A 65,000-nucleotide genomic window follows, 5' to 3' on the forward strand; every position below is an offset into this window, starting at 1 on the left:
TGAAACATTTACTCAGCGTCGGAAGAGAAGAAATCCTCCAAACACAACACAGGTTCTACACTTCCTTTCCTCCATAGAAAAAAAAAAACACCACTTTTATCCCTCCCTTTTCTTCTTCCTCACACTCCGCCTTGGCTTCCCCACACACACTATTGTCTTCTCGCAAAAAAGTAAAACAAAAGAGCCAATGAGAAAACCACTTGCCTTGTGATACACCAATCTAGTCTACTTTTGTTGTTTACCATGTTTACCTTAATGTACTCTCCATTTCTTCTCTCTATCTCCCCCTGCACACCTTTAGCACCTCAGGAGTGGATTGCTGGTGGTGAGGTGAGGCGTGGTGAGGTGTAAAGAGACTGAAGAAGAGATAATGGTGAGGATTCGTTGGTTTAATGATCTTGTGCGGGGTGATGGAGATGAGGAACGGTGATGGTGGTGGTGTAGAATGGTGGTGCCTTGTCTCTAGACCACCAATCGACGCAGCCCGCCCACCCCCGCACTCCTTTGTTGTTGTTTAATCCCTGCAAATTAACAGGAACTTATTAAGGTTTATGTCAATGTTGCACTCGAGGGCATCAATTTGGTACCAAGAAACGCTGACCACTTTCTTTCCAAGTATATGTTCAGTTAATCTGTTATTCAGTTTATATATAACTGCCTCACTACTGTTGCTTTTCTCTGTCCATACATCCCTTACTATTGATAAAGATGACATTCTAATTATTTAAGAACTATTATCTTCTGAGGTACACATGACATTCATTCACATAATATATTTATAACATTTATTCATTTTCCCTTTAAAACGCTTAAAAAGATTCGCCAAATGTACTATGAAATATTTTAAAATCGAAGGAATAAAAATCTTATTTTAAAGCAAACTACTTATGACCTTTTACAATGAGCAAGTGAGGAAGACATTCGGAGGAAAAAAAAAAAAAAAAAAATAGGCCTCTGATTTGCTCTTCCATGACCATCACATTACCTGTCCACTCTTCCACCTGCCTCGATCCTTACCTGAATGTAGTAAAAGGTGATTGCGCTGGTTGGTGAGTTTGCTGAAGCCTTTGCCGCATACAGGACAGCGGTGCGGCCATTGCCCTGTGTGGACAAAAGTGTGGCAGCGGAGGTCACCTGGCGTAGGGAAGGAGCGGGAACACACGCCACACTTATGCGGTTTGTCCTGTGGGAAGAGAATATGACAAGAGGTTAAAGGAGATAAAGAAGAAGGGAAAGAGGGAATAAAAGGTGGAAATGAGAGAAGGAATATTAGATGAGGAAAAAAAGCTGGGAAAAGCTGGAGGATAGAGAAAGAATAAAAAAGAAAAATGAATGGTGAGAGATGATTTGAAGTATGCATTACAATGAAATAATGGCTATTTCTCTACATATTCAAAATAAACAATTGACTACAATAAGAAAAAAATAAGATAAAGACCCCATCAAGTTCATGAGTCTACTAAAATCATCGGCGGAAGTGCAATACTCAGGCGTTAAAGTGGAAATTTAACTCTGAGGTCATTAAGCGAAAGCAAAGATGGGAGGGTGGGTGGAGAGGGAGGAGAGGAAGCCGTAACAGCTCTGCCCCTTAACACCTGCTGGACTTGTCACCTTCACGTGGGTCATCTTGTGGTAGTAGAGGTTGGAGGACGCCGTGAACCGCTTCCCACAGGTGGCACACTGGTGGGGCTTCTCGCCGCTGTGGATCCTCCGGTGAGTGTTGAGCGAGGAGCTGGTGGAAAACCCCTTGCCGCACACCTCACACACGTGGGGCTTCTCACCTGCACGGAAACACGGCACACAGCTCCTGAGTCACCGGCACTTAATGGGTGTAGGCTACATATGTATCCTTGTGCGTGTGTGTGTGCGTGTGAGGATGGTTTGGCACTATACCTCCTTGTATTCTAATTAAACTTATTGTTTATAGTGTATTGTGATGTATTGCTTCATAATGAATCATGAATCAGTTTTGGAATTAGATTATATAATACAAGAAAGTTACCAGTGTTTAAGTACTGACCGGTGTGTGTGCGCATGTGCCGCTTGAGGAGGCTAGGGCGGTCGAATATCTTGCCGCACACGTGACAAGGTAAAAGTGAACGCTCGCGAGGCCGACGAGGCAACACTTTGTCGTACGACGCACCGGCCTCCAGTGCCCTTGAAAAGCTGTCGTGCTGGTTAAAGGCCTCCTGCAGTCTGAGGACGGAGAAATGTTACTGTGACAATGTTATAGTGTATAGTTTATTTTTAACTTAATAAAAAAATGTATGTTAAAAGAAATTAAAGGTTATTGTTACATCAGTTTCAATAAAGTCTGGAAAAAAGGAGAATACTGAGATCCCTTCTTAGATATAGGAAATATTTTGTGAACAACTCCAACTGACCTAACAGAGGCCTCACTGTAGAGGCTGTGGGTTGTGTCAGTGACATTGGTGGAAAAAGACGGAGATTCTGAGGACTCTAACATCTGCTCTTCACCTTCCGTGAGGAAGACGGACCTGCTTCCCAGCAATGGCTGAGACAGGTCCAGCGGGGCGTCTGAAGCAGACAAAAAGACATAAAAGGTACAAAAATTCTGTACACAAACTAAAAAGAAATACAATTTTACGATGGATAAAAAGAAAGATGGTACAAGAAGACAGCCTAAGACGAAAAGTTTCTTGTCAGTGGCCTAGATGACGGGAAAAACAATAGACCAAGAATGACGAAAGCAGACCAACGCCATTTGGATAAAAGCAGGAGACAAAAGAGAGCTTCGTAATGTTAAGTAATGAGGCAAGATGAGGAATGGCACTGCTGACCCACTAACTCACCTTGCATGAGGGCCGCCACTGCCCGCCGGTAGAGGGCAGCTGCCATTACCAGGCGAGGGGCGCAGCCCACCTCCTGCTGCAGGCTGGTGCAAGGATTCTCGGACGGTCCTGATGGATGAGTAAAGCCTGAATGAACAACAGAAGAATGAGAGAAAGCCTTGTGCTGCATGCTGTTCTCTTCACTATATAAGACTTCAACACATACATGTTGATTTCATAAGAGAAATTTTACACTACTAAAGCTACTTCAATAGAAAAAAGGAGAAAGAGAAAAAAGTAGACACATATCAGTCTGAGACAAAAAGTATTTCCTTGGGTAATTTCTAACCTTCTGAGGTGACCAGTCGGGTGTCGTCGGGCGTGACTCCCGGCGCCAGGTGGAGGGGAGAGGAGGGCGAGAGGAGCGGGTGGAGGTGGAGCGGACCGAGGGCGGGATGACGAGGAAGGTTGTCGGGGTGAAGGGTGAAAGCAACAACCTCGCAGTTAGGAGGAAGGGACCTGAGAGGAAAGGAAAAGCGGGCCATCAAAGGAGGAATATTAACAAGTTAATAAGATGAAAATACAATAATAACCTGACCATAAACAGAAATGAAGAAATATATATTATATATATATATATAAAAGTAAAATGCAAACAAATAACAAAGCAGTAATTGTCTTATTAAAGAAAATCAACACTACAAAATAAGAATCATAAAATCATTACACTTTTCCTTTACGGACTTATTTAAGAAAACAGGAAAGACGGAATGTTTGCCTGCACCGTCATCCTCCCATCCTCTCTCTCTCTCTCTCTCTCTCTCTCTCTCTCTCTCTCTCTCTCTCTCTCTCTCTCTCTCTCTCTCTCTCTCTCTCTCTCTCTCTCTCTCTCTCTCTCTCTCTCTCTCTCTCTCTCTCTCTCTCTCTCTCTCTCTCTCTCTCTCTCTCTCTCTCTCTCTCTCTCTCTCTCTCTCTCTCTCTCTCTCTCTCTCTCTCTTTCTCTCTGCCACAGGGAACCAGTTGGTAGGAAGAGGTCGGTCACCGTCTTCTTCAGTACAGATCTCAAGACGATAAGGTGGTTAGAATTACTCACACAAGCCCCCACGTGTGTGTGGTGTGTGTGTGTGTGTGTGTGTGTGTGTGTGTGTGTGTGTGTGTGTGTGTGTGTGTGTGTGTGTAATGGAGGCAAGGACGAGAAGATAAGGTGATACGAGAGAGAGAGAGAGAGAGAGAGAGAGAGAGAGAGAGAGAGAGAGAGAGAGAGAGAGAGAGAGAGAGAGAGAGAGAGAGAGAGAGAGAGAGAGAGATCAGACATTATACATAAAAACTTCCATAAAATTGTAACAGAACACCAATAAAAACAATAACCACAGCAACAACCATTCCAGACATCCACACTCCCTCACTCACTTGATGACAGTAAAGACAATGGTGTTATGAGGTGTGAGGGTAGCCACCAGGTTCACTTCAGCGCTGTATTGGGACTCCACCCTCAGGAACCTCACCCAGTTGCACTCCCTCAGCGGTGCCGACCTCTTGATGGCCGCCGGGAGGGAGCTGACATTCTCCCTAAGGGCATCATAAGACCCCCAGGTATTTCTCGTCTGCAGGCAGGTAAAGGTGATGTTACGTGGAAGGTAGGGATGGTAGTGGTGATGGTTGTGGTAATAATAATAGCAGTAGCAATAGCTGGCATTGTTGGCACTACTACAACTACAACAACTACTGCTACTACTACTACTACTACTACTACTACTACTACTACTACTTAATCTTTCGCAGCAGAGAAAAAGCACAGCACTTCAAAAATCATATCCACAAACGTGTCTAAAAATCTTGGAATAGAAAGAAAAGAAACAAATTAAAATCATGTAACTCAAAACGAAGCGGTCGCTACAACCACACCACAAATTACTATTGTCCTCATGAGTGAAAATTCATCAACCAACTGACCACCTTGTGTCTTCCTTTTTCTTTCGTTCTTTTTAAATGAATGAATGGCGATAATACGCATCTGTTTTCATCCCTTGGGGGCGATTTTTTGCAGCAATCCTCGTCCGTATGGCGCCTAACTGAAAGCTTACGAAACCCCCTTTTGTGATGAAACACTAACTGCACTGGAAATGACCACCAAACCTCGAGAAACGCGTAACTCGAGGCGTTTTCTATGGCCTGAAAGTGTCCGGCTACAATTCCTCGAAGTTATTAGCGCTGCTCTCGGCTCTTCCTCACGACTTCTCAACTGCGGTTTACGTTGAGTTGCATCACAGTCGCCCCCTTCCCTCCCCTTCACACTTCACCGACACACCCCTCGTCCCTCTCGCCTTCCTCCTCCATTCTCCTCATCTATCATGTCCCCTGTTCCCTTCCTATCCCTTCCTCCCTTCTGGTCCTCCTCCCACGCCTCCTGTCCCGCCCAAAGCGTGTTAATGGTGAGGAGTGATGGACGGGACAACTTGACCGACACTTCTCTCATATCGAAGAGGCGAGAAGAGAGAGAGAGAGAGAGAGAGAGAGAGAGAGAGAGAGAGAGAGAGAGAGAGAGAGAGAGAGAGAGAGAGAGAGAGAGAGAGAGAGAGAGAGAGAGAGAGAGAGAGAGAGAGTAAAGCGTTGTAAGTATTATAAAGAAAAGAGATGACTTAAATACGCAACAATAATCAAATAAGAAACATTTATTAAGAGAAAACACCCGCAACTTTTTTTTTCGGAAATTAATGAAATACGTGTAACAACTAACACAATTTCATTCTGAATCCTTTACTAAAGAAAGAAAGAAAAAAAAATGTACAAAACATAAAGGTGAGTAAATCTTTGTCACGTGAGGGAAGCAGAGAAATCACACGTGTCATGGTCACCCGAATGTGGGAGGCGGGGAGGGGCGGGGGGAGTGTTACAGGGGAAGGGTATGGGATGGCATAGGTAAGGTGACCCTCGTCCCCCTCAGGTGCATGTGGTCCTACTTAAAGACACACACACACACACACACACACACACACACACACACACACACACGGTATAGAACCTTTACATCCGATGTGACCAAGTGATGTGTATGTGTGTGTGTGTGTGTGTGTGTGTGTGTGTGTGTGTGTGTGTGTGTGTGTGTGTGTGTGTGTGTGTGTGTGTGTGTGTGTGTGTGTGTGTGTGTTTCAGTTACTCTTCTTCTCATTCTCTTTCCTTTATCAGTCAGGTCTCCTTGTATCTCTCTTCATCCCTTCCTTTCCTCCTTGCTCCCTTCTGATTGTTGACATGTCTCCCTCCTTCCTTGTCTTCTCTTCCTTCCTCTCTTCATCTTACTGCCTTGCTCATTTTCCTTGCCTTCCTTCCTACATCGCTCGTTAATCTGACTTCTCCTTTTCCTGTCCTTCCTTTGGCATTCCTTAATTTGTAACCTTTATGGTTATATCGAAATTCATCATCATATCTGCTTTCTTTCAAATCTAGTAATAATATTGAGTTTACCAATGGTCATTGATCAAAGCGACGTCAATTTCACGATTTTTTTTCTCTTTTTACGTTTTTACATTAGGTTTATTGATTTTTCTTTATTTGGATCATATTAATAACAGGATCATCTTACATATAAATATGAAGCGAATCAATATTTTGCTGTCATAATGTATTTCTTGAGTCAAAACTCTATAATTGCCTTTTCTGAACTTTTCTTTGCTGCAACTGTCTTTTCGCTTCATATTTTTTGCTAGTCTTATAACGTATCAATATATCCTGAACACTAACACCAGTCATCGTTTTATAATATCTCCTAATTCCGCTTAGTCACATACTCTTCAGTCGCATCCTTGTGTCCCTTCCCGCACCATAATGTTCTCTGACGAGTGTCTTACCGCCCTGCGCCACCATGTTAACATGATCCATCCCACAACGCTTTTTTCACTCCTTTCCCTAGACCTTCCTCCCCATCTACTGTTTCTCTTCCTCTGCTACATTTTCATTACTCCCCTTCCCTTCCCATCCTCTCCCTTCCCTCCCCATCCTCTCCCTTCCCTCCCACTCGTCTTCAACCTCCCTCCCTCTTCTATCTGTATATCTACGTTTTATCTTTCTTTCTTCTGCCATTTTTCTGCGCACATTAAAGCATTACATTTCATATACATTCCTTTTTATTCTGTAATGAAGAGACATTTTGTTTCTTCATTTATGTTCTGTGATATTCATTCTTTAAACTCATATTTTTCCATTCTTTCGTAATTCTCTTCATTTATAATTGTCTTACAATATTTCTTAACTTTTCTCCTCCTTGTCTTTCAACCCTCCAATAAGGAAGTAAGTTTTATGGATGAAGTGTAGAGTTGCCTGGGGAAGCGAGCCACAAACGTACTCTTTGGCCTCTTACAGCCTTAATTCCACGGCCTCGCAGAGCTTATGGGGAACTGAGACATAATAACATTATCTGCGGCTGCGAAGGGGACGTTTCTGCGTGCGTGTGTGTGTGTGTGTAGTAGTAGTAGTAGTAGTAGTAGTAGTAGTAGTAGTAGTAGTAGTAGTAGTAGTAGTAGTAGTAGTAGTAGTAGTAGTAGTAGTAGTAGTAATAGTAGTAGCAATAGTAGTAGTAGTAGCAGCAGCAGCAGTAGTAGTAGTAGAAATAAGAGTAGAACTATAGAGGCGAGTAATTTCATTTTGATTTTGATTGAGGGACAAATTTAATGTTCACAAAGATAAGACACTTTCAATTTTGCCACCACCACCACCAACACCAATAACACCATAGCCGCATGAAGCATCCCCGTCCCAAACATAACACGACGATATGAAAATTGAGGTACGGACAAAGAAGGCGGATCTGCTTTATTAAAATGTGACCACGAGACACGAGTGTGGAATGTGCCCCGGCAAGAGGATCATTATGTGGTTAACTCGCCTCGTGTTAGATGACCTGTACGAAGGTAATAAAAAAGATGTACGTACCTCCTTCTCCTCATTCAGTTCGCTTTCCTTCACTCCTCCTTTTCTCCTCCTGCTTTTATATTTTCGTTCTCAATATCCTAGTTTCTTCCTCTTCTTGCTTTCTTCAATGCCCTCCATTTCTTCTCCTCCTCCTTTTCCTTCTCCTTGCCCTCTTTACTTTCCTTTTAGTACATTAAATACTTCAGACTGTGAAATATTAATAGAAAAATTAAGATGATAAAATGCAGACGAGGAGAAGGAACACCGTGAATGATGCCATAAACAGTAATAATGATAAGATGAAAAAAAAATTTCTAAAGCTCATTTCATGATTGAGATATGTGTAAATGTTTCCATAATCTAAAAGAAAATCATAAATATATAAGAATCAGGAGCTAGATGAGAAGAAATATAACCATCGTGTAAAAAAATAATAGCTAAAAATTGTTTCCTATTTCTGGAAATACGAGAAACTTATTCGCAAAAGAATTTCCTTGATTAATTTATATATCAGTTAATTTATTTATCAACCTCATCTATCCACCTACCTATCTATCTATCTATTTATCTCTAAGAATTTATTTTTCTTTAGTTCTAGCATTATCTGTTTAAACTTTTTGTATTTATATATGTATGTATCTATTTACCTATCTGCCCACCTATCCATCTACTATTATGTACCTCACTGGCCGTCATGTTACCTACGAATCTCAACCACCGCAACGTCGCCGCCACACCAGACCGACTTGTCGCCTCAGACGGCCGCCGCGTGAATGGTCGAATGGTCGTCGCCTCGTCTCTTGTTAACTGATTCGCACACCTGTCCATATCAACTCCCTCATTCCCGAGCCGCGTTACGGGAGGTTGATCTCTCTTCTAGCAAATTTGTGGCCGACACTTGATCGGATTCGTATACTTCGCTAGCGCCGAACGTCTCTCCGCGAGGCACAAAATATGTACTAATTTTAGGAATCCTATCGAGTTTCCCGCTGACACTTCGTAACAAGGCCTATCCATCACGTTGCTCAGACCACAGGGGCATTCTTCGCTGCCAGGTAAAGTAGAGGAAAGATTTTTAACACCTTTTTCTTTACGAGTTCTTAGAGTTATCTTCATGCGTCTTTTCTTATGAGTTTTCCTTATTGCTCTCTTTTCTTCGTGGGTTTTTTTTTATTGTGCTTCTTTTATAGTTATTTGTTCCTGCTGCTGTTGTTGTTGTTGTTGTTGTTGTTGTTGTTATAGTTTCGCTTTCTCTTTTAGTTATTTGTTATTTGTTGGATTTAAAAAAAAAATTGACTGATACTGTTGTTTTTTCGACTTCAATTATTGTTACATTTTCTTGCCTTAAATTGCTATTACAATGATATTATTTTCTACTAGATATCATCACAGTTATAGTTTTCTTTCCAAAGTTGTTGCTATTATCACAGCTATTCTCTTCTTAAGTTTTTAATATTCCTACTGTATTTTCTTTCAACGAATGAGTATTATAATATATTTTAGTACTTTTTCTATTTCTGTGACACATTTTCTCTTGTCAAGTTTTCATTATTACTATTCTATCTTCTTCTCTATTTTTTTTTTATTCTCTTATGGATGAGAGAGAGACTAGCCAAGGGCAACAAGAAGAAAAGCCAGAGGAGAAAAATCTCTCTTAACTTGTATCTTCCCGAGTATCAAAGAAAAGTACAGAAAAAGCTGCCAATTTAGTTCCACAGGTAACTATTTATAAGTAGGAAAGAAAATAGATATACATGAAAAGTTTGAATTTACCACTAAAAGAATAAGGTGGATAAAATAAAGGTTGACATAAGTGGATCTTGTGGAGCGATTACATTTATATTTTTTTCTGAGTTATCTATTACTATGAAATTTTATTCTCATATACTATGTTTGAAGATAATTTAATTCAATATCTCTATCTTGTCAAGATGATATAAATTAACACATTTCAGCCCCACAGCTACGTGACTATACGGCGACTAGATTAATAAAGTAGATTATATTTCTCACTCTTATGGTCACCCATGATACATCTTCCCTTAATTACTAATCACTCTGAGACATTATATACGAAACTCAGTAACCTCAAAACATCGTGCGGAATAGAAATTGCTAAATCCATTATTGCTAGTCCGTTACTTTCTCTTGTAGACGTTTGTAAAGATATCATGCATTACTTTTAGTGTTGCGAGTTGTTAATGATGCAGTGATTGAACTAGAGATGTAAGAAAGATAACAGAAATGATATGTTGTAACGCTTCCTTTAACTCATTTACTACAGTCCCAATGAAAAATATAATTCATTTTCATTTCCTTTCTTTGTCCGATCTCATTTGCTCATCAGTGTTTTTACGTGTCAAGGAGACTGATTCAGAGAACAGGAACGAGAAAAAAAAAAAAAAACGTTCAATTTACCATTTCTAAAAAATCAAAGAATAAGCAAAAATAATTAGTCAGCTTACTTTCATAGGTATCTTTGGTGTTCCTCTTTATCTTGAATCCATCTACCATTTTCTCATAGTCTGTATCTTCGTTCACTGTCTTGGGATGCTCGTGTCTCTGACCTTTAGTTTGCATCTTTATTGCCCTCATCGTCATCGTAACCTGAATCTTTTACGGTCATTTGCACTACTCAGTCACTCATCTCCACGCCACATTGCCTTTTTCCATTCTCCACACTAGTCTAATTTATAACCTATAATTTACAGTGAATTGTTACACACTTTGTATCATAGCATTTGTGAAGCTAATTAAAACTTTCTTCATTGTGAATCAACACAGTTATTCATTTAATTCTTCACACATCGCGTTTATCATTCTTCATACTATAATTACTTTATCAACTCAGTTATTCATTTAATTCTTCACACATCGCGTTTATCATTCTTCATACTATAATTACTTTATTTTATTATTCTTATTATTTACGCATATTCATCACGTTACATTTAGGCATTGATTGATTTCATTAGGTCATATTTCATTAGTATGCACTATTAATAGTACTTTAGTATTCCATACTAGTAATCTAGCATTCCATGCTACATAGTACATTAGTAATTATTTCATACCAGTATATCTTCCTCACACTGTCAGTACCTTTAATACGTCTCTTCTCGCCTCACCTGCAGGTAAGTAAAGTTTATACACTACTTACTGTCACTCCATTTTTCATTAGGTACTGTCGTATTTGCATCCATCATTAGCTCTCCATATTACATCGTGTTCACAGAGTACGTACTATCAAACGTCTTTCCTCATCACACTAACTCGCAGATGACAAAGGGTACCTGCAATACGTATACCGCCACTTCATTACACCAATCCATCACTACTTTCCACGCCACAGCGTCTCCTTCATGACCAACACCTCCGTCGCTTCCCTGCGTGATGGTAACCAAAGCTTTCTCCATTACGCATTGCAACTCTTTTTTGTGTCCCCGACGCTCAGGTGTGACGCCGCCTGCTCTCCCGCCTCTCACCTGTGCTCGCTCAGCTGAGACAAGTTAAAGGTTTCGACCACCACTTCATTATTCTTGTTCACCGCTATTTTTTACGTACACCAAGAAATTCGCGAAGTGATATTCCTAGATAAAGACTTCTGTGGTCACATTGTCACGACACGAAATCTCTAAAAACGGCAGAACAAAGGTTGTGGTTGCTGTGAAAAAGTACCTGTAGAAACGTAGCATCTCACGGTTACCTCACTTATTTGTATCTTGGAAGTGGCTGGTTTTGATCCACATGTATAAAGATACGTACTTCACCTCAGGATGTGTCCTTGTCCACTATCTCATAACTGGCTCTAGTCTTGAAATAGAACACTACTGAACAGGTTCTCCCATTGCTTCAAGAAAAAAAAAAGATATACCAAAGTGATATAAAAAGCATTTCTTCCTCACACTGGCTTGACCGAGAGGTCATTACTATCCATACGGCTCATTAACTCCCTAAAGCCACCTGTTCTAAATCATCCTGACTTATTTTAATCAATAACTCACCACGCATGAATTACTTATCTTCCAAAAACCACACCTGCGCCATTTTCACCTGTCACCCTCGGCCCACCTGCGCCCTTAATGCACCGCCCTCTCCCTGTCTTCCCACACTCTCCCAGCACCTACAGAGACCATCCTGGGACCTCTACTGCCTCCCTTACTCTGTTCCCATGTCCCCGGAGAGGGCTAGGTTCTCTTGGGTCAGGGATCGGGTGATGAAGGTGCCAAGTCCAATCTTCCGCATGGGCTGCTCCACGTCTTTATTGTGAGCGGCGGTGCCCTGGGGCGGTAATGCGATCAGCTACACCCACTCCGACTAAGAACGGGCGGCAGTACTAGTAGCGGTGAGTAGGAGGATAGCAGGATGGTCAGGATAGGTGAAGCGAGGCAGGTACGGACCATATGTGTTACCGGTGGATGGTCCAGGAATGTGTGTGAGTTCATGTAAGTTTTCCTCCATTATCGCAGAGGCTTTGCGAGGTTACATGACTTGCGATTCCATGACAAGGGAAAGGAGTGAGGTTTGTACATAATTAGCAGAGTTCCATTTGAAATTATAACGTAACCAACCTAATATAAATTAACCAAACCTAACCTAACCCTTGAAAGTCCTTAGTTAAATAAAGAAGTTGTTAATCAAAATGTGTGGCTGATAATAAAAAGAAAGAAAATAAAAACCTATAAAGCTATGAATAAAACAAAATAAAGAAGAAAAAAGTCGCACGTCCAGACATAAGCTACAAATAGTTCGTAAACAAATCATACGCTGAATAAACAACAGAAAGTGAAAAAAAAAAACCTCTTGTAGGACAGTAGACAGGCCAGACGGACGGTGACGCACTGAGGTCCCGCGTACGGGTGGACTCGGTATCAGCTTTCCAGTAAAATCACTTCCAGACAAGAAGCTCCACAAGGCACGTTAACCCAAGGAGCACGAAACTCAAGGTGGTACTGATGGAAGGGGAGGAAGAGGAGGAGGACGAGGAGCAGAAGGGAACCCATACTCTCATCACTTTACCTTTAATGATCCAAGCTGACTACGGGCGCATCGAATATCATATTGGGAAAATTAATCGTAAGTGATTTTTTAATGTTAACAGCTGTCGTGCCTGGCGTGCGGGGAGGGTTCAGCGCAGCCGGAGCGACTCAAGCATCACGGGAAATAAACATTGAAAGTCAGTATCTACTCGCCACGCTGCACTGTGCTCTACTGCTGCCTGCTATTAATTATTGTTCTAACACATCGCAATTATTAGTATTTATAACTTTTATACTCATTTTGGTGACTCAAAGAACTACTGCGCCTTACTCAGACACTATGAACTCTGGTGTTTTTACTTACCAGGTAAACACACACACACACACACACACACACACACACACACACACACACACACACACACACACACACACACACACACACACACACACACACACACACACCAGTACTCACATCTGAGGAGGCCAGGGGTGGGAGGGGCGGCAAGCAAGCCGTTCTAAGAGTGCCAGACGTGGGCGTGTAGGTGGCGCCATGCGCCACGCTCGTCGCCGTCACCAGGCATGGGAAGGCGCCCACTTGGCTGATCTGGAGACACAAGTCACGGGGCAGCAGCACGCAGGTCTCCATGAGTCCTTTTCTTTCCCCGGGGACGGTAAAAGAGGAGAAGGAAAGGGTTCTTCACTGAATGGTCTCAGTACTTTTTCCCCTTTCTGTTTACCTCAAAGTCCCCTCAGTGTATATTGTCTCTGCCCTTCCTCCTGCCGTTCAGTCAGCAACTTCGTCCCCAGCGTGATGCCTCGCCTCTACAGTGACTCATCTGCAACAGTGAAACAAACGTGCATCTTCAACTTCGTCTTTTGATACACCAAACTGTGAGGAGATAAAATGTGTAACGTCGAATGGCACACGTTAATGTTACTCTTAACTTTTTCTAAGCTATCCTTCATGAACACCTGTCAAAATATTTACCTTCCGTTATGGTGTCATTCACCAATTCATTTGATGAAGAAACAAGTCGCTGTGCTTCCATAGCTGGTTTTGGACGAAAAATTTACAACTTGGCGTTATTACGATGATTTATGAATATCCTTGCACCAAATGACTACTACTCTGCCGGGACCAAAGACTCAGCAGGAGGCAACGAGACACTTTCGTCAAGATGTAAACAAACTATGATGCTCGTGTCATCAGTGACGTGTAGACGTGGAAGGCGAAGAGGCGCGGGCAGGTGAGGCGGAGGGCAGGCGGGTTATGACGGGCAGCTATAAACCAACCACCGCTGACCCCACCACCACCCCGCCTTCACCTGGCCCCGCCTACCTGCCTGACGTCACCCACGCACTTTGAAAACTGTCTCACCGTCTTTCAGTAGCAGGTGTAAACGTGTCACAGGTGAAGTAAAGGTGTTAATGATGTCAGGTTAGGTAACGTCTAGGTGTTCCTATCGCGTGTCTTTTTCTGGCCTAGTGTCTGGTTTGGTAGGTAACTTAGAATGGATTGGTAAGTTCGCAGTTTACTTGATGATAATTGGAGAAAAAATTGAGTCTGTTTATAATTAGTCTTTTTATTTCTGATTTTTACTATTTGTCCACTTTGCTAAAAATTTTATTACTGGACATTTTACTGGAAGATATAAAAAAAACTAGTAATTCTAACTGGTAAATGTCATTAGAATATAAATCATATTTTATCTATTGAGTAATGTTTCCTGTTCTTCATTGCTTCTCATTCTCCTTTCCTCTACAATATTATTTCGAACAGTCTTTATATTTCCCCTCCTCATTTCTCACCCATAGTAGATCTAGTCACAGTAACAGTCAGACGAGATACAGTTTTTTCCAGTCACCAAGGCGTGGATGGTCCTGGAAAGATCGAAAAAGGAGCAGGAATAGGGAAGGAAAAGGGCAGGAAAGAAAATTCAGTCACGCCTCCATCAGATCACACAAGAGAGTTACCGGAACAGTGAGTCTGAGCTATAGAGAGACAAATGCTGCGATGTCGTTCACTCTTTGTGTTGGTGTTCTTCACATTTCACACTCCGGTAGACACTCTTAAAAACATTAAAAATTGTAAGCAGAGGAAACGTATTCTAAGAGTCTCAACGCCTTATTGTTCTTTCAACAACACGTTCTTGTGGAAGTTACTGGAGTATTCACCGGTATTCTTAAAACTCTAATGGTGATAGTTTTATACGAATTTCACTACACCAAATGGAGATCGTGTAACAGTTGCCAACTGTCAAGGGTGTTTTTTGTTGTTTTGTTTTTTAGTATCGCAGAAAATTATTATTTTCTCTATGTTATGGCTTATAGCGCATGTAGGTGTACTTCACGAGTGCGTATAGGAAGTGCTGTTCAGTTTCCAGCCATTAGTGCCTCAGGCAATTTTACTTATAGTGGTACCCATATTAGACCCCATATCACCACCCAAGCCCATCTTTGGTGTAACTACCTAGAACCTAGGTATCATGGTAATACGTAGGTAACTTTAAGCCACTCGACAAATGGCAGAGTGTTTAAGGCTGTATGTGGTGGGATTCGAACCTGCATGTGGACGTCTGCCCGATCCCACACTCACCACCTTATCCACTACACCACGGCCTCCCTAGAGGGAGTCAGAGTGATATTCATGCATTCCTTTCTCTCTCTCTCTCTCTCTCTCTCTCTCTCCCCACACGCGCGCGCGCGCACACACACACACACACACACACACACACACACACACACACACACACACAGTCCACTCCGTCTGTTATTGACTCAGGTGGAGACAAGCGACAGGGAGAATAAGATAAAAAATACAAGCTCGTTTACAGTCGCATATGGTGCACGTTTATTTCTTTTGGTCACTGCGTCGCGAATGAAGTGTTTATTTGAGCATGAGGCGCCGTGTGAAGGCACTGAGACACAGGCACCGCGCAACACACCACAGCGCAACACAGCACGGCTCCCTCCTTCCTTGCTCTGTTCCTTGCTGTGGCCGAGTGATGCTGTCAAGTTATGTTGTTGCCTGAGATTCTTCCTACTTTAGTGATTGGCAGTTGTTAGTTTGAGTTGGTATAGGTGAATCATTGTTATTTTCCACTGAGTTATGGCGTTGCAGCAAAGTCATATATAGCACCAAATTAATTAAACACTGTAGAGAAATCATGTAGCGCTGGATGAAGTTTCAAGCAGTAAGGAAATCCTATGACGCTAAAGTAAAGTTGCCATTTTTTTACACTAGAATATCCTGAAGTCATCTATCATAGTCACAGTAGCACACCTTGAACACCTGCGTTTCGTGACTCAGGGCCCATATCCACGAAACTGTCTTAGGCTGATGCGAGTTGTCTGAAATCGTACTTAGCTTAGGGTCAACGGTTTAGGGCCATCGAAAGTCGTCGTGCTTAGATCGCTTTTGCTGTACCGTACTTCGCGCGCTAGAACGCATTGCTTACAAAATATCGACATTGGTGATATTGAAGAAAACATGATTATACTAGCATTTTCTTTGTCTTTTATTTATATAATTTAATAATACAAGTATCGGGTAAGTAACATAGAATGAAAGTAAATATTTCCGAAGAAAAATATATGCATTAAAATGTATTCCCGTTGGTAACGAGCAAACACTCCAAGCAGCTACAGACAAGCTCTTCAAAGAGGTTCCCGCGTTTTCCAGCCAGCAGTGTACGAGTATTTCGCCTTTTCTAGCCATCACTTATCCACCAACTGTATCAGGTAAGGCTTTAATGTGTAAGAAACAGTACTTAATATTACTTTATAGGAGAAGTTTAAGGTATTAGTTACATTACTAGCATACCACATAGTGCACCTAGAGCTCCTCATTCCAGCTAACTTGAAAACATTTTATATATGTCCATGTGTCACAAATTAAAACTCTTCCCGCTTCTATGTGTGGTAAAATCAAAATATGACACCCAACATTTTATTTATTGTTTCTTAATTAAAGTTTATTGCTGTAAGGGCTGCAGACCAGTGATCCTATCCACACTATGATAGGTCCAAGTATTCACTAACTTGGAGGGCGAAAGACAAATTAGATTTATAGATTAATAATTACTTAGGTAAGATTAGGGTGAGCGGGTTTGACCTACTGGTCTCACTACACAGGGCTTCCCTCACAAGATTGATCACAAATCAAATACCTTCACGGTCCAATCTGTACCTCTTGATGGGTTCAGCATCATTAAGCTCATCCAAAACGTCCCTTCTACGATGATTTCTATCTGACTGATGTGGTTGCTGCTCTCGTGGCGCTGCATGTTGTTTGTTTACATCCAGCTCCGTCGTCCATAACGCTACTAAAACAGGGTCGACCCATTCCTAGCGCTAAGCACGACGTTAGGACCGACGAAAAAATTTTAGTGCGTTTTCTGGCAAGTTAGACACGACGGCCGCCATTTTGGTTTGCTAAGGACGATGCCATCGGCCTAAGACAGTTTCGTGGATATGGGCCCAGGTGTTAACTATCTACTCATATGACTCTTGACTTACGAAACTTTCAACAGATCAAACAGACCAATAACATTCACATTAGCAATCCACGTGTCTGAGACCATGCTTGTTACTCACCTGAAGTTCTCTCGTCACAGCAGAGCCTTACCCACATCGTCACACCAGCACAGCACACAACACTGATCTATCCGAACAATATTCTCAGCGCTGAGGACTGGCTGGTTTGTGAGGCGGTGAACCAGTGAGTCCATCACGGGAGGGTTCACTCTATCGCATGAGGTTTACTGATACATGCCTTGCTCAGCTGCTCACTCGTTCACGCCCAACACTCCACACTAGCTCAGAAAACGCATGGGGTCGAGTAGTTGTGAGGATCAAGAAGAAATCTCGCGTTGGGTTAGTGATTCTAATTTTGTCAGTCTGTTCTAATTTATTTTCTATTTAATTTTGTTTTACTAATGATAGTGACACTGCTAAAGTCTTATCTACGGCGCCACATGGCCTCGATGTTCTGGTAGCGAAATACTATTCCATCATTTTTTCTTGTCTTTATTACCTTCATGTTAGCTTCTGTCCGGTTTTTTTTCAAGTTCCCCGAATCATTTGCCTCATACTACGGAGTAATTCACCAACAGATGCTTTCTTAGATCATTACACTGTTGGAAAAAAAAAAAAAAAATAGCAATGCATTTTAAGGCTGCAATTTTTATATTGCTGTTTTAATCTCTATCGCCTGTATGAAACACGATAAATGAAATTCAATTATGCTCTGAATTACAAGAGAAGAAAACATTCATGAGTAACTTATGAGATGGATGAAATAAAAAAAAAAACAATTAATAAGAGATTTTGACGCTTTTGGGAAATGATCCGGATCGCTTCATAGCTACAGCCGGGGACTCAACTCCAAGAGATCGAACCATAAAACACGGCCATTTTGTGACTCGTACCATCGCAGTATTTTGAACAGCTATGTTTTGTGTAACATCAGAGCACAACATGGTGCTTTCATTATTCACTACCCTTAAACCATGACTATTTTTCTGTAATATATGGTAACATGGATGAGTGTTTCGGTATTTTCAATTAGGCACAGTGGATGATCTCATATTATTAAATGCATTAATCAGTGTAAGAGACCAAAACACAATACGATTTACTGCCAATAATACGTACACTTTTTAATACTATAATGCATGCTGTATTTACAGCTTTACGTAGGAGATGGTCAGTATCCAACCTTGCAGTGGATAGCAGCGCGGTGTTTATCTACATTAAGCAACGAGACAGAAAGCATTGGGGGAGGCTGGAGCAGGGATAGTCTAGCTACTGAGAAAGAGAGAGATGCCTTATCACAGTCATATTACGCTATTGTGTGGCCTGGCGGAGAGGGGCAATAAAAAAGGATAAAAGAAAAAAAGAAACAGGGAACGATTGCACACATCTCGGGTCTCGGCAGTGGAGCGCCGGTATCTCCTTGGGAATCCAAACTGAAGGGAGGAGATCTGGTCCACGCGTGACAGGGACGTCGCCGGCAGCGTAACAGGACTCCACGTCATTACCTCAACAACTCCAATACGGGACGAAAGTGATCACGTTCGCTATGCTATTTCGTAAATAAATGAGACACGGTAAAGTAGTGGCCGCAGCCTTGACACCTTAGCTGTTTCTGGGCGAACGATGATATGGGTATTGGGGTTGGTCACTCCTCCTCTTTCTATCCTTATTCTCCTCCTCCTTCCATCACCTCCCCGCTACCCATCCCCAGGATCTTCTTTCTTCTATTTTTTTCCTTATTTTCTCTTTTTTTCTTCTTCTTGGATTATCATTTTACTCCACTAGACGCTTTTAGCTTCGTTCTGCCTTATTAGCTACAATTCTGTGCTGTTTTTTTTCTTGTTGTCGTTTTTCATGTAGATTATCTACAATATTTTTGTCATGAATTTTCGTGTACTTTGATTAATTTTGGTTGTAAGATTTGTTGTGATCTCTAATGCACTTGCTTTCCCATCTACTTATAATGCTTAACCTAATTACTCAGTTTCAATTAATCATGTAAACCCTCAACTTGGATAAGATAATGCTTCATCACCTTTTGTACTATTAGTCTATTGTTTAAATATACCTACATTTCCTCTTTAAGAATTTAACGCGTAATGGTTATATTGTCTCGTATAAAAGGAAGGAGAAAACACGTGAAAATACGTCTTCTTCTTTTCCCCATACTCAATCTTACTTTATCAGCCTTACACGTACCACCTTTGCACCACTCTCATCCCTTACCCGGAACGGTCCATCACCTCAGGATAGAGAGTAACGTCTTCCCGCTAGGATGGTCCGCCATTATCCCATATATATACGAGGAGGTCCGCGCGTCATCCATATTCCCGTTGTGACCGAGCGACGTGAGCCCTTCAGGAACAATAGATCCAGACCCATAACTCCCTGCCAGCCACTGTTGTCAACGCCCACCATCTCCTCCGCATCCTCCCTTTTCTCCTCCTCGTCTTCATCTTTCTACCTCCTCTCCCTCACATATCGTTATTACTTACTTCTACATTGTGGATTCTAATCATCACCTTCATTATATTCTAACGCTACTCATGCCTGTTCTTTTAATGTTTTTATTTTTTTTGTATTATAACCTGTATATATACAACTCTTATGAATACGACTTCTATAAATGCATTTTCCAATGAGTGTTATTATCATAAGTGTCATTCCTATAATTGTACTATAACCCATAACATTAATAATCAGAGGAGGAAAATAATTAACAAAACACTACACTAACGTTAACACATATTATACACACTTGGAGCGTTTACAAGCAAAATAATTCTTACCAATGTTCTTAACTTTATATAACACTGAAATAAGAGTTCATGTCAGGATATTCCACTTTCCTTGCCACACCGCAGCACCGCAGACATGACAATGAAAACAAACTACTTTTGGAAAACAAACAAAACTTTAATCATTCCTACTTAAAGAAACGTGCCATATATATATATATATATATATATATATATATATATATATATATATATATATATATATATATATATATATATATATATATATATATATATGTGTGTGTGTGTGTGTGTGTGTGTGTGTGTGTGTGTGTGTGTGTGTGTGTGTGTGTGTGTGTGTGTGTGTGTGTGTGTGTGTGTGTGTGTGTGTGTGTGTGTGTGTGTGTGTGTGTGTGTGTGTGTGTGTGTGTGTGTGTGTGTGTGTGTGTGTGTGTGTGTGTGTGTGTATCTTTTACAGAACTTCACATCAGCTCAACTATACTAAACATAAAACAAGAACACTAGACAATGCAGATGAAACAAACTTGCAGCTGTAACACTAGAAAAGAGACCAAGTCTCGTCGGTCATCCCTTTGGCAACGGTGACTGGCTGGTAAGCTGTGGTGGACGGAAAGGGGACAAATACCTCTCCTTCGGTAGCTTCTGCGATCATTGTTTTTGTGTCCAGACTCGATGCTATCACGCCGTCCAGGACATCCATCTCCTGGCGGCGGTCCTTGATGGCATCCCGGGAGACACGCACCTCCACACCGCTGCCCTGCCCCTCACGCATCCCCGGAATGTGACGTACGGAAACTCCATAAGGTTGTGGGAGAGTCTCGGGGGAGGTGGGGGCATCATGAGGTCAAGGGGGAGGTGGATGTAGAGTTAGATAGTTATGGAGTTGGATTGATTAAGCTATGTAGATCTGTAACACGAACAATTGACTGTTTGAGGGATTTTACTTACATGTTCTAGATAGTATGTATGTGGTACTAGAGGTAAAGTTATGTTATATTTTGAAGAAAATTACCTGAAGTTTCAGTGAAAATGATAATGATGATGAATATGAGGATGTGTAGGAGTTAGCAAAAAAAAAAGTCGTCAAGATGACGACTGAGAAGGAGGTCGTGTAGGGATCGTGAGTATAATGTTGAGCTAAATGTGACCTGGAGGTGGTGGTGTAGTGGCTGTAGCAGATGCCACGCCTTCTGTGTGGTAGAAGTAGATGCTGCACGTGCTTGCAATTCCTCAAACTATTCAATACCAGAATTGTGAATATGAAAACACATTATGTGCCAACGCGCTGCCTACGTGTGCCACAATCTCTCTCTCTCTCTCTCATATATATATATATATATATATATATATATATATATATATATATATATATATATATATATATATATATGTGTGTGTGTGTGTGTGTGTGTGTGTGTGTGTGTGTGTGTGTGTGTGTGTGTGTGTGTGTGTGTGTGTGTGTGTGTGTGTAATTTACCTCGGTCGTCTGCTGGTCACCCAACCAGTCTTCCCCATTACGGAGCTAGCTCAGAGCCCATAGACCGATCTTCGGGTAGGACTGAGACCACAACACACTCCACACACCGGGAAAGCGAGGCCACAAACCCTCGAGTTACATCCCGTACCTATTTACTGCTAGGTGAACAGGGGCTACACATTAAGAGGCTTGCCCATTTGCCTCGCCGCACCGGGACTCGAACCCGGCCCTCTAGATTGTGAGTCGAGCGTGCTAACCACTACACTACGCGGTGTGTGTGTGTGTGTGTGTGTGTGTGTGTGTGTGTGTGTGTGTGTGTGTGTGTGTGTGTGAGTCTGTATATGTTTGTGTGTGTGTGTGTGTGTGTGTGTGTGTGTGTGTGTGTGTGTGTGTGTGTGTGTGTGTATATGTGTATGTGTATGTGTGTGTATATGTGTATGTATACACACATTTACATATGCATCTTGATATCTGCATGCAAAACTACAATTTGACAAATGAATGAAAGTAGCGAAAATCGTGATAGATTTATGGATAAAACGTGGTACATTCTGGACAGGTGTAATATATTTTCACTATTCAGAGCAGAGTTGTTTATGAAATACTGCGTCAGCTATATAGTGCGAGGTGCGTGGGTGGCAGCGCTGGGGGACAAAGCTGCTGAGGCCGAGCGGCGGCGTGAGATGGTTTCTGGTGCACGAGAAACAGGATCTCATAAGCCCATCCGGTATACAGTTTTTATATCGAATTGATATAATCTTCTCTACATATTGAATAAAATCACCAGATATATTCTCGTGGTTGATCTTCCCATAGTCCAGGGAAGGCATATCATCTTGAAATCTCTTTACAAACTACTTAGCAGGTTGCCATTCCACCAGCCTCGCTCAACCAGTTCGCCGTCCTCGTTTTAAGAATACATGATACACATGAGGATCACAAATTCTAACTCGTATACAGTCTCAGCTCGCGGTTATTTCACTCCACTAACTTTACACTGCGTTCAGCCACCAGCACAGGTGGCGGGATGTCGCACCAACCAGCAAGACTCCACATGTGCATGAAAACATCACGTGTTCTTTTCACCCTCTGCCGCCCGACACTGCCGTCCACATGTTCCCTTGCTACTCCTCTGCTACTCTTGCGCTACATTATGCTCTTCATTTCGTCACATTGAATTAACACTTTTTAATACATTTTCATGATGCATATAACTTTATTAGACTCTAACGGGTCTGCGAAATATCTCGTAGAAAATGTTTTCTATATCTTCATCATGCTGTGATTATCGTGGTAATTAAATTAATCGTAAATGGTCATAAACAGCTATCTGAATTCTTCCATAAAAGCAAAGATTATAATCATGTATACACATCGTGGGTCTCCCCTGCGGCTGCTGCTTCCGCCGCCTCACTCTGGACCACAAACGGTTCACTTGCAAGTGTACAGCTCGGCCACGCGGGTGCAGTTAAGGCACTTCACCTCACAACACCACACCACGCGGCACTTGCACGGCTCCATCACCTTGGCCACGCTGGTGTCGTAACCGCGGCCACAGCACAAATCACTGCAGCTCTGGCCTTTCTCGCAAGACCTGCCTCTAGTTCCCGGCCCGTATTTGCTTTTGTAGCAGAAGTTTGGCGAGGCGTCTAAGTAGACCAGCTGTGAGGGATCGCCGAGTACGGCCCAGCCCTTTCCGCCACCCCGCGACACGCATCTCTCGCTGTAGACCTTTAGGATGTTATTTCTGACGCCGCGTTGCCGCCCTTTCCTCCAAGTGGCTCCCGCGCGGCCCTTCAGGCGCCTGTGGCTGGACGTCCTGGGATAGCGCAGCCTGCTGGCGCGGTTTGTGATCTGCATAAAGGTAACGTCCTTAGACTCGTCAATCTTTTGCCTTAGTATGTCCTCAGAAGGGACGTATTGTTACTAAAAATAAGTAGAGCTTGCGACTTATTTTTAACTTCAATGAATTCGCAAGGGACATTTTCCTTATTATTTAAAAAAAAAAAAAAAAAATTCAAAATCTTGAATCAATAAATCCCTTTGAAAATTTTAAGACAGAACCAATATTTCATCCTCCTTTTTAGAATTCTAATCCCTCTATGAAAGATGAGATATGAGTAAAGTTAAACCAACAAAGCCTCTGCCGCGTCCGTCTCACACACCTGTGCCTCATTGATGGTACGGCCAAGAGAGGACCGCTGGTAGAGACTCTTGAGAGTTTCCCCTGAGGCGATGAAGGCTGGCAACTGAATCCAGCAGGTCTTCATCACGCACGAACCAGACGGTCCGTGACACTTGCAGGTCTTCTTGGCGGCGCTTGCCACCGTCTGCAACACGAGAGAGGCTCAGGGGAGTCAGGAGGCTGGGGGTGCTTAGATGTTGCTTAGTAACGAACTGGTGACGAACAAGTAAGTGTTATGTGCGTTTAGTAGCTATAGACGCAATATGCAAGTACAGCAAAAGTAAGAGATTCAAGAAAGGCTGTGAAAACAGCGTCACTACAACACTGAAGATGACATCAGCCGAAGTTACAGCAGAAGTTGAAGCAGCATGCAGCAGCAGCAATATCAGGAACAGACACGAGAGCAAAATTACTAGGAGTAACGATAACTGTATGGCAACATTATTAACAATATTGCTGAAGAAAGGAGAATGACGGTAAGATCAATACTATCAAGAGAAAGAGAAACTGAACTACTTCATAAAAAATGAAACAGCAAGGTCACATGTTACCTTGATGCCAACACAGGCGTTGTGCACATCAATCTGAGATTTAAAGTCTCTGCTCCTCGAGTACTCCTGCGAAACAGCGGCCTTCAGTTCAGCGCTGGTCTGGGCCTCCTTCCTCCTGCCATCTTTACGCTTCCCAATGAAAAACCTCTCGGCAAGTCTAAATTAAAAATGACATACTTTAAATAACAATTGATATGGAAATGAAATTACGTTTGAAGATCAGGAAGCAGCGGATCCAAGGTTTTAAACAGTGTGCCTCGTGAAGTACAACTGTCGTCACTACAAATGCAATTGGTAATAACAACTAAAATGTGCATGATTTATTCATAATTTAATAGAAAAATAAATATTTAGATAATTGAATGAATGAATAAATAAATAAATAAATGAATATACATATATATATATATATATATATATATATATATATATATATATATATATATATATATATATATATATATATATATATATATATATATATATATATATATATATATATATATATATATATATATATATATATATATATATATATATATATATATATATATATATATATATATATATATATATATATATATATATATATATATATATATATATATATATATATATATATATTTTTTATCGTTCAGTCACTTTCCATGAATTAACCAGCACAGGACAGCACAAAAGCACCACAAGAGTACAGCATCACAGATTCACATCACTCACTTTTGGCCGTAGCGCACATTGTCCCCACAGCCGCCCCAACGCCACGCCCGCCTGCTGTCCCCCGGGCTGGCCGAGGCAGTGTTGTCGCAGGAGCAGCGGGTGAGGTGGCCCTGGGCACAGCTTCGTGACACCACCTGTGTCACAGAGGCTGCCGAGAGAGCCTGCAGGAAGGCTGTCTCTGGGAAGGCTGCACAGAAAGGAGGAGGAGGAGGAGGAGGAGGAGGAGGAAGAGGTGAAGGAAAAGGAAGAGGAAGAGCGGGAAGAAGAGAAGGTAGTAGGAAGAACAAGAACAGCAGGAACACGAGCAAAGAGAAAAGAAAATAACATGGAGAACAATAACAAGTTTGAAAAGTAGAAAAAACAAGAGCAACGGAAATAGGAAGAAAAAAATTATGACGTTATTTTCCATTTCTATTTCCATCACAACACAAAATTAACACAAACTTTTTCATAATTTTCTGCTGATAAGATTGCAGTACAAGTTTGCTTTCCCTGCGACTCACCTTGCTTCATGATTCTTCGTCTAGATCGCCCTAGGGAGCAATTCCACCTCTCGTGCAACATCAGGTGTTGGCAATGAGTCACTCCCATCCACGCCGCCTCCAGGAGCACGCCCGCCATTTCCCGCGACCGCAAGCACGCCCTCCGAGCAGCGCCATGCACACCAGCGTACTCACACTTCTATGGGTGAGAATAAAACAAATATAAGAAGAGAATGAATTTTTTGAGAGGAAGGTAAATTTTTACTTGATTATGATGTGAGAAATGTAAAATAAAGATTCTCTCTCTCTCTCTCTCTCTCTCTCTCTCTCTCTCTCTCTCTCTCTCTCTCTCTCTCTCTCTCTCTCTCTGTACCGTGCGTACGTCCATGGAGAAGTTTGAGGCGGATCGAGTGGATGTGAGAAGAGTTTGGTCCACCTTCCTTCTGCTGGATATTCTGTAAAAGGTGGAGAAGGGTTAGTACATGTAAAACACATGCTACTCTTCTTCTCCTTAATTCATCGTCTACAGAAAGGGGCATAAGAGGCTCCTCAGCGACTAAAGAGTGTCCTTTCCACAGGTCGTTTCTTGTCCATTGTCAGTCAAAAATCTCTTGTACCATCTCGCAGGTCGTAAACAGATGTGAATTGTTTGGTTTGTGCATTAGCTTCTCGTTAGTAACTGTGTCGAGGCGTTTCCACTGTATATAAGATGAGCTGTGTTTACGAAAAGGGAAGGAAGCCAAGACAGTGAGACAAGAGAGACAGGCGGGTGCTGCTCATACGTCTTGTATGTGTGTGTGTGTGTGTGTGTGTGTGTGTGTGTGTGTGTGTGTGTGTGTGTGTGTGTGTGTGTGTGTGGGTGTGTTTGTGGGTGTGGGTGTGTGTGTGGGTGTGTGACCTGTCTTTCCGTCCCCTATATTTTAATGAAATCCTATAAGTTTATATACAAAATAACAACTAGATTAAACAAATAAATAAATATCCCTTTCTCAATTTCATTAGGGATTTATATAAGTAAACATAGTAACAAAACAAAGGGCTGTAATTTCAGTACAAATACCAATTCCAGATAAAAACAAGTATGTGTGTGTGTGTGTGTGTGTGTGTGTGTGTGTGTGTGTGTGTGTGTGTGTGTGTGTGTGTGTGTTTTGTGGGAACACGTGGAACTACACGTGCCACTGATTCTTAAGTGAAAACAAGTGGTTTATGGGGCCGTTGAAGGGTGACGGGGTCTTTAGAAGCTATGCACTTTTTTGACATATAAACACAATCAGCGTAAAAGGGAGTGGTATCCGCGTATGGTGTCCTCACCCTGTGTATCACACTGTTTAAGGTTGTTTGGGTCAGAGTGAATCGGGTTCCTCTCACAGCGGTGGTAAGACTCTTGGCCTCTGTTGTTGCTATGAATGTAGTCTGAATGTCTCTTAATGTTATGTATTCTGTTTTTCCTTCCTTTTCCTTCTTTTTCTAGATGTTTTCTTAAGCTTGAAATATCCGGAAGAACAGTAAATTACCTGACTGTTCTTTTACCAATAATTCTCAATGCTAACAGAAGACAAATATACAAGACTCCCCCAAAACATAAATACAGACTGAAGTTCATGTAAATCACTATGTAACATAAAAGGAAAGCAATGGTTATCTCTCATCTGAAAATTGTGGCACCGAAGAATAAATTAATTAGTGAATATAGGTTTTCTTATCAAAAGCTATAATTTCAAAAGATCTCTGTGAGAAAGTTCATTAAAAAAAATGTATTTCGAGCTATTTTCAAGAACATGTCCTTATAGATCACCGTCTCGCCATCACTCACCCGCAGAAGGCGTAACAGGCGTGGGGCGCGAGGCAGTGAAGGAGGTGCGACACGGCAACGATGAAGCAAATAGGCCTCATGCTGAGTTTCACATGGTTTTGATCAAAGCTTCGGATCAAGTTTTAGATTTAGGCGTTAGACGGGAAATCGATTATCTTTTTCCATTTTTTGTATGTGTTAAGCAATGTCCTCCTTGCTTCTTAAACTAGTCGACCTAGTGACTTGTTGTTGTTATCCCACATTTCTTCAGGTGGGATTAGCACATTTCATCCTTCTCTTCACGATCGCTTTTTCAGCAATAACAACGTTGACGTACTCCAGAGATAATGATAATTTTTTTTGTATTTGTAAGTCGTCAAAATATCTGCGTTAAGAGGGCAAATTTTCACCGTCACTGGATTTTAGGCACACTGTAGCATTGCCACTATAAGCTTTCTCTTAAGAAAAAAATAAAACTCACCTTTCAAGAACTATACAAACAATTCAATGATTATTATCTGAGGCACCGATTTGAAAATGATAAGACTTGAAGCGAAAAGATAAGTAAGGTAGATAATAAAGCAATACAAAGCGACGGGTGACTGAGCGACAGTTCTAAGACACAGGCGAGAAGGCCCTGGACGGAGGCGTTGGAGTAGAGTCACGGAACACGGTACCCTGGCCGCCCCACACCACCTCAGCCAACAACTGTGGTAAATACTCCGCCTTTACGATTTCTCTCGCACCTTCCATAATTCGCCCGGAGGTTGTAAATCTCAAGAGCCTAACTCATATCTCATTGGCCAGCGCTCAATCGTGTCAGCCAATGGGAGGAAACCGTGACGTATGTATGACCAATCACGTTGCTCCGTCTCCCGAAGCTAATAAACATTTCACGGTGACAATTCATGATTTTAGAATATATTAAGTGGAAATAGCGATGAAATACATTGACGAATATCGAGGTATTAAAGAAAAATTACTTTACAAATGTATCAAACATGTGTTTTCGTTATTTTCAGTCTATGGCAGTGGAAAAAAATGTACTTTTCTCCCATATGACACGAGACAGCATCCATGAAGTGCTTGACGGATCTAGGCCAGAGTTGTGGGACTGCATGACATCTGCTGGCCGCCCTTTGTCCACCACCACCACCACTATCACTACCATCATCACAACCAGGGATCTTCAGAGATTGGCAGTGTGTTGGGTAGAGCTGTGTGTATATTTGATCCTTCAGTGATGGAGAGAGAAAATTAAGATTAAGATTTTGTAACATGATGTATAGGTATAGGTGTGAGAGTGTGTGTGTATGTATGTGTGTGTGTGTGTGTGTGTGTGTGTGTGTGTGTGTGTGTGTGTGTGTGTGTGTGTGTGTGTGTGTGTGTGTGTTAGAAGGGGCAGTAATGAATGCCATCACAGCAACACAGCGGAAATAGCGACTTATACGCACCCTATGTTTGCCTGTTTTATTTACACACACACACACACACACACACACACACACACACACACACACACACACCTAAAGATGATGAAACGAAACTAACAAACACGAAAACTTGTGGCATATACATTTGCAGAAGTTAATCATCCCTTGAACGTTCGTTGGTTAGTGTTCACTGGTCCCTTCCTGCTTCGAGATCGATCCGTCACGGCGGCACATAATTATTTACAGAATCATGCATATTTCCCATGTTTGCGTGTATACAAGATGAACGAGGTTTACAAGGATATAAAGAATAATAATAAAAATAACACCATTCCCCTGACACCAATAGTAGGTAGTAAGTAATAGTTCAACAGGCGAGTCTCAAGGGAGCGTGGAGAGTGAAAAGAGATAGAAGAAAAAGGAAAGAATGAAAAATGGATTGGGGAGTAAGGGAGAGAAGAAAGAAAGGTAGAGCAAGAAATGGCTCAAGGCGGAAGGGAGGGAGGAATGAAAAAGGAAGGACGCTTGTGAAGAAACATAGGGGGTGTTAAGAGTTGTGAGAAATGGAAGAGAAAATATGATAAAATGAGGAACACAGGAAACACCAGAAAGAGAAAGAGAGGCAACACAGAAATGACGTAAGAATGTAGGAGGGAGAGAAAGAAAACTTGATATTCTTTTTTTTCATATACAAGTAAAAACAGCTTTTATTTTTTTACTCTCTCGCTCCCTCTTTCTTTTTTTTTTTTTCCATTACTGTAACCTCGTTTGTTTACACGAAGAGAAAGTTCAGTGGAGGGAAAACCATGATAATGTGTCGTGTAACCTTTCAGGAACTCCGCTTCCGCTACACGCCCACACCAGGCACATAATAAACACAAGGCTGTTTTTAAAAAAATCGATACATTTATCTAATACGTTAAAAGATAAAGATTTTTTTTTTCAAGTACCAAGACTGAAAACAAGAACAAGAGAAACAAGAGATCATGTTAGAAGGACCCTGTAGACATTTACGACTGTTTTGGGTATTAAGTTGAAGAGGTGGGATGGAGGAGGAGAAGGAGTATCATGTGCAGAGAAGACATGAGTGTGTGGGGAGCAGGAATAAAGGGGAAGCACAAAGGTCTATAGATACAGTGGTTATAACTGCAATATGCTTCTACTTTTGTGCCTTTTTCTCCAGTAAGTATAACGCTTTCTTCTAAAATATAAGAAAAAATATCAGACATTTTAATTTCTAACATATACAGATTAGAGACAAAAATCAGTGTTTTAGGTTGTAGCATAAAAAAACACTCTTAACAAAAAGAATCAGTCTATATGTCAAAATAAAAAAAGAAATCTTGTCTACTTACTTCACAATTTTTAATCACCGAGCTACGCTGAACAGACAGACACGTATCACAACCAAATAATATATAAGAGGAGAATCACCTTAGGCTCTGGTGAGGATGGTAAGAAAGAAAAGTATTCGAAACATCTTAAAAGCTTGTGCTCAGGTGACACAGAATCGCGGCTCTCCTCTCCTAAGTAACCTAAGTATACGTGATTGAGTCCTTACCTCCAGCATTGTGTGAGAGATGCCCAGGGGAGGGAAGAGAAAGTTACGTAGATTAGGAGATTAGTGATGGATCGATACATCTCTCTCTCTCTCTCTCTCTCTCTCTCTCTCTCTCTCTCTCCTTATTCCCTATATTTTCCCATTTACTTCTTTATTTCTCCCTGATGCCATAAAGCTTAAAGCACAGAAGAGGTAGAGGAGGCAGAGGAAAGGGAGAAAGGAAGAGGAAGAAGAGGATAAAGAAAGAGATGAAGACAAGAGAGAAAAGGAGGAGGAGGAGGATGGAGATGATGATATAAAACCTAGAATAATGAAAGTAGACAGGATAATTAATCAAACAGCAAAAAAAAATATGGAAATTTGATAACATGAAGTACATAATGATAGATTACAAAACATAACAAATAAAACAGAAGAAAAAAGTTGGCATGAATATTTGAGATGATGTTAACTTAAAATACATAAAAAATAAATAAATAAACAAGCGAAAAAGAAAAAAAAATCTGATGATAAGGAAAATTTGAGTTATCATCACCATCACTATCATCATGAACACCACCAGCATCGTCTCACGACTCCGGAGACAGACAGTGACGCCCGTAAACACATCGCTGCCTGTTTATATTACAAAGCTGAGGGGAAGTATAAATGCTTGTGTCAGCCATGTGTCGAAGCTGTCTTGACAACCTACAGAGGAGAAAATTGTATCACTTGAAATAGGAAAATTCCGAGTCGCGTTAACGAGGCGCGAACTGACGTGAGAAAATAGTGTTAAAGATAAATATTTCCAAGGTGTAAACAGTGATGACTTATGACCTTCAGCGCCACGTCCCCTTAACTCTGGGAATGGTCACCTGCATCTTAATTCCTTCATTACTGGGACCTTGAGTTTTAGGTATGATTAGGCAATTTTATTTACATTAGGAAGAATTTATGGAGGTTAGAAGATTAATGGCCAGTCTTTATTATTTTAATCCCAACGTAAGTTTCTGAAGCTGTGTAAAATCATCAAATAGTACGCAGAGTGAATATGGAAACATGTCCTGAAGGGGTTAACATGTTTGATTCGTTTCATATTACTTTGGAACCAGCAGCTCAGAGTACTATTTTTTTTCTTTGTGTTGTTGTTTTCTTGCCCTTGGTCGGGTACCTTCTTAATAAAAAAAAAAAAAATCTTATTGATGACCATAGTAATAGATACCAAGACACTCCTTTCATTATTATATTCAGTATTTGACACGCTTACTAAAACATTTGAATATCATTAATCCATTCACTCTTTATTCTACATTGAAAAACAGCTCTTCGCATTTTTTTTATTCATTCATTACTGGACATAATTCCATGCAACGTTACCGATATATACTTAAAAACACAGACATTACCCGCTCACTCATCACACTTCCAGCAATTTCCATGCAACCAAACACGTTCAGATTATGGATAAGGTCACATACACTCACTTTAGGCACCCCTGCGATCATAAGTAACATGTATCTTCGGAGAAAACGGAGGAGACAAGACCTCCACGCAATGTAAACACGGCCTGGCGTCTGCAGTCACTCGGGGACCCTTCACTCCTCTCCCTGACACCCGATACCCTTGACGCCTGGCACTCAGCCTCTTTTCTGCACCATCTCCAGTAAACATCAAATAATGAAGATTGCGATTTGAATTGTCTGTCGTTCTTTCTTTCCTCTCCTTGGTCTTTATGACTCTCTCTCTCTCTCTCTCTCTCTCTCTCTCTCTCTCTTCAGTTTCTTCACTCATTTTATTATTCTTCGCGTCTTTCTTTCCCTTTTCCCCATATTACTACTTTCCCTACCTATGTGCATGGCAGAGAGACACGTGTCTATCATTTCTTTTTAACACCTCCAGTAATCAGATAATGTACAAATCAACCATTTTTCACGTGCAACAGAAAGGAAAAAAATGTTTCAGTGATATAGGTGAGGAAGTGGGTGGTTTAGGACATGCGTATGTGGTCAGGGGATATGGCGGTGGATGTGAGGGCGGCCTAAGATGTGGGTGGCGGTGTGGTGGTGCGGGAGCGAAACTAATGGTAAGAACAGCTCCACCCTTGCTGGTTAATTCTCGAGGACTCGCGAGGCAGACACATCCGGTGCCTTTGCCACGCCCGGGACCCCCACAGGCAAACAGGGAAGAGTCAATACGCAGGTAATGACGCAGGTACACGTGGAAGGGAAGTGAGGCGATAAAGAGTAGGAAAGGAAGTAGAAAAGGAAGTTTAGTTAAGTTTTATAGAAGGATTGCCATGTTTAGGCTTATATGCTTCTTACAGCTTCCCTCTGTCCTTACAATTTAATACTACGTGTTAAAGAGTAAACATAATGAAGGAAGAGAAGTAAGGTGGTGAACAGTGAGAGAGAAGCAAGAAACGTAGAGATAGTTAAGTCTTATAAGGGACTGGCTTCTTGTTGATTCCATTGTTACCTATCATTGTAATATTCTTAAGTAATAAAATAAGATTATGAAAAGAGAAGTGACGTGGATAAGAGTTAGTAAGAAAGGAAAAGGTAAGGTTAAGTAAGTTTTAAACCGGAACTGCCACGTGTTTGCCTACTGGCGTATTGTTGTGTCCTCAATTCCTTTGTGTTCTAATTATGTGAAGTGATATAGAGCAAAATAGTAAAAAAAAAAAAAAAAAAAAAAGATGAGATGTGGTGAGTTTATATAGAGCTTAGTGATTTCTTGTACCCTCATTCGCTCTAGGTGAGTGAGAGATTAAAAGAGGATGAGGAAGATAAAAAAAAAGAAAAATAAGTGACGTAATAGAGTGAAAAAAAATGGAGAGAACACTTTTTTATTTTCCACATAGACTGGCACGTGTAGACATTTCTTTTGCTTCCCTGTCTTCTAAGCGGCACTCTAGTAGATTTCTCAACATACTACGGACAGGATATTTTCATTATAGCTCCCCCTGAAAACTTATGTCTATTGAAAGAAAATTTGAAAATGGTGACATGGGAGTAACTTCGGTATATATATTCTCTCTCTCTCTCTCTCTCTCTCTCTCTCTCTCTCTCTCTCTCTCTCTCTCTCTCTCTCTCTCTCTCTCTCTCTCTCTCTCTCAATTTCATGCGGTTGATAAAAAGAAAACACCAAAAAACTACAGCGAGAATATTCAAAATTAACATAATCAACTTATTAATCAAACAGTTTTACATACATTTTAAGAAAGTATAGTAGTAAAAAAAGAAAAGAAACTGGAGACAATTCACGCAATATGAAAAGACATCATATTTTTTTAATTCAGCAAGAAGAAGAAAGAAGGACAAGTACAAAAAAAAAATATATATATAAAGATTCAGAATTATTAAAATATTCCTGCATTAAATTCACAACAGCTTTTGCAAGGGAACATAAAATAAAAAAAAAAATATATATATATGAAAAAAAAATTAAAAGTCATTATGCAGTATTAAGAGGGAGGCAAAAATGATATAAGAAGGATGAAAATGGCCAAAGGTTCTCTGTAAAAGGTCATTTGCATATCAAGTCGTTCATTATCACACTGAACGCTTAATTATGAGAACGCCCCCAACTTTAATTTCACTCTCCAGAAGACTTTCATGAATAATTCGATTTTGATAATGCTGATAAAAAGAATAAATATTAGTGGAGGGTTGAGGCAAAGTTTTGTTTATTTATTGACATTTTTGTGTGCTTAATCTCTCTCTCTCTCTCTCTCTCTCTCTCTCTCTCTCTGTTAATAAAAGGAAATATTAGGAATGTTGAAGTTTAGTTTATCTATTGACATTTTTTTGCATGTTGTCCCCCTGTTTCTCTCTCTCTCTCTCTCTCTCTCTCTCTCTCTCTCTCTCTCTCTCTCTCTCTCTCTCTCTCTCTCTCTCTCCTTTTTCGCATCTAAGTGAGTTTTACAGCATATTATCGTCTCTCTCTCTCTCTCTCTCTCTCTCTCTCTCTCTCTCTCTCTCTCTCTCTCTCTCTCTCTCTCTCTCTTATTTGATCTAGATAGTCTCTATTTTGTTTGCTTTGTAATCCACTTTATAATTTTCTTTCTTTTTATATTGCGTTTGTTCTCTTTATTGCAGTGTTTTCCATAATTGAATCCCTTTTATTATATATATGTATTCTCTCTCTCTCTCTCTCTCTCTCTGCTAACACAAGTAAATGATGAATTAATGGAAAGTCACTCATACTGTATATAAAAAAAAAAGAGGGAATTTCTGCCAGCTTCAAACAACATGCAAGGGAAAAAAAGTACATGAAAAAAAGTAACTGCAGGTACTACTGAAAATTGCAAAACATGACCAAAAAAGTTTCTTGTACAGTACTCTCTCTCTCTCTCTCTCTCTCTGTATGTGTGTGTGAGTGTGTGTGTGTGTGTGTGTGTGTGTGTGTGTGTGTGTGTGTGTGTGTGTGTGTGTGTGTGCTTTTAGTGTATACGAGCAATCCCTTTTCGTATTTCCTTTTTTTCCAGGGAAGAAGATAGGGTGGATAAACTCCTTAAGGAAAAAAAATGCTTGAGGGGAAACTATTTAGATTTAAGGAACTTTTGGGACGAAAAGTGTCATATTCCTTGACTCTCGTTCCCTGGTGCCAGAAGTTTTAGTAGCGACGCGAAGAGAGAGAGAGAGAGAGAGAGAGAGAGAGAGAGAGAGAGAGAGAGAGAGAGAGAGAGAGAGAGCACGTTTGAAACCCCAATGTTCCGCCTTTCTGGTGACCAAGGGAGAGGAAAGGGAAGGGAAAGGAAAAGAGTGGGTGGCAAGGAAGGCAGGGGCGGGCAGGGAGGGCCTGTCACGGGATGGCGGCAGGGTGCATTGAGTATGAAAAGGGAGCACCGGCCAGTGGATTTTTGTGATGTGATTTTGAGGAAATGAGAAATGAAAGGAATAGTGGAAGAGTGTAACATGGACACAAAATAGAGACAAAACCAGGAGAAATCCATGCCCAAAGGATCAATACAACGAATAAACTTGGAAAACTAACGTAAATGCAACGAAGAATGTAAAAAGATTAGCATAAAAGCTACAAAAAGTCCACTCACCATAACAAAAATACGAAATAAAGCATAGAACTGGGAGAAATATGAGCCAAGAGAAGGAATACAATGAAAATCTTAAAATATCGGAAAAAAGTATAACGAAAATAACATGTAGAGATCAGAAAAAGAAATGACAACAATCATATTTACTCTACTAAAAATGGCAATGGAGGAAAGACATGTAAAAAGGTATAAAACTTGACAATTTTCCTTGATAAATAAATAATCACTTACATTACATAAATTGCTCAAAAAAAAAAAAAAATGAAAACTCTTGCACAGGAAAGCAACACAGAGAAATTAAATCCTTCTTGTGTTTTTTCTTTCTCTTCACCATCACACGGGAAGGTGAATACGATGAATCTCCAAGTAGGTGTAAGGGAGACTGATTGCAGGTGTGAGAAGTAAGGACAGGTGTGTGGGCGTGATTGGGTGTGTGTGAAGGGAGATGAATAGAGAGATAGGTAGATAGATATATAGATAGATAGATAGATAGATAGATAAGTAGATAGATATATACATAAATAGACAGATATATAGAAAAACATATATAGAAAGATGTAAAGATAGATAGATAGATAGATAGATAGATAGATAGATAGAGAGAGAGAGAGAGAGAGAGAGAGAGAGAGAGAGAGAGAGAGAGAGAGAGAGAGAGAGAGAGAGAGAGAGAGAGAGAGAAAGTGTGTGTGTGTGTGTGTGTGTTCCTACAAATGTGGTGAAAGAGTGTAGAAAAACACAGGTAAGTTATTGTGACTCTATCTCTCTTTAACAGGTAAACACACACACCCTTCTCTGTGTTCACCTGCTTTGAGGGAAAAGTATTAGATCAACATTAAATTCCGATCGCTTCTTGTTCCCTCAGGTGAGAAACAAAACACCTTTCCCTTCCACCTATTAACCTGAGATGCACACCTGCAGAATAAAAGTGACACATTTTTAACATTTGCCTTTAATGCAGGTGGGAACGATGTGTGTATTAATTATCCTTAGATCAAAGTTCTTTCCCCAAAGGTTACGGGTTTTAATTCATTATGAGGTTCTTTTTTAGTCGTTTTTTTAATCCGTCTGAGTCTCTTGTCAGTGTTTTTTTTTAATTCTTACTTTTTTCTTTTCAATTAACGATGGGGCTGCTTTGTCTTGTTCGAAGCATACAAATGATGCCACGTATAAATGCATTTTCTTAATTGAAACATGAACATAATGCTTCAAAGGCAGTGAAAGTCCTTAGTGTGTGTGTGTGTGTGTGTGTGTGTGTGTGTGTGTGTGTGTGTGTGTGTGTGTGTGTGTGTGTGTGTGTGTGTGTGTGTGTGTGTGTGTGTGTGTGTGTGTGTGTGTGTTAATAATAATAATAATAATAATAATAATAATAATAAAGATAATAATAATAATACGGTTTATTAGTAATTTCAATATATACATACTGAAAATGTATGTACATATAGGGATTGAGGGAGACTTAAGATTAGAACACTAACTTAGCTGTTTATGTTTATGTTTATGTGTGTGTGTGTGTGTGTGAGAGAGAGAGAGAGAGAGAGAGAGAGAGAGAGAGAGAGAGAGAGAGAGAGAGAGAGAATCAGAATCAGAATCAGAATCAGAGTTTATTTCCATTTGTTACAATGGTTATTAATTATACATAAAGATACATATATATGCACTTTCCTCTCAATTGATTAAGCCTAGATTTAAAAACTAAAAATAATAAAAAAACACTAAAAACACTAAGAACACACTAAGAACACTAAGAGAGAGAAATAGAGACTGACAGAGACAATAATGACACACTTACACAGACACATACTAACACATACAATAAGACCAATACCCAGCGGCCAGTGTCCTTCCCTTCTCCCTTATAGTCGCATCTCACTATTTTACTGTTTATTGGCATCAGCCCCTCGACACTGGCCTTACCTGACGCCGACAAAGAGGAACCATCGCGCTCCTATTCTCCCGCAACAATGGAGACGCGGCAGAACAATCACCGCGCTGGGAGAATACAAGGAGAGTTTTGTGAAGCAATAGGCGTTCAGAGAGAGAGAGAGAGAGAGAGAGAGAGAGAGAGAGAGAGAGAGAGAGAGAGAGAGAGAGAGAGAGAGATTGTGACTACGATTCTTCAATAAATACAGCATAGGTTTAGGTATTGATAAAGTAGATGTTGAAATTTAGAGAGAGAGAGAGAGAGAGAGAGAGAGAGAGAGAGAGAGAGAGAGAGAGAGAGAGAGAGAGAGAGAGAGAGAGACAGCATAATGTACAAATGTAGGTAGACGTGCTGGCGTTCTGAGTGACACATCGAACTTGCTAATTCCTGCAGGCCTGGCACTGGGATCTGTTCGAGGCCTATTAATGTGCTCCATAAATTCATGAGCCGGAATTATGCACCATTATGCAGTAAATCCTGTGCGTCTCTGCTGGTAATTATTGCGACTTTCATCCTCACCCTTTGAAGTGACGTGGTTATCCTGGTGTTGGCGGTTATTCAAAAATCATAAATCCTCCTAAACTACATAAATTTTGACTCATTACTTAGAGTGCTAACAATTTTCTGCTTTGGGTTAGGGAGCATTACTTAATAAATGTCTGGTAAAGCTAATATCTCTTTAATTTCTCTTAAAAAATGCATTACTGTTGACATAATTTCTAGTACTCTGAAAAAACCGCTCTTATTTTTGGGGTAAATAAGGTAATTTATCAAACGGTGTCTCTCTTTAGGTGAAGTCAGTACGAGGCATTATCTTTGATTTATGTCACGGTGCACTTGTTCTACGTATACGGTTGTCTTACGTGTTATTCCTAGTACTATGAAAAAACGCTCTTATGTTTGGGATAAATAAGAGGATTAATCAAACGGCGTCTTTCTTCAGGTTAGGTTACGACGAGGCATTACATTTGATTTATTTCATGATGCACTTGTTCTACGTATTACTGTCTTATGCCGTCCTGTGCTACTCAGAATAATCGCTTCTGTGCTTGGGCCAAATAAGGTGATTAATTAAATGGCGTCTTTCTTTAGCTTCTATTACGACGAACCATTATCTGGGATTTATGACCCAACTACAGAGGGTGAGAAGACGCGCCTTTATCCCCACCCTCCCCCAACCACTATTCCTTTTTTACTTTAGCTTATATCAAAAGGAATATTCTCGTTTCTACCCAGTGAATCCTTATTGTTTCTAGAGAAGTAATTTCAAACAGAAGTACTTAATGAATAAAAATTTGGTGATACTAGAGAAGGAAACAATGGAGGGAAGAAGAACAGTACTGATAAAAAGAAGGAAGAGGATCAGGAATGGTATCCAGGAAGGGTGATGAAAGGAAAGGACGAAGCAGTGAAAAATAACATGATGAATGGGAGAAAACAAAAGGGGACAGGAGAAAGAGTAGAAGGAAGGAGGAAGAGGAAGTAAAGGAGGAGGAGGAGGAGGAGGAGGAGGAGGAGGAGGAGGAGGAGGAGGAGGAGGAGGAGGAGGAGGAGGAGGAGGAGGAGGAGGAGAAAGAAAAGGAGGAGGAGGAATGGAGAAGAAAAATATTACCGGAAGAAGGGAGTAGGAAAAAAAAAAAGAGAAGGAGAAAGGAAAAGAAGCAGACCAGTTGAAAAGAACCATAACAGGAAGAAGGGGAGTAGGAGAGAGAGAAAGAGGAGGAAGAGAAAGACGAAGCACAAAAGAGAAAAGAGGAGAAGGAAGAGAGGCACGTATTCACAAGTAATCGATCTCAGGAGAAAGATAATATTTTTTCCTCCTTCCCACTTTTCCGTCCCTTGATATAAATAGTGGGAGGAAGAGAGGGAGATCCCTTCTTGGTGCCTCCTCCCATGCCCCATTACGCCCACAGGAGGCCGCCATTACGCTGGTCAATAGACGCGAAAGTGTGATTAAACGTTGATGGATTTGGCTTCACTGTTCCTCTTTTTGTTTCACGTTGAGTCGAAACGTTTCGGATTTTATTAGGACCGCTCGACGAATTCTGACGCTTCATAGGTTTAAAGTGATAAAGATATGTAATTCTCTCTCTCTCTCTCTCTCTCTCTCTCTCTCTCTCTGCATTTACTAAAAGCGAGCCTCAGCTATAAATATTCATTGCCAATTAATACGGACATTCAAGGAGAGATGGAGAAAGAAGGGAGAGAAGGAAGGAAGAAGAGAAAAGGAGGGAAGGAGGGTAGGAGGGAAAGAGGAAAGGGAAGTAGAGCTCTTTATAGCTACCTTCCGCCCAATATTCACTTCTATTTTCTTTTGTCGTAGTACGTAGTAGTAGTAGTAGTAGTAGTAGTAGTAGTAGTAGTTGTTGTTGTAGTAGTAGTAGTAGTAGCAGTGGTAGTAGTAATATGGTTGTTTTTCCTGTTGCTATTGTTGTTGTCACTGTGATGGTATAGTAATGGTAGGTAGTATTAGTGGCAGTGGAAGAGTGTTAATATTCGTGGTAAGAGCGCAGAAGTAGTAGTAGTAGTAGTAGTAGTAGTAGTAGTAGTAGTAGTAGTAGTAGTAGTAGTAGTAGTAGTAGTAGTAGTAGTAGTAGTTTTAGTAGTAGTAGTAGCAGTAGTAGTAATAGCAAAGAATATAATAGCAGTATTAGTGTTGGTGATGGTGGTGGTGGTAGTCGTATAGTAGTGATTATGCTTATGAAAATGACAATAATTGAAAAAATAATAACAGCAATAAAAATAATGATAATAATAATAATAATAATAATAATAATAATAAATATATAAAAAAATATTAATAAATAAATAATAATAACAATAATAATAATAATAATAACAATAATAATAATAATAATAAAAATAACAATAATGATAATAGTAATGCACATGTTTCCCCTCAGGCCTACGGTGGACAGAGAGTAAACGTGCCTAATATTAATATACCTAAGTAATTAGCACTCTCAGTATTAAGTGCTCGTCCGCATCATATTTATGACAACATATTTGTGTGTAAGGTTTTGTACCGGTGCATGAATAAGTAAAACGTTACTCACCAACACACCGTCACTATATTTATTTTCTTATTTTCTTTCTCTAATGAGATTGTGTTTCGTAAATCTTAGCACATATTAATTATTCCTCTATTATTTTTGTTTTGTTTATGAGGACCTTCAAAGGAGAAAAAAGAAGATATTTGTTTATTTATCTATTCTATGTTTTACAAGTGGCAAGAAAAGTTTAAGAGAATAATTTTATCTCGTGTAATTGTACATTAAAAACGCCCATATTATACTGTTACCTTTGTTTGATTTACCTTCGATTTTTTTTCTTCCTCTTTACATTATTCTTTCATAATGACACAAGAGACACATAATTTCAAGGTTTATTTCAGATTATGAGAACACATCGATGAAATATTTGCATTCCTTGGAAATAATAAAAAAAAAATGTATATAAAGGAACAATGCTTATTTTCTTCGTTTTGTATAAATTCCCGTTTTCTGACTTCCTAGAAACAATGAATTCTACATCTTGACTCCAAATATTTTCCAACTCTTCCTCTCTTTCTCTGTGTCCCTTCAATCGCGTCCATCGCTCCTGTTCTTTTGTCTCGTATCTTGGTTCCAAACAATTATTTAAGCGAACCTTTCCATTTGGAGCAGCTTGTCATTCCTTCGTCAGCCGGACTGTTTTCATTTCGCTCTTTCCTCCCGTTCCTCTCTCTCTCTCTCTCTCTCTCTCTCTCTCTCTCTCTCTCTCTCTCTCTCTCTCTCTCTCTCTCTCTCTCTCTCTCTCTCTCTCTCTCCGTCTCTCTCTCTCTCTCTCTCTCTCTCTCTCTCTCTCTCTCTCTCTCTCTCTCTCTCTCTCTCTCTCTCTCTCTCTCTCTCTCTCTCTCTCTCTCTCTCTCTCTTTGACCCTCTCATTCATTTTACATTGGTCTCCTCCTCCTCCTCCTCCTCCTCCTCCTCCTCCTCCTCCTCCTCTTGCCCCTCTTCGTTACTCATGCGGATTCCTATCTCGAAATGGTCGCTGTATCCACTCTGCTATTCAATATCCGCAAGCCATTTCGATTTTTCTTCTCACTGTCAATCCAGAGCCAAAAGAAGACCCACCCATGCACGTAAAACCCTCAACAAAAGGGTATCAGATCTCTTTAACACAGAGCTCAACAGGATTGAGGACTATAGAGCAAGCTTCTCGCCCTGTACGTAAACTGGAAGCCTGGAAAACTGGAAAAAATAGCAAAAGGGATAGTATGAAATGATATGGAGACTTTCGTAGGAGGAAAATACTTGATAACCGCTTATGAATATGAAAAGTGACTTGTATGACGGAGAGAGAGAGAGAGAGAGAGAGAGAGAGAGAGAGAGAGAGAGAGAGAGAGAGAGAGAGAGAGAGAGAGAGAGAGAGAGAGAGAGAGAGAGAGAGAGAGAGAGAGAGAGATTGCTGGTTTACACACATGATTGAATGAACAGTCAATCTCTGCAGAGGTGATGAGAGAAGATAAAGAGATAAAGAGATGAAGAAGAGGACGCAGAGGAGGGGGAAGAGGAGGAGGAGAAGGAGAAGGAGCCCAACCATCGCGAAGCCAGTCACGGGGAAGCGATCAGCGGGCTCGTGGGGAAAGAATGGTTAGGGTTTGCAAAAATAAATAGCTCGTCTCCTGCAAAAATAGTGAGGTATCGTCTTGCGCGGAGGAGGAAAGAGGCTCGCATACAAAGGGTTTTTATTGCTCCCGGCGCCTCACGTGAGCTAGGGTGAAGAAGGGAAGGGATGAGGCAGTAAAACATTGATACATCTCTGAATGGCTGTCACGAGAGCGCCTCAGAAACGTGGTATTCAAGGGAGGGATTGGAAAGGAGAAGGGAAGTTTGGGAAATGTTTCAGTTTAGTTTGATTTCTTTCGACGAAACTAGAAGAACAATTGACAGAAGATGGAGACACTTACTACGACTATTACTATTACTACTACTACTACTACTACTACTACTACTACTACTACTAAAAGCATTCCTAATATAGCCACGTTCCTTCATCGCAGCAATAAAGGTGAAGTGAATACAACTCGGGAACCTGAACATCACCTAATTAAGCTTCAAGTAAAGGGAAAAAAAAGTAGGTTTATTTCACACGGCAATATCTCGCGAGCCTCGTTAGCTTTACCGAGAACTGCAATTACACACACACACACACACACACACACACACACACACACACACGCACACACTGGTAATTAGCCTCCAAGCACAAGGAGGAGAACGAGAGGAAGATGAAGCCGAGAGAAAGGAGTGAGAAAATGACGAAAAAAAAAAAAATTAAGCAAAGGAGGAGAAGGAGGAGATGGTGCAAGAGGAGGAGGAGGAGGAGGAGGAGGAAGAGGAGGTAGTGGTGTGACCCGAACATGTTTCATTCATGCACTTTTCTGTCCTCTTAATTAGCAGGTGATGAAAGTCTGGTCAGGAATGTCAGAGTTTCAGGTAATGAACACAAATGAGGTGACACTCTGGATATTTCGTGTCACTGGAAGAAGGAAATGGAAGTAAGGTAAAGGAAAGAATAGAAAAGAAAAAAAGGAAATTAAAGAAAGAAGGAAAAGGAAAGATAGACAAAAAATGAGAGGTACATAATGGAATAAAAAGAAGTGGAAGAGAGAAGAAAAGCCAATAATAGGAGAAAGAGAAGAAATTGAAAAAGGAAAAGAAATGAAAAGGAGAGAAAAATTTATAAGACAGCGAAAATAATGAAATGTGAGGAAAAACAAGAAGAAAAAGAAAAGAAATAAATGAGCAGAAAGAAAATGAGAGGAAAGAAATGGTGAAGTAAAAGCAAGGGGATTCTAAACTAAATAGGTCGAAATCCTACGTCTTCAGATGCTGAGTTTTGTAGAAGTTTACAAAATTTTGTGTATCTTATGTTTTCTTAGGAGTTTTAATGCGTTCTTGTTTTGAAGGTGAAAGTTAAGGGTTGTTGATGGCTTTGGGGGATTTGGGGTTACTTTAAGGTCAGAGAGAGAGAGAGAGAGAGAGAGAGTGTGTGTGTGTGTGTGTGTGTGTGTGTGTGTCCGGCTTTCTCATCTCACGTCACACACACACACACACACACACACACACACACACCAGTATCGCCCAGTACCGGTAATTAAGGCAATTAGCAGCGCTCACACTTTTTCCCCAGTCGCTTCATTAGGACGAATCACACGCTTCAAATAGCCTGTCCTGAACCTCTCTCTCTCTCTCTCTCTCTCTCTCTCTCTCTCTCTCTCAACGCCACATTACCTGTTGGCATTTCCACACAGCAAATCGTCCCAACATTCCCTTTCCCTTTATCCTTTTCCCTTTCCTCGTAGTCTGCACTTTACAAGCCACTCTGCTCTGTCCTCTTTACCTACGCGTGTTCTCCTCCTCCTCCTCCCTCCTCCTCCTCTTTTCTACTTTTAACTAACCTCCATTTTCTACTTAGGCTTATCTCGAATATCCTCCCTTGGCTTAACAAGTTTGCTGCTGTTTGTTTTTCTTTTGTCTTTGGTTTGAGTTCCTTTCCTGTTTCCCTGTTGACTTATTTTTATTTCTATTTATTATACATTTTCACAATTTATCTGCCTGTTTTTGTTTGTGTAAAAGTTAACACACACAGAGAGAGAGAGAGAGAGAGAGAGAGAGAGAGAAATACATGATAACACTAATGAGACAGAACTAGTGTCACCATAGTGTTTTCATCAAATACTACAACACCTGAAAAACACACCATTACGGAGATGAACTACGCGCAACATAAACCAAAGCCACATAGCATATAGATTCCAAGCCTCCATCCGTTACTGAAGGGACTGACACCTTTACATGATCTTAGTGGGATTAACTGATGCTAAGAGGTTTCGATCGACTTGAAATGTGTGGAATAGCATCTTCTTGCAGGGTATACTAGTGGTAGAAAGTAATCACTCTAGTTACATTCTGAAGTTGCCGTTCTTTACCTCATACACTTTGTCTGTTAGGTTCAGTTTCTTGTTTGGCTAATGGAAGGTTTAATCTCTAATGCCACGTGGTGATGATGGAAACCTGATGGATCTATCTTCCCTCTCTACTCTTATTCCTCTTTTATCCTTTTATCTTTTCCCTATCCTCTTTTTTGTAACCTATCTTTAAATTATCCTCTTTTCCCCTCTGTTCTTTGTTTCTACTTAGCTTATCCACTCTATTGGTTTGTCTACTCTTCCATCTTTTTCCATTTTTTCCTTTTTCTCTCTCTCCTTTTTCCCTATTCATAACATCCTTTCTTGCTCTTTTTTACATATTTTCTTTATTTTCCTTTTCCTTTCCTCACCCTCGACATATGCTATTTCTTTAACCTTTCCTTTGTCTCTCTCTTCCTGTATCACCTTTTCCTTTCTCAAGTTTTCTCTTATTAAATCAACGTCAACTATAAAATTCCAGCACCTTTTAAGGGGAAACTTAAAAAAAGGAGCCTGAAAAGCCGCAGCTCACGCCAATATTAATATAAGACGAAGCTGCGACATGACATATTTTCCTAATGCTTGTAAAATACTTATAATATTATGGTATTTATTAGTTGAGGTCGCGGCCGCTGGTCCCTGCCACATATATTTTGGCTCAGCGACTTAATACGTGACATAAACCTTTTAGGGACGCAATATGGCAGCGGGCGTCCCTCAGACAGGCATTTTGGGACGTAAGGACGCGAGACACAAGGATTTACGCACACGAAGGAACGCTTATATATTGATAATGATTATGACAACCTGTTGTAACATAATAACAATGATAAGAGCTTAACTATACCGACAGTGATGATAATACTTTTAATATGGCCTAACTCATGTAATAGTAATAACGTCTTAACCAGTAGATTTTGATGACGTAATATAATGTAATCTTACTTAAGCTAATAATGACGATAATGTTGTCTAACCCAGCAGTCCATGTAATAATAATGATGGTAACCTAACCTAACCTAATCTGGCTTAACTTAAAGCAATACAACACAGTGATAGACGTGTAGTTCTAAATATATGTAGGAGCAATCTAGAAACAGTAATAACACTAATAATAACAATGATGATAATAACAATAATGATAATAATAACGATGATAATAATAATAATGATGATAACAATAATGATAATAATAATAACAGTAGTAGTAGTAGTAGTAGTAATAGTAGTAGGAGGAGGAGTAGTAGTAATAGTAATAGTAATAGTAACAACAACAACAACAGCAACAACCACTTCAACCTCACCTGTCAAAACATTCACTTGACAACTCACCTTTTCTTTCCCCTCTGAACCACTGGACTCTTTCTTACCTCTTTCATAACATGTCTTTGGATCATCCTTTTTTTTTTTTACATTGCCTTTCCTTTTATTAAACTTCCACGAAGACCTCAACTTTTCGACCTCGGCTGCCAGACATTTGATTAATCTTCAGTGGCTGCAGGAAATATTGGAAATTCCTTACAGCACATGAGTTTTCCTTCATCATTAAGGTAAGAACTAATTGGACCTGTTAGGAATGAAGCAGAGAGAGAGAGGAGAGAGAGAACGGGAGAGGCAGTGTGGCAGAGTTGGAGGGAATGAAGGAGGGACAGAAGTTAGCGGATAGAGATAATCAGGGAGAGAGAGACGAAGTTAAAATGTGGAAGGTGAAAGGGACGCAGGGAGAGAGGAAAGGGAAAGAGATGCAACCAAGACAAAAGAACTGGGAAGGAAAGAAAATAAGGGAAATAGAAGGTGGAAAAGGATGAGAGGTAAGTGGATATAGGGAGAGAAGCTGGCAAGAGAGAAAGACAGGACATTAAAATGGGGGAGAAAAGGAATGAGAAATGGAATGATAGAGATAAGAAAGAAAACTGGGAAAGAGAGAGAGAGAGAGAGAGAGAGAGAGAGAGAGAGAGAGAGAGAGAGAGAGAGAGAGAGAGAGAGAGATAGAGAGAGAATAGAGACATGAGAGAGTGTATGGGGGAAGGTGACGGAGAAATAGGTGAGCAGGTACGTACACAGAGAGAGGTACAAGACGAGGCCGAAGAAAAAGGTGAGAGGAAAGACAGAATCAGCGTTGTCAGGATTTTCTCTTCAACTGAGGAAGAGAGAAAAAAATAACACTAATCCTTTGTTTGGTGACCTTTGGAACGCCACAATTGACTTAGAAGAGGGAAAAAGCAGATTTCCTCTCTTGAAATTACTGAAATCACATATAGAGTGCTAAAAAGAAAGCGGAACTCGTAAGATACTGAAGATATGCAAAAATGTTATCTTCATTTCTCCCCACTTTAGTTTGACCTTAAGGGATTGTACAGGAAATAAAAAGTACAATCTCTCTCTCTCTCTCTCTCTCTCTCTCTCTCTCTCTCTCTCTCTCTCTCTCCCTCTCAGATATAATTTCTCCTTCACCTCCACAATAGATCTATTGGAGTTACTAATTTGAGACAACTGAGAAGAGAAACTAAAATATTAATATCAGCATTTCAGTTTCAGCACCAAATTACCGTCTTACTTTTTTTCTCCATTAATGTCTACAGCTTTGTATATCATTGATTATTAATTTATTTTAACGGTAACGGTCCTTGTTATTATTACATAGATTCTAAGTACAACAATGAATATTCTTACTTTTATATATTTACCAAGCATTCTTTTATCAATCAAGGGAACGTAATCACAATAATGGTCAAGAGTGAAAGACGGACACACACACACACACACACACACACACACACACACACACACACACACACACACACACACACGAACAGTTATTTGTTATCTTTCTTGCATAAATATTAACGAAAAAATATGAATACAAGGAGACCGCGGACGAGTAAGAGAAGTAAGAGGAGGAGGAAGAAGAGGAGGAGGAGGATACACACACAAAAAGGACTTGGCTACATGAAGGCGAAGTAGTGCTTGTTAGAAGAGGATTCATGTGGAGGAGAAGGAGGAGGAGGAAGAGGAGGAGGGGACGCGTTGGATGACTAACACGAGACAGGAGCACGAGTCAGCAACAGTAGTAGTAGTAGCTGTAGCAGTAGCAGTAGCAGTAGTAGTAGTAGTAGTAGTAGGAGGAGGAGGAGGAAGAGGAATGGAAGGGATAGCATCATACTCCCCTCCCATTTCACAATAAGAAGTCTAACCCTCCTCCTTCTCCTCCTCCTCCTCAGTCGTCACTCAGACAGGCAACACGGAGACAGCAATGCATTCGTACCCACCACCACCTGTTTATAGCTCAGCCCAGACACTCAGCACTACTTACGACAGACGTTTGTTTCAGAGACATGGCTTTCCTTCCTACTCCTCTCTTGGTGTTATTTTTGAAGGGACGGAAGGAAGGGAGAAGGGAAGGGGAAGGGAAGTGTACTGGGAGAGGAGAAGAGGAGAGGAAGGTATGAATGGAGAGGAAAACACTTAAGTAAAGGATATGTGAGGATTATGGAAGGAAGAAGGAAGAGTAAGAAAGGGAAGAGTGAAAGGATGGTTAGAGAGAGAGAGAGAGAGAGAGAGAGAGAGAGAGAGAGAGAGAGAGAGAGAGAGAGAGAGAGAGAGAATCCTTGTTTTTTTAAGTGTGAGTGCTAAAAGCAAGGAAAGAAGAGGTAGAGAGCTAAAAAGAATATTTTTTTTTATATACACATAGTTGATACATACATACACATACATACACGCATATATACATATTGGCATGAATGAACAGTAATAATCAAAGATAGATAGATAACTAAAGCTGGATGGAGTTTGCAGCGTTATTATTTTTATCGTCACTGTCATCATTATAATTGAAACTGTTATCATTTTCTACCTTAAAACTTTTTGACTACGTGCGCCATATATTGCAGTTTTAATTAGAGCCAATGGTAAAACATCATACATTTCCAACGCTTGTTAATCCCTAGAATATTTATACACTGAACATTAATACTATATGGCAATGAATAAGTAAATAGAGAAAGCCATTTTGCCTCTGCTTTCTGTAATGTTCCTAACTGTGAGCAAAAGATTATAACATCATTAATTCATTACTCACATTTCAAATTTTCACTCCGCATCTCCTTTTTTTTTTCAAATCTTTGGTTATGAAAGTCTGTCAGATTTATATGAAGATCATGCGGCAAGTTGTGATCCTGCACTCGCATTCCCACACAGTTTGCTCTTTCATAACAACAATTTTCAGAATTCACTTAGATTATTAATTTCTCATTTTAGTTTTCGTAATAGTGATGCAGAATCCACATTAAGCTTTAGCTAGAATCACCAAAATATACTTGCAAATCAAAGTAATTTCAATAAAAGCTTGTTAAAAGCACACAATCTAGAGATGAGTTTAAATAGATTAAACTTTATCTATCCAGATGGAATAGGCTGAGACATTCAACATGGCGGCCGCTTTAAGGTACATACCTCCCTTCTAGGAACTAACAGGCTTCTGATGAAAGTGTTTTAGGCAGTTTCAAGACAGACACACGCATATGCAAACATGAAGCACAGCACGATTCGTATTTGAGGCGGACTAAGGCGGTGAATCCCATAAACTCCCCAAAACTGTGATCTTATAACGACTAGTCAGGGTTTGGAGGGAAGGTGACTATCATGGGTGATAAACTTGTACAGCTATTATGGTAACATAACGGAAAAACATGTTGTGTCGGACGCTTCAATATCAGAGGCTGGATTAGCGTGACAGGCTGGGACTTGAGTAAAGAGTCATGTTGTTGTTATGGTCTGAGAATGGCTACCCACAATGCAGTAAGGGAGAGGATCTGAACCATAACATGGGCTTAGGTATCTGGTGACAAAGAATACTCCAGCAAACTCAAAATAAGTTAATAAATAGGAAGAAACTCTTACCAACACAGTAACAATGGATCACTGCAGTCCTTCGTAGAGCAGCACACACCCGCACCACTGCAGACGTAAACACAGTCACTTGCTCGCCCTCAGTGTTGCCATCTGTGTTCTGTTGTAGGAAGGAGAGATTACACAGTTTGAGGGAGGGGACGTGCAAAATAATCCTTGCTGTTGTTGTTATTTCTGTTATTATTTTCATTATCATTCTATATACTACTACTACTACTACTACTACTACTACTACTACTACTACTACTACTACTACTACTACTACTACTACTACTACTACTATGGGATTGAAGGTCCTGCATGGAGGGGATATTTTTATTCATGATAGCTTGAGATGAGTTCCTCGAGACGTAATAGACTATAACATCGTAGACATTTTTAAACCTCGTCTTGACAAATATCTGAGGTTAACATTCTTTCCTATAGAATTTCCTTTGCTTATTTTCCATTTCTAACCAAATAATACATTTACTGCCGACGTATCTCCCTATATAGTTTATGCCGGAGGGAATGGAAGATGGGGAGAGCCTTCTACATTGCTATCTTTTACTTCCACTATCATCTTACTAGGTTTTCTTGTGAGGACTGTAATATCTGTTGTGGTCTATTTTATCTACGTAACTCTATAACTCTATGTAACCTTTCTTCTTTCTTTCATGAGCACGAGACTTCTTCAATCACTTAGACGCACAAGAAGCGCATCGTACATATCAGACTCATTCTTGAGAACTTCGTCTGCGTCGCTTCAGGATTCGTTAGCGAGGATCGAGGCCATCCCCCAATCAGGTGAACTTTGGAGACGAGCTTCATGCAAAACAATACGAGAAAAGAGAAAAAGAAATCTATTCTCTCTCTAAATAAAGAAAAAAAGAGAAAGGAAAAGAAAAATGTTCCGGGTTGTATATATAAAATTGTATCAAGTTACCTTCATATCTGTCTGTTTAGGTGGATATATATATTTTTTTCTATTGTATCTTATTCTATGTTTCTTGTTGTTGCTCTCTTTCTTTCAACCTAGACATTTCCGACAGCTTTACATATACTCTCTCTCTCTCTCTCTCTCTCTCTGCTTCATTAACAGACGGTTTCTGTATCGCGAGTATCATTTATATTTCACAAGCAACCTTTTAGTGCAGCGGAGACTGAGTTATTGATCACTGGCCCGCCCTCTCCCTCCCTCCTCTGTACCTCCACCCACTTCCCAGCTCCCCTACCCCTGTCCTCCTTTCGCTCTGTCGAGTGAGGTGACTTCCCCTATCATTCCGAATTCCAATCTGCCATGATCCCCTCCGAAGCGTCCCCAACTGAGAAACATGTTAAATATCTTCCATTGAGGGGATTAACATTAATTAAGTAAACATTCCGCACTCGCACCCTCATTGTTGCCCTCGTCCTCGCTCTCGTTGCAGTCATCCTCGTCCTCTCCTCTCTACAAACCACTACAGGCTTAAAGGAAAGAGGGTATGAAGTTTCCTGGAATGTGTGTCGAGTTGTGTGCTTTATATATTTCTTTTATGATTTTGAAAGAGGTTTGTGTTTTCAAGAGCACGTGGTTGGGTTTGTTATAGCGGGATAGGTGTAGTAGAGAAATGCTTAAAGCTCCTGTTAGTGGGCACTTTAAAGGCATTTCTCCTGATGCTTTTGTTTTGTTTTACTTTTTTCTTTTTTTATGTGTATCCTTTCACTCTCTTTTATCTGGCAGTCAGACGATGCCAGGAAATGTTACCTTTTTGCGTGTTTTTTCTTCCCTCTCTCAGTATTTTTTGTTGACTTTCTTTTACTTTTCTGTTTTGTTTTTGCATTTTTTCGAGGGATGTTATCTGTTTATTCAAGGGGTGGGAACACACACACACACACACACACACACACACACACACACACACACACACACACACACACACACACACACACACACACACACACACACACACACACACACACACACACACACACACACACACACACGCCTTCACTTTTATCGAGAAAACTATGCTGTATAAAAATACCACTGCAATTTTTTTCATTTTATGTGTACATATTTCACTGCAGTTTCATTAGTCTTAGATCACAAGATTTGGCTCCAACAAGGGATCCGGTATAGAGAGTTCACCTGGGGGGCAAACACCTGTCGACCTACCTGAAAAGAGTCCTCGGGAGCGTGTTTACCTGTGGGAGGGGACACGCTGCTACCTGGAAGAGACCCAGGAAACCGTAATGAATATGGTAAAAGGAAAGAAAAACTCGATACAGATAGGAGATGCACAAACATAGGAGACTGGGAGGGGGAAGTGGGAGGAAAAATATTCGTACACACGCACACACGCACACACGATATAACAAAGGGCACTGTGTGTTCAAAGGTTCTTCCTGTGTACGTTTAATATTAACTGTGTAAGTTGTGTATTTTCTGCCATATTTATTGTATATTTTTGTGAATGTGTGTGTGTGTGTGTGTGTGTGTGTGTGTGTGTGTGTGTGTGTGTGTGTGTGTGTGTGTGTGTGTGTGTGTGTGTGTGTGTATTCATTAGTTTGAGTGTACATGTAGTACCTGGTTGTATTTTTACTCGTGTTTGTTTCAGTGTGTGAGCGTGTACAACTCAGCCTTGATGTATGCCCTGGTATTAATTCATATATTGATGTTTGTAATACCGAAAACGAAAACAAATAAAACACTGCAGCAGCAACACGGGAGAATCACTAACAAATAATCAAATTCTGATTTTTCCCCACTGGCCAATTGATAGAAAAAATAAATAAATAAAACAATCAATTCGACCATAAACATTTGATTTTTTTTCCTCCCCTTTTAATGAGTGATATTACGGCCATATAGTTTGACAGTTATGAAAAACCATTTAATTCATAATGTATGGTTTCCATTCTACACTGGGCGCGGAATTCACTTTGCATCACCTACCTTGTTATTCTCCCCCTTTTAGCTCCCCCTGTTACTTTCAGTGAGGAAGGGGGAGTGAGAGTGAGAGGGCGAGGGAGTGAGGCACCTGCATTAGTGGCATGAGTGAGGGAGGAAGGGAGTGGAGAATGGTAGAAAGGGGAATAGGAAACAGGGAGAGGAGAGTACCGTGGTGGATGCACTGTGTGGGAGAGGCATAGAAGTGGAGAGAGCAGAGGCTGGAAAAAAAAAAAAACAGAAGTGAGCAGATAAATGGAGGTACAATGATGGGAAAATGCAAAGTTAGAATATAAACGGTAGGAAGACAACCAGGGAATGGAGGAAGGAAGGAGAGGCTCGATATGACAATAGTTATAATCTTAAAAGATGAAAAATGAAACGGAATTATGGAAACAGAACAAAAGAAATGAAACGATAGAAAAAAAAAGAGAAAGAAGATGAGGGATTAGCATGAAATTATGGGTAAAAATGAGGAAACACAACGAAAAATTACACTGAATTATTGAAACAGAAAATAATAAAAATAAGAACATAATTAAGTTGCGCGACCAAGAAACGAAGAACAAGAACGAGACAGTACAATAAAGGTAAAAATAATAAACCACCACTGATACAGAGAGCAGTGGAAGTGAACAGAATGGATTTACAGTGAGGTCAAGAACTAAAGACAAGCGAGGACGAGACGCAAGCCAGGTCCTCTATTCGTCCCACCGGCCTGCTTTGCCTCCACGCCACGTTGGTCAGCTGTCAGGCGTCACATACGGACCTTTGGGAAGCCTTGACGTCATTGCCTGGTTAAGTGGTGGCGGCGTAAAGGGATATGTATAGTTGCAAACTAGCGAAGGGTAGGAAATGCAATGAAAATGAGAGTTCTGGGGATGAAAAGAGAGACGATATGGAGGATGGTGGAGAAAGCATAAAATCAGGATGGGAAAAGAATTAAGAGAGGAAAGTGAGAGGATAGATTTAAACAGAGAATGGGATGAAATGACAGGAAGGAGGAAGATGAGCAAAGATGATCCTTGGAAAATATAATTTTTTTTACAATGATAAATGAAAGTGGATGTTAGGAGTGATAAAAATGGAAGGACAATGACACAAAAAGGAGACAAGAAGAAAATGAAGATAGAGAGGAAAAGCAAAATAAAGAAAAGGAAAAATTATGAAAAGGCAGGAGCGTAATGTAGGAAGTAAGAAAAGAAGGAAAGCAGGGGAAAAAGAAGGAGAAGGGAGGAAGGGGGATAGAAAACAATGACTAAAAGAAAAGGAGGCAAGGAAAAAGATAGAAACAAGAGAGAGAGAGAGAGAGAGAGAGAGAGAGAGAGAGAGAGAGAGAGAAAGAGAGAGAGAGAGAAAGCACAGGGGTAACTCAGATAATCAGCGTCACCAGTCGGAGGGAAACCACACCGCCAATAACTCAACCTTGCAAATATAACCGTAATAAAAACGCCGTTCTCCTCGACAGTCAGCCATTGCAGTGGAGCATCGCCACGCGCCCCGCCTCATAGATAGCCTGGGTTTGCATAAATCTTGGAGGAATCACCCCGGAAAGCATACAATGAATATGGATTAATTGACCGAAAAAATAAATGGAACGTACCGATTTATGAACATTTCCCAAAAACTCTCGTACATTTCTGGGTATTTGTTGTATATTGGCACATTCGAATTGGGCTGACTTTTATCGATCAGGTAGGAAATGGGTAAGTTATCATATTCTTTATCGTTATTGTCAGGTTTTCTTTATGCGTACCAAGCGTTGCAGAGGTTCAGCCTGAGTGGAATCTAATGTTATAATTCAGTGATGATATATTATAATAAGATATAATGATTTAACGGCAAAATAAATTTCGTACCGTCCTGAGTGTGGGGGCAGCTCGCGCACACGCACACACACACACACACACACACACACACACACACACACACACACACACACACACACACACACACACACACACACACACACACACGGTAATAAAGACATGGTAACACAAAGCAATTTTACATTAAAGTCAAATCTTTACATAATATTCTCTTCTCATCATCATTCAGTCTCTTCATCCATCACTCTTCGCGATCAAGTTTCCTTCTTACACGTACTACTAAACTGCGATTTCCTCGGCTTTTATTTGTTTTCTTTTCTCTTCCTGGCATTTCTTCTCCTTTTGGTCTTTCCTCTAGCTAAAAGAAGTCGCAATATACTTGTGTCCATATGAAATTAAAATTGAGAATATATTTGTGCTTTGCCAATAATTCCGAGCCTCTCCGTATGTTTGCCCTTGTCACTTTATAGCTTCCCATTCCTCTCTGTCAACAAAATATCGCTGAATAAAATCGAAATATATATATGTGGACAGGAAATAGCGGAGTTAATAGACAGATTGACTGATCATCCTATTATTGAGAGTCACGTAATTTCTTTTTATCGTTAAATATAATTTATATATATATATATATATATATATATATATATATATATATATATATATATATATATATATATATATATATATATATATATATATATATATATATATATATATATATCGGTAGGTAGAAAATCGCGAAATGAACAAGAGACAAAGTGGTGGTATTTAATTTTACAGGTGTTTTTATTTAGCGAAGCGCTACATTGTCTTACATACATTCCGGGAGAGACAGCGAATAAGAAACAGAACGAAAGAGATTATCTTATTTTTATACTAACCAAAAGCACAACAATTCCTGACGTGAAACGGAAGAGGAGAGTCAGGGCATAACTACCAACAGCACCAGCCAATCAACGCTCGTTCAGTCCTTCCACCACTCATCTGGACACTTATGCTCCTTTCACAAAGGCGAGAATATGCTAAAGTCTGTAAGATTTTGTTTCTTACTTGTCTTTCGGTGCTACATTGTTATGGCCCCATGAAAGTGTATGTGTCCAGACTGCGCCAAGCTGGGTAAGGTGTGAGGTCAGTGATAACGAGGAGCTGAATGGAGTGGAGACGTGAGGCATGCAGTGAGTGAAGGTGAGGCTAAGTTTTCACATTTTTTTTTATTTTCAAGTAGCGATGCCATTTGTCGTTTATTTGATACTTCATAGCTTCCGAGTACATCTTACGAACTTGTAGAGAGCCTATATGATTTCATGTTTGTTTTAGGAGTAACCGGCAGTGGCAATGGGCGGTAAGGTGCTTTAATTTTGTTTTGCAGGTTTTGCTCATCAATTCGTTTTGATGCGAATCTTAACTTCGGTGTAGTTTCTTGGTCATATGAATGGTGTATTTTTATTATAGGTTGGTTTCAATGTTTTACTTCTTGTTAAGACAATGCGCTGGTTAAGATTTGTAGAGGAGCAGGAGGCTTTGCAAGGAGTCCTACTTGATCCTGCCGTGTTGTGATAAGTAATTTAGGAAGCAATGGTAGGCGCAATGTCATTACAGAAATACATCGATAAGCAGAGAGGTCTTTGTCTTAGGATATGAGAAGAATGCGTGAATGACGGCATGATCCATCTTTTCCGGCGTCCGGACATCACTTCTCGAACAATTAGCCGCGTCGCAGCTAGGGAGGGTTTAGATACCTATTAGCACAAGAATATTTAATTGTCTCCGATATCCTGAGGCAAAGGGGTTTCTTAGCAAATTTGGAAACCGATGTGCAGAACAAAAATACGACATGAATTGCTGCACAAGTGTATTTAAAATTAAAAACATAACCCTTAATGTTATTATTCATACATACTGATGTATGATAAAGCTTTCTTTATTAGATTATATGATAAAACTAAAAATAGATAATGATTTTTTTTAAGGAAGTATGACCAGTAAAAATAAAAAGGGTGTTGATTTCGGTTTATGTATTTTATCTAGGAGTGTTGAAAAATAATGAACATCACTATCACGTCCAATATGTGAAGGTAATCAGTAAAAAAAAAAAAAAAAAAACACCGCTGGCGGACGCACGATGTATTAGAGTAAGCGCCGTTAGGAAGACTGTCTGGTAAGGAGTGTGAACAGTAGCCTCTCATATCTACTGGAAGCTATTTGCAAACCAAAATGCCAAATTTTACGAGTGCCGTGGCAGACTGCACGTCAGATTCAAGAAAAACGATGAGCAAGACAGACTAAGTAATTCAAGAGGTTTGCGAGATTTCCGAGCGCAAAAAACGGAACCCAAAAGAAGGAAGATATGGGCGGAGAGGAAGCAGCTGCCTCAAGATCCCTTGGTTATTTCAGTCATGCCTGTGTTGGCGATGGCCTTCTAGACAATACAAATCAGATCAGCTTTACTGTACCCAGAATATGGTATAGCTCTTTCAGGAATCACGCCGCCGCCTCAGCGCTCTTAAGGCCAGTATTCTTAATCGCTTAGCTCTCTCACCATCACTACTGTACTTACTAAAGGCTTTAGTTGAAGATGTTTATGTTTTTAAAGGTATTTTTATTGTTCCGGTGATGGGCTGGCAAGATTTCTAGATTGTTATTATGAGAAACTGTCATGAAAATAGGCTAGTCGTCTTTGTGGCCTTCGAAAACTGTCGTGGTGAGAGAGAAGGCGCTTCTAAATACGGACGTAAATCAGGCAAATGAAATGGGTCTGAGATATTAAGTCGTGAATATAAATTTATCGATGTTCTTGAGTTATACAAGGAAAACAAGAGTATTTATGAGTATGTTTAAAGGGTAACTGCTGAGTGATCACGTGATGCGCTAACGAGAGGCTGATCATGTGACTTCCGCCAGTCGGCTCACTCTAGCGGCCTAACCCCTCCCAATCCTGGCGCCTCACTCTCATCCCCACCCCACTCCAGCCACCCCATCCCACTCCACGCTCACCGCCTCATCCTCATCCCCACAACACACCCGGCACTGCACCCCTACTCCTACCAAACCCCAGCCGGCTCATCCCCCCACATCCCGACACCCATCGCCCAACTCCCACACATAACCCACGCCCGCCGCTCAACTAACCACTCTTCTCATTGTCAGGCTGGCGTGGCGTGGTGTCCTGAGTGGTCCTGCGTCTTGTCCGTTTAAGGAATGGAAATAGAAGGGCGCTCAGAGATGCCTTTCCCTCCTGTAGGATCAAGGTAGGATTATTCTACTTTGTTTTCCTTCTTCTATTATCTGTTTTAGCTTCATTACTATGCAAGGTGACCAGAAAACCTAGATTCAAGAGAGAAAATGTATCTTTCTAATGATTTTGATTCAGTGATATCTGCTCATAAGACCACTCTTCGTATCCATTCAATAGTACTAAACCAATTTGCTCTTCTGACAAAAGTATTTTAATCTACAAGCAAAAAGTCAATTATTTGTTTATACATTTTGGATCATCTTCTAGTTTCCTCCTTAATCAGATTTTAGTCAATCATATATTTTCTAGATAATTTTTTTATTTTATTTTTTCTAATTCTATAAGATATATTACTTTTGCTCATTAGTTTTCTTAATTGGGTAAGGCATCTTATTTTTCTACATCACTTTCCATTGCATTCTTTTCCATATACGTTTTTTAGTGTTATTTCTTTTGCAATTTATTTCTCCATATAACGTTTGTGTGTACATTTATTATATTTTTTGCGTATATAATTTTGTGCGATAGATTAGTATTTTCTAAGATGCTTCCATATTTTTACCATTAAGCTCTATTTCTGATTCTAAAACTTCAGCAGCTTTAGACTTCCTTTTTCGTGTACCTTAGCGGGAGAAGTTCTTTATCTACTTTTCCTTTTAAAGCCTTTGGACCTTTCCATCAAAAAAGTTTTAATTACCATTTCAAATGATATCCACTGTTCCGGAATTCCTGTGATGCTTTATTGCTTTGGTTTTCTTCTCGGTGGCACCAGAGAGAGAGAGAGAGAGAGAGAGAGAGAGAGAGAGAGAGAGAGAGAGAGAGAGAGAGAGAGAGCATACATCTCAAACCTTTAATCTTCATCACAAACTCTCGAAAAGCAGAACAGGAAAATATCAAGTTTAGAAAAATTCAAGAAAACTGAATTCCGAAAGTAAAAATGAAGGAAAGTTAGAAATGAGGGAAAGTTTCTGGAAATTTGAAGAGAGACGAGAAGTGTTTTCCTTTTCCTTCTTCCTGTGATGAGTGAAAAAAGTTGAATAAATCTGAAAAAAAATACGCAGAACCGTAATCACTTTCCATAACTCGAGGGTAACTGTGTCCAGATGCAAATATATTTTTTCCTTCAGTCTCTCTATTTTTACTTGTCTTTCTCACATTTACTTTTTCTCTGAAAGTCATAAACGCAAGATCAAAGACAAAATTTTTACATTCTCTTCCGGAAAACAAATACTCTTTTCTTTTTCTACCGGATAAAAAATCATGCTCCGTTATTTTTTTGGGATGGACTAAAAAACTTCCCTCCTCAACATCAAAAAGCAAAAGGAACACGACTTAACAAGAAAGATAAAAATAATGTTATGCAAATTGCTCCTCCTGTTCCCATTTGCATACGACTGTCTTTTCAAATTACTTGGTAGCAAAGTTTCTGCTATAAATAACTGGGCTTTCATTGCTAGGGGGCGAGGGGGCAATCAGGGGCCGAGGTGAGGGTTAGGGGGTGAAGGGGTGAAGGGAGGGTCAAGGGCGAGCTGGATGATGCTGGAGGCTAGGCAGGAGAGGACAGGGAGAAGAGACGAGTGAGTTAACATGTGATGAAATGCTGAGACAGGAAAGGAAGGAAGGAGAAACGAGGGAAAGTAGTTGTTTGGGTTTAGGAGTGTTGATTCATCTCAAAATCTTGTAGTCACAGACTTGCTCTACGCTTCGACTTTTCTCATTTTATTATTATAATCGGGTAATTGAATGACTTTTCCATTATTCTTGTGCCCCGGATTAGCCTTTTTGAAGCACACCTGCCAACGTAATAGATTGTTAAGTAAATATATAAGTAAAAAAAAAAAAAGAATAAACAAGGCATACACAAATTAATATAAATACCTGCTTGAATATACGTATTTGTAGATAAACACAGAACTTTAGTTGATGTATATATTGAGCGTAAATTTTCTTTTTTGTTCCTCGTCTTACCCTCGCCAATAATTCTTTAGCCTTACATTACAAGAATTACACGCCTCTTCTTAAATTACTCTCCTCCATTCCTTCTTTCCTTCCTCTTATTCATGCATTCATTCCACCCTCCTCTCTCTCTCTCTCTCTCTCTCTCTCTCTCTCTCTCTCTCTCTCTCAGTGCATTCATCTCTGTTCGTGGCGGCAATTCCCTGTCTTTCTCTCCCGTCTTCCTCTCTCCCTCTCCTTTTCTGGCTCTCCCTTCTTCCCTATTCATTCTATTGCTTCCCTCCCCATTTCTCATCACCCTTCTGATTGGTATATTCAGTCTTTTTTCCTCCCCTTTTTTCATCTTTTCCTTCCTTCCTTCCTTCCTTCCTTCCTTCCTTCTCGTTATGTCATTAAGTTATTTCAAAATTTTCTATTGAGGTTTATAATTGAACGAATTCGAGCTTTCAGGAACACCGAATCGTACTTCCTATTCAGAGAGAGAGAGAGAGAGAGAGAGAGAGAGAGAGAGAGAGAGAGAGAGAGTCAGTGTGTTGTAATCTCATACAACAATCCACATCAGTTATCAGTCAACAAAAATTACACTTGTCAGTCATTCTTTTTTTTTCAATGACAATATTATAAATGCAATTCCCCGCCTCGCCGTGATAGCTTTGCACGTGGAGGTTTCCCCAACGTTTTGTGAGCCGGAGTGTGAAGCGGTGACGTTGGTTGAGATTAATTGCACTCATAAAACACGACCAGGAAATTTACCGGGAGAAAAGTAAGAGGCGAAAAAAATATTAGTAGGAAGCTGAAGGCATCGATCAATTAAGCTTTCGGGTGGTTGTCAACTTGTGAGTGCCGAGGCGTCATTTAATTTGCTAAAGATGCGTCAGCTTTGAAAAATTGTTAATGATCACAAGATTTATGCGCGTTGCTGAAGGTGCGGCGAGAGGTGCGAGGAAGCAAAGGAGGAAATATTTACTTTAGAATATTGTAAGGAGCAAATATCAGTTCACCTTGTTTTCGTGAAATTATATAGATTCACATTAGTAAAAGTAGTAAGTGTCAGTTATTTAAATGCTCTAAGAATGACTGCCATAAAATTAACTTGGAATGAATAGTGACTTCAAAATATTGTAGGTAGAAAAACTTACAAATAACAAAAAAAAAAAAAAAAAAAAACAGGAATTACTTAAAAAGATGAAAAACACGGAGTAAAATTTAACTTCAAAATATTAGAAGACGAAACACTTAAGAAACACCGAAAATTACTATTAAGAAAATTTAGCCAGTCAATTATTTAAAGAAAAAAAGTGAATCCTTAACCCTCTTCAATACTGAGACTCATTTTTACCATGATTTTCGGGTATGATTAGATTATTTTATATACTTTAGAAAGGATCTATGGAGGTCAAAAGATTAATGGGCAATGTCTTTACTATTTTAATCCCCACATAAGTTTCTGAAGCATTATAAAATCGCTAAATAGTAACCAGAATGAATATGAAAATGCCTCCTGGTATTGAAGTGGTTAAACTATTATAAGGAACCTATACAGAGAAGAGAAAGCAGGTAAAAGCGCTTAAGTGCATCGTTTTCATTCAGGTCTTTGTTTACCCCTTTTAACCTGTTGTGGTGGTGAAGTCAGCATCGCAGGAAGGAAGGAAGGAAGGAAGGAAGCAAGGAAGGGTGTGCACAGGTAGAAAATAGGCAGAAGGGCAGCGTGGAAGGTGTTTTTTCTTTCTTTGTAAGCAAGCGTGTGAGTTGGAGGAAGACAAGGGAAAGTTGTAATGACTCTCTCTCTCTCTCTCTCTCTCTCTCTCTCTCTCTCTCTCTCTCTCTCTCTAAAACTCATTATTACAAATATTTACTACTATAATGAAATCTCTGTTAATTGATGTTACTGTGTTTATTAATTCATTACGGGACAAGCCAGAGAGAGAGAGAGAGAGAGAGAGAGAGAGAGAGAGAGAGAGAGAGAGAGAGAGAGAGAGAGAGAGAGGACTAAACTAAAATACAAAGTAAAAAATACATATGAATCTCTCTCTCTCTCTCTCTCTCTCTCTCTCTCTCTCTCTCTCTCTCTCTCTCTCTCTCTCTCTCTCTCTCTCTCTCTCTCTCTCTCTCTCTCTCTCTCTCTCTCTCTCTCTCTCTCTCGTCGTAATGCGTAGTGTTGGTGTGTAATGACCATGCCATCAGCTAGGTCATGAGGTCTCGCCCCTAGACTGCCCGTGATAATGAGGGTGATTGGAGGTCTGGGAAGGGCTGGGGGAGGTGTCTGTGGCTTGGGGCGATAGGCAGGGATGGGGGAGGTGGCGCTGGGGATAGGTGATGGGGATGTGGAGGGTCTTGTGGGCACTGCAAATGTTCAGTGTTGACTCAGGTTTTCTGCTTTTTCAAATATTTTTTTCTTCTTCGTTTTTTTTTTTTATCTCCTTTGAGTCTATTTTGAGTATGGTTATTTTCTGTTTCTACTTCCTTGTTTTTCTTTCTCGTTTTCTGTCTGTCTTTGTCTCTCTCTCTCTCTCTCTCTCTCTCTCTCTCTCTCTCTCTGTGTGTGTGTGTGTGTGTGTGTGTGTGTGTGTGTGTGTGTGTGTGTGTGTGTGTGTGTGTGTGTGTGTGTGTGTGTGTGTGTGTGTGTGTGTGTGTGTTCTTTGTTTGTTCGCTTGATGTCTGATTTGTTTCTGTGCTATCTATTATCAGAATTTTCACATTTAGATGATGTATTACTCTCTTTTCTTCCATGATTATTCTGATTGGATTTACCAACCATCAGAACTGCTTGGAACTTTACCCTTAAGTTTGTTCAGAAACCATATCGCTCACTCTCCTACAGCTATAATATCTTAATTTTGTGCAAGGTTATAAAATGTCTTCTTTCTACACTCATAACACTTCTTCATTGTTTAATACTCCCGTTCTTTTCTTACCTTATTTCATGCTGGCACCTCTTACTACTCTTCCTTTCTATCTCACTCCTCCACGCTCTCCTCTTGCACTTCCATTCATCTCCTCCACCTCTTCTCCTTATGGCAAGCAGCATATACCTCCCCGCACCCTTTCACACCTTAGCTTCCCTTGCTCTACCCACGAAAGCTCTCCTATGCTGCACCGATATATCACCCACATGATCACCCTAATTCCTTGCGCTACATTTGCAGTAAAATATTTTCCACAGGGCTTAAGAGTTCCCCCATTAAACACGACGGCATTATCTGGTAGAAGGGAAAGGCGCGTGGGTGTTGATCTCTGTTCGTGGCTTTTAGACGGCAAATGTAGTCTGTTTGTGGTACTTTGGATTCTAGGATTTTGCATACTTGCTCTACTTAAAGGGAAGATTGCGAGAAATGAGTGTTTTTTTTTTTTCCATTAAAGTTGATGGATTCTTTGTAGTGTAGTGTGTGTGTGTGTGTGTGTGTGTGTGTGTGTGTGTGTGTGTGTGTGTGTGTGGGTTGTAAGAGAGATTATGCTTAGATTGTGCTTTGAATCGTGTGGCTTTGAAATGATCTTGTGTATTTTTTATAAGTGGTTCCTGAAAGTCAACCTAACTCTAAGCCCAAATACACTGACTAAATAATTTCACAATTTTATATACAAAGATAAAAATGCATGAAGTAAAAGGTTTGCCACTTAGTTATTCCTTTAGTTGTCGATAGTGTCATGAAATTTCAATATAAACTTGGGCGTTACACTTTTGTCTAGCGAATCGAACGCCACGACAGAAAAATGTTCATGCTAACGTATTGTGCTCTGTCACTGTGATATGCAGCACTTCAACACTAAAAGCGAGTTATTAAATCGTTATAAGCATCTACAAGAAAAAAGGATGAAAAGTAATAGATTTTACAGTTTCCAACCAGTACAATATTTGGATGCTGTAGAAGTTAGGAGAAAATATCCGAATGGTTGAAGATTAAGGAAATTCAAATAACAACGAAAAGATTAATTAATATAATTCAACCAAACCAAATCTAACGTAACTTACCGTGTCAAGGAAGTAGTTGCTAATATCAACGAAGAGGTATTACATGAAGAAGAAATGTGAAGGATAGATAATAAACACGAAGATTATGTTTCAATATCGGTCGTACATCTTGTGGGTCAAAAATGGAACAGGATAAAGAAAATACATGAAGTACAATATGTTCAGATAACTCAGTAACAGTGACAGCTAACAAGGAGGTACACGAGCTTATTATAAGACCAACTTACTACAAACAGGGAGGAGTGTGGGAGGGTGTAATGTGTATAAATTGTGATGAATTTATGAGCTATGACAAGGAGCAGGGTTGTTACATGTAATTAATTTCTCTCCCTGTCTTTTCTATCTATAAATTCAATTCTCTCTCTCTCTCTCTCTCTCTCTCTCTCTCTCTCTCTCTCTCTCTCTCTCTCTCTCTCTCTTTCCGTCTGCTGCTGTAAAAAAAAGAAAAAAAAACTTGTGGGACTATGACAAGATAAAGTAAAGAAAAAAAATCCAACTTTTTCTCTCGTCCTTCAGAAGTGACCATCATTGGCGAGTGTCGTGGAGTGGTGTTAAGAAGCGAGCAAGAGGCGACTTAGGACTCTAGAGGGCCGTCAGAGTAGTAAGTACAAGCTACCTGTGATACTTGTCACAGTCTTGAGGGGTTCTCTTGTCCTCTATATCCCCTCCCACACCCTCCAATATTTCGTTTTCTAATTTCATTTTGTACCATTTTACATGTGTTCTTTGATATGTTGATTAGTTGCAAGTTTTTCGGTATCTTTCTACGTGTTTCTTTCGTACAATCCGTGTTTCAGGTATTTTTTGATGGTGTTTTTTATTCTTATTATTGATTTACAATTTGTCATAATGTGTGATGTATTAATGAAAGTTATTCGCAATTTTCTGTTTTTCTTCGCAAGAGCTCATAATAATTTGCAAGGTCTGAGGTATGAGAGATACTGTTTATGGCGAAATTATTGTTTTCACTATTAGTTTTTAGGAATGAGTCATATTTAGGGCAAAATTATCGTCTAGTTTCCCAGTGTGTGTGAAGGGAAGGTTTTTTTTTTTTTCCAGCCATGGAATTATATTTTTTACTGAATTTCATAGCGGTGTCGAGTGTAGCTAGCTGGAAAATTACTTTGGTGTTTAAATTTTCACTAAAGGAGGAAGTGTTTTTGTTAGTGGAAAAAAAAGTTTTCCATATTCAGCAGTTCGTAGGAAAGAAATGTGCTGTTAATGGCTAAATAATGTCATTTGTATTATTTCCATCATTACTTCGTAGGAAAAACAGGTAAACAAAATGCACTTACAACACCTGCTCGTTAATCCACGACAAAGAGAGCAAGGTAGAAGCAAAACCCACATTGCACTTTTTTTCTATAGGTCTGATGAAAAGAAAATGAAGCAGGTGAACAGACGAGCAAGATCTCTGACACATATTCTTTAATGGGTGACATTTAAAAAAAAAAAAGTAGGGAGGCAAAGAAAACGAACTTCCGCATGGCTTCCCAACACCTGAAGGGTTCGCGGACGTGTAGTGAATCCCTGTCGTCTTCTCCTTCAAACTTTACTTTCCTCTTCACCCAATAGCGGCGGATAATACGTAGGAAAATGTGGACCGGAGAAGCGGCTCTGGCTCTCGTCAATACTTGGCTTAGAGGCTTCCAGACTAAATAAAACAGAGTCTGATACAGGGAGCCTCTGATAGACTGCAGGATTTGCGCTGTCCATCAACATTGTGAAGTGGCTGATAGAGGAGGTTCTTAAGAGGGTGGGAAGGAGAGGAAGAGAGAGATAGAGGGAGGGTAGGAGAGAGGAAACTGATGAAGGGAAGAGGTAAAGGAAGGGATAAAAGGAGAAAAGGAGGGAGAGAATGGAGTGTAAGTAGGAGAATACTGGTGAGGAAGGTGTGAGTGAAGGGGATGGAAGGGATAATGATGGTGCATGAAGAAAATGCTGATGATGGGGACTTAAAGGAGAAGAGCTGAGGAGGGCCAGAGATTGTGAGAGCATAGTGAGAGTAAATGAGTGAGGGAGAGAGGGAGAGAGGAGGAGCAAACAACGCTACTGAGAGATTGAGAGGGAGTTGCGGTGAGTGAGTGATGAGGGTCGTTGATGATGAT

At 40.2% G+C, this 65,000-nt stretch overlaps 2 protein-coding genes across 8 annotated transcripts in view; both read right to left on the reverse strand.

Moving 5' to 3' along the window:
• Positions 1-17,494, reverse strand: part of LOC123510949 (zinc finger protein Gfi-1b-like) — an 18,154-nt gene extending 660 nt beyond the window's left edge. Inside the window, exons 1-10 of one of the 3 annotated variants that reach the window (XM_045266474.1) lie at positions 17,276-17,494; positions 13,152-13,515; positions 4,203-4,396; positions 3,142-3,311; positions 2,814-2,921; positions 2,385-2,538; positions 2,021-2,196; positions 1,612-1,781; positions 1,018-1,183; positions 1-521 (exon numbers count right to left, since the gene is read on the reverse strand). The exon at positions 1-521 is cut by the window's left edge and continues 660 nt beyond it. In XM_045266474.1, coding sequence (XP_045122409.1) covers positions 463-521; positions 1,018-1,183; positions 1,612-1,781; positions 2,021-2,196; positions 2,385-2,538; positions 2,814-2,921; positions 3,142-3,311; positions 4,203-4,396; positions 13,152-13,325 — 1,371 coding nt within the window. In that variant the 5' untranslated portion in view covers positions 13,326-13,515; positions 17,276-17,494 and the 3' untranslated portion in view covers positions 1-462. Of the gene's footprint in view, positions 522-1,017; positions 1,184-1,611; positions 1,782-2,020; positions 2,197-2,384; positions 2,539-2,813; positions 2,940-3,141; positions 3,312-4,202; positions 4,397-13,151; positions 13,516-13,667; positions 13,946-17,275 lie in introns of those variants that run through there. The other 2 variants (XM_045266471.1, XM_045266472.1) reach the window with 2 other exon arrangements.
• A 4,472-nt stretch (positions 17,495-21,966) lies between these two features.
• LOC123510951 (protein Wnt-9a-like) lies at positions 21,967-49,018 on the reverse strand. 5 transcript variants are annotated; one of them, XM_045266478.1, is made up of 8 exons: positions 27,660-27,891; positions 27,200-27,563; positions 25,760-25,841; positions 25,408-25,585; positions 24,905-25,091; positions 24,188-24,344; positions 23,617-23,781; positions 21,967-23,305 (listed from the first exon to the last, which is right to left on the reverse strand). In XM_045266478.1, exons 2-8 carry the CDS (start codon positions 27,277-27,279, stop codon positions 22,883-22,885), a joined length of 1,272 nt encoding a protein of 423 aa, XP_045122413.1. In that variant the 5' UTR covers positions 27,280-27,563; positions 27,660-27,891; the 3' UTR covers positions 21,967-22,882. The 5 variants fall into 5 exon arrangements, with proteins under 5 accessions (XP_045122413.1, XP_045122416.1, XP_045122415.1 ...); XM_045266481.1 differs by lacking the exons at positions 27,200-27,563; positions 27,660-27,891 and adding an exon at positions 48,980-49,018 and having other exon boundaries at positions 25,769-25,841; XM_045266480.1 differs by lacking the exons at positions 27,200-27,563; positions 27,660-27,891 and adding an exon at positions 48,980-49,004.
• Positions 49,019-65,000: the final 15,982 nt, after the last annotated feature.

This window comes from Portunus trituberculatus, chromosome 30, assembly GCF_017591435.1.
Source record: "Portunus trituberculatus isolate SZX2019 chromosome 30, ASM1759143v1, whole genome shotgun sequence".
Classification (NCBI taxonomy): Eukaryota; Metazoa; Arthropoda; class Malacostraca; order Decapoda; family Portunidae; genus Portunus; species Portunus trituberculatus.

Bases quoted from the DNA above. Each gene is read 5' to 3' on its own strand.
- LOC123510951 (XM_045266478.1), bottom strand. From the start codon at position 27,279: ATGAGGCCTATTTGCTTCATCGTTGCCGTGTCGCACCTCCTTCACTGC. The intron at 23,782-24,187 runs GTAACATGTGAC...CTCGTGTTGCAG, and splicing joins ACGCCTGTGTTGGCATCAAG to ACGGTGGCAAGCGCCGCCAA. The intron at 23,306-23,616 runs GTGTGTGAGACG...ACCTTTATGCAG, and splicing joins GTACCATCAATGAGGCACAG to ATCACAAACCGCGCCAGCAG.